A 72,089-nucleotide genomic window follows, 5' to 3' on the forward strand; every position below is an offset into this window, starting at 1 on the left:
CATACAATTCTTTGAAACTTTGTAAATAAATTTTGAATGTTAGCTATGTTATGAACTAAAAGCTAAGTTCTAATACTGAATGAATTATTTTTAAGGTAATATATTATTGATCTATGAAAAAAAAATTTGATACTTAGGCATAACAATTTGTTTGCATGGTATAAAAAATTATTTTTATGCTCAAATTTGCCCTTATTCTGAAAAAACATTTAAAAAATTTTCTTTTTTAGATTTATAATGTAAGGACCCTTATATACCAAAAATAAAATTAGAATTTTAATTTAGACTATTTACAAAACAATATCTGCCAAACTCAGTCACTTACTTTAAATTGTAAGGTATACAAAATTTACGAGTTATGAAATTTAAAAAAAAGTTATTTTAAAATTTTCTTTCTTCAAAAGCAATTCAACCAATTCTGTTAAAATTTAAGATAAAATTGCATAGTTTTTAATACTTTTTTGAACATTATTAAAATAAATTAATAACAACCAATATTAAAGTTTTATTTTCTTTTACAACAGGTTATCTTTGAATAAACAAGTTTCAAAATTGTTCACTCAAGTTTCAAAAATTTTTAAATTATCTTACATGTTTTTAGACTTTTGCCTTTACTATAGGTACCATATTTTGCAATGGGTCCACAGTTGAAACTACCCCCCCCCCACACATTTTAAGGATCTAGAAAAACCAACACACAGAAAGGTATGCTTATTCAGGGAAACTATATTTTTGTGTCTGATTTCATATCTTTAAATATCATCTGCACAAGGAAAATTAGAGTTAACCACTTGAATAATTAAGATTGGATCTAAGTACTTGACATTATAATCACAAAACCAAAAATTATTAAGATGACTAGATTTTTATTTTATGCACTATATATTTAAAAAAAATAATTACTTTTAAGAGGATGTTTTTATCAGATTTAATCTGAACACACAAGATGAAGAGTACTATTTTGTGACATGCAATTCCAAACACTTACGAAAATCATTTTAAACCCAAGAATATATAATTTTAACCTAGTTTAGTTACCACCAAAACATACAATTATAGAAAAAGACAAAATGCAAACAGCATTTAAATGTGTTTTCACAGCATGAAACATAAATAAAAACAAATATATGATGTTAGATTTTAAAACAGAAATCTTTACCTTAAATCTTAATACATTGAAAGAAATTGAGAATGTTATAGGGCTTCTTAATAAAAAGAAGTATCAAAAATTTTTTGGGTAGCCAGTGGAATACGCTTTGACTTGTTAAAATCATTTAGGGTTCATAAATGGCTAGAAGACAAAAGAGTTTAAAGCAAAGGAAAGAAAAAAAGACTTTCATTCCTTACTTTTTTTATTTAAACAATTTAATGTTAAATGAAATGTCTTAGTACCCATACCTTTAATATTCACATGAAAACTTATACATATGGGGAAATGGAAAATCTGATTGACATGATATGGGCAGACTAGTGATACCAGACATTGAGGGAATGTTCCCTTAGTTTATGAAAGTTATAAACCTATTATTAGTTAATTTATAGTTTTTAATCTATACTGTAATATATTTTTCAGATGGTATAATTTCAAACATTGAAAACAAAACTAGCAAATTAAGATAGATGGCATCATGCCAAAACTGTGAACATGTTTGTTTGATAAGTCAGTCGCATAAGAATGAATTAAATTCGAGAATTGGAACAAATCAGAGCAAGCTCCATTTGCTCTGATTCTTAAAAGGAGCTTCAATTGTAAAACATTAAATTGGTAAACTAAAAGTGTATTAAATGCAAAAATAACATGAAAAGAGTTATAGATTTGTAGGGAAAATTAAATTGTTGGAACAAATTCAAAGGAATATTTTGCAATCAAATAATGATTAATAAAAATTTAATATTTGAATAAAGTATAAATATTTCAAAGTCATATAACAACTAAAACATATAATGGGAAGTAAAAAAAAAAGAAAGATTGAGTAATTTTTGCTACATTATTCATTTTTTTAAAGAAATAATAACATTCACTGTCACAAAAAAGCTAACAATATATGCTTTTAAATAAAATATATCTATATAATTATGATATTTTGTAAAAATTATTTAATTAAAGGGGCTTTTCGAAGCTCCTTTGGCAAGAAAAATAAAAATCCACAGTTTTCAGAGGAGTATTAACAAGAAGAAAAACTAAAAGTATAAACTAAATTCATCATTTTGCTGAAAAGAGCTATCAGGAATTATACAGGAAAAATAGATTAGTTACTAACAAAATTATTAATAATTTATCACCCATTTTTCATAATAAAATATTTTCCATAATGAAAGATTACCCATTTTTCAAGAATTAAAAAAGACAAACATCATTAAAGTTTATTAATAATTCCCAATTTGTTTTATTAAATTTTACAAAATTAGATCAGAAACGGTTTTTAATTTCACAAAACTGTGGTTGGTTTTCACATTTCTATTAAAGAGAGCACTGGACACAAGCAAAGCTTAACCTGACAGTGTTGAGTAACTGTTAGAAACTCACAATAGGTTTAGAAATAGCATGTTATTCGCTAAAAGGTTTAAAAATTATAAAAACTAGAAAAAATTCATTTTTAATAAATCCACTTTTACATTATAGTATGGAACAGTAAGAAAAAAAGAACATTTTTGCCACTACATTTAATTTAAAATTGCATTTTAAAAAATTTGGCTTACTCCAGAAATGGAAAAATAAAAATATACTTTACATTAGATTAACTTAGCAGAGTGTAAATGGGTTGTTCATAGGCATCGCCTGTTGAAATACCTTGTTTTCATTTGTTAAAACAGTAGTATGCAGGAAAAAAGGTAAGGGGACAAAAGCCCTAAAAATCTCATCTAATCAACAATTAAAGTAAAATTTGATTTTGACTTAATTTCTTCAAACAGCAAAGATGTAAAATATATTAATAAAAATTTCAGACTTAAAATTATGCATAAATTTAAAATTATCAATATAAGTCAAGATTTTTTAAATTCATTTTAATTTCTAATAATTATGAAGAGGAGGCATGTTTACCTCAACAGGGCAAAAAATTTTCAAAATAAAAAGTTATCTAAAATGGTAAGCTAAACAGGATACTCGTAATTTTAATGACATGATTTATTCACTAAATGTTTTAATCCATTGTTATTTTTTTATATGACATTAAGCTTTTTAACAGATAAATATTTGGCTGAGGGAAAATATTTTGTGATGAGTACAATATGATCTTAAAACAAATGCAAAAAGGAAGTTTCTTTGAATTAAAATATTGAAGAGAGAGATCTGCAAATAATTATTTACCACAATTATAATTATTACTGCAAATAATTATTAACTGCAAATAATTATTTACCACATCATTATTTTGGAATGAATTTATAGGAAAATTAAATTTAAAATTTAGATTAGGATTTTTATCAAGAAATATCTTTCAATTAAATAGGTTTTTATCACCCCAATGTAATTTTATTTGCCTCTTTTTAAGGGCAACTAAGCAAGGAGTTTGACTTACGCACCCACATCCCTTTACAATGCCCCTAACTTAAAATGATCCACAATAGTGTATAAGAAGTACAGATATAAACATAGCTACCATATTTTGATATTTAAACAGCATAATAAATGTTAATTTCTTAATTTTGATCAAATATAAATAATGAAATTATTTTTTACCTATAGTAGAAATTTCAATAATTAGACAAAATTTTTCTTCAATATGTTATTGGATAGCGCAAAAATCTTTTTGTTTTAAAAAGAAAAACAAAATTAATTATGATAATGTTTTAACCTTAAACAAATTTCATCACCAGAATATTGTCAGTTCAAATTTCATTTCTTTCTCTCCGATCTACCTTCAGGGTTGTTGAAACTTAAACAACTTTTGAAACTCATCAATGGTTGTGATGAATAAGACTCAATTTAAACAAAATATTGTTGAAAAATCAGCCTTGTTATATAGCTAATTAATATACGAAGCTCATGATTTGAAATTTTTTCTTAAAATGCCTCTGAAATCTAAAGAAAGAAAATCTAAACATAAAGATAAATAGTTATTTAGAGCAGCATTACAGTATAGCTTCTGCAACACTACCAAGTTAAGCTGATGTAAAGTATAAATACTAAAAACAATTATTGTATCAAAGATAATAAGAAATTGTACTGATAAAATTTATTTCCTAAGAAACATTTTGAAGAGATTCTTAACATCAGGTTTCTGATAAAGGAATAGTAATTGAGCATAATTGCTTAGTAAAAATATGAGGCAAGTTTTTTTCCCCCACTGAGCATTTCAAATAATCATCGATGTGAAACAGAATTTGTCTCAAATAGTATATCCTCCTCATCATCATCGTAAATTGTTCCATTATTTGCTAGTAACTGCTGAAGACCTTGAAGCTCATGTTGCTCTCCCTGAATTACTCTGTCTTTTATTAGATCTAGATTTATAGATAAACGAAAGTTAGTACAAACAATAAAAACTTATGATATAAATACTTGAAAAAATGTTAATAAAGTGTAAAAATTGAAATTTTCACAATTCATTTACAGTAAACAATAGATATGAAAGACTAAGTATATACATAATAAAATATTACAATAAAGAAAACAAATGCTAGAAGAAACGTTGTGAAAAGTAAAATTTTCAAAATTTATTACAATAAAACTTTGATGAAGTTGCGGTGGCTTAGGGGATAGAGCATTTGCCACCTATTAAGGTTACCCAGGTTCAAATCCCAGGGGTGCCTGTTTCATACGAATCCCACTCTCGGCTTACATGCACCGCAGTACTGACAGAAAATATCCTCAGTGGTGCAAAAATCTTAGACGAATCTGGGATTAGAATAGGTTTTTGTTGTTTTCCTATCTATGAAATGCAAATGTATGTTAGTTCCATTATTAAGCCCTCAACAAAGACTGACTTGTCCTAATACTTGAGTCAAGAGTTCCTCTGTCTTCTGGGTTGGGTTCAAAATTAAAAGGCTATGGAGTTGAAAATTGATAGTTGTAAACTCAAAATTGGGTCGAATGTTCAATGCCAGTTATAAAATTTAAAATAAAATAAAATCTCAATAACTTAAAAGCATCTTAGTTATTTTAGCTTAGTACTTTATTGTTCATGCATATTTTAAACTCGTTCATACAGGGAGGTCACTTCTTAAAAGGTGAGAATAATAGTCCTAACAGCAGCTAATTAGGTATTCTATTGATATTTAGCTTATATAGATTAAATATTCACTGGTGCAATATACTTTTCCATTTAAATAAAATCAAATCTATAATAACTTTTTCATAAAATTTTAAGACATCGGATTACTTTAAGGTATATATATACGAGGAGCATCCAGGAAGTAAGTTTCCCTATTTAAAAAAAAACTCACACTTTCAGGAACATATTTATTGGCAACAAGTACAGCAATGTTTCAGCAATAGCCACCACCAGAATTGAGACACTTGTCCTATCGTGGGATCAACTTTTGTAACCCTCTGTCATAAAACTCTGCCGTTTGTGAATGGAACCAATGTGTGACAGACCTCTTCAGCTCTTCGTCGTTGTCAAACGCTCACCGGAGGACAGGAATTTCTTGAGAGGCAAGAAAACGTGAAAATCGCTGGGAGCAAGATCAGGGCTGTATGGTGGATAATCAAACAACTCCCAGTGATGAATTTCAATTAGCGCAATGCTTTGTGCATTCAAGAACTTTATCACGGACCAAACCTTGCAGGTGGTGGGAGAAGGAATAAGAGCTTCCATTTCAGACCACTGCTACCACGCTACTGGTACGAGGCGGGACCTCTTTGGCTGGCAAATGATTGATACGTCATAGATCTGCTACTCATGCACAATTGACCAGGCTAATTACGCCTACTTTAAAGGGGTAAACATCGGGAAACTTACTTTCTGGATGCGCCTCGTACTTCTGGGAAAAACTATCAGCATTGCATACATTAAATTTTTTGGACAATCTTGTGTTTCATGAGTAAGAAAATGGGGTTTTGTTACAGACACATTTCATAAGAACATTAGAAAATATTTAAATACTTTAAAATTATTTTAAGGATATATAAATAATTTAAAAATATGTAATTATTTTAATTTATTTTTGTTAAAATAATAGCACAGTTCTGCAATGTTACTTTTCTAAAAGCACTAAATTGCTTTAAAAAAAAAATCTTTCTCTCAGTAATATAATTTATCTATTGCTGACATTTGCTTAGAATATTATCAGTATCGGCACAAATTAAACTTTTTTAAAGGAAACAGCTTTATAGATAGATATCATAGCAGTTTATATGAGGTAAAAAATTATTTGCTTTTAGACTTTTAAAATGATTTCAAATATTCCAATACTTTGAAAACTCATGCCCAATATAGAATAAATGTATTAAGTTTCTAATGACACTTGGACAAGCCAATCTAGCCAGTCATTGGCCTTTTGAAAATTAAGTCAGGAAGGCGTGCCTCTAGTTTCACAAGAGAGCGCTGCAAGGGTGCAAGTACGTCTTATCTCAGAATCCCACAAATAGATAACAGTACCATTAAATCATCAGGCCACTTCCTCAATTTAGACATACAGATCTGAAAGGGAATGAAATTTTCTCTAAATTCCTGTACCCATAGTACTGCTCAGCGGCTGATTGATTCCACAGATTTAACGAGCATGCAGATTGCATTCACTTGGCAAGAGCTTAACGGAGTCGAGGATTGGATTTCAGTCGAATTCGATTCTCTAACCGTTGGGCTACCATGGCACATAAATGAATCATAATATCTATAGATATTAAATATTATTACTAGATGAAATTAAAGTTTAAAAAAAACACTCTTACAATTGAATAAACGTTAATAATATACAATCTATACAAATGTTCAATAAATTTTAAAAAACAGTGATAGTGATGCTTAATACAGAAATGCCAACTTTTTTTCCAGCACACCCAGCTTTTTTTTTTTCATTTTAAAAATCCATGATTCCAGAAGTAATTATTAGTGATTAATAATAATGCTTACATTTATTGATTTATTTTTAAATACAATATGAAATATTAAAATTAGGGTTGACGCAAATTAAAAAAAAATTATTTTCTATCTTAAATTTTTTTTCTCTTCACATTGTATGAAAATTTGCCTATCTCAATCCCTTCATATACATAGAGAGTAACAAGAAAAAAAGCTGGCAACCCTGGCATAAGAAAAAAAGAAAAGATAGAGAAGAATACCTTAAAGTCCAGAAGGAAAGAAATATTGAAGATAATTTAAGATAACAGGAGACAATGAGGTTCCCCATAGGAGAATTTTCTTTACCTAAGAAGAGGTTAGTGAAATTCAGAGAGAAGAAATTTAAAGAGACTTGCACAGAATGCATTAGACAATGCAAGCATTTTTATTCCCATTTTATTAGTGATCAAAATAAATTTAATATTTCCCAGGGTTGCCATAGTAAAATACAACAGGAAGTATTGCTTATAAACTATAAAATAAGATTGGCTACTGTTATGAGAGAAAAAGTAAAACAGAAAGACAGTTATAAGCAACAATAAAAGTGTTTAAGAGGCATACAACAATTGTAGTGCCACAGCCAATAAATTTTTATCATCAGTTCATTCTGTGCTCTGGCACTAATTATGATTACTTACGACACCCAATCAAGAGTATGATTTTATCTATGTTTGTTTTCTGTTTTACTTATAGTCTGTTTTACTAAAAAGTATATCTGAACAAGTTGATGTTCTGATATAGGGCCCTAGAAATAAAATACTGTGTCATTAAAAAATTAAAAGTTAATTTTGGATTTCACTATTTTTCTTTGAGAAGAGAAGTTTTGATTTAAGAAAAGCATTAATAAATAAATGAAAAAAAGCATTAATAAATAAATGAACTAAATTAGTTGATTTAATCTAAAATTTAAACAGAATTCCAAAAAATGAGGCTTTTTTAAATTGTCTACTTTAACTTCAAATTCTTTAAAAAAAAAAAAAAAAAACATTGTAAGTGTGATAAAACTAAAGTAAACTGATATTGTAAGTTATTTTCAAATTATTACTATAATAAAAAAATGTAAACTTTAATGATAGTCACATTGCGATAAGATTAAGCAATTTTTTAAAATAAGTAGAATAACGATAATTACAATTTCAAAAACATACTTATATGTTATCTATGTTACCAAAAATATTTTGATCATTTTCCATGAAAAAGAGCTACAGATATTAATATGAAACAAAATAAAATTTAAATCAGGGAAACACTTATATTTTTATTAAAATAAGAATTAAAACGTAGAAATATTTTTTTAAATCCAGCATTACTTTTTCTTTTAACATGCAAACAAGTTTCATAAATACATACATCAAAATATAATTCATTAAAGACCACATTTATAATGTAGCTTAAACTTTTTCTTCTCAAATAATGGGTATGATAGCTTGCGAAGTCTATTCATACAGAGAAAAAAGAAACCTTCTAAAAAAGAACATGACACAGAGAAGAATACAAAAGGAACACTTGGAATTCGGCACAAACTTACCATCTGAATGAAGAGCTTTAAGAACAACGTGAAGGGTAATTCCAATAAGGCACACTAACAACCCAATAAAATTAAGAGTTGACATATGATCTCCTGTATACTTCACAGCTAAATAAAGCGTGCAAACTTCCTAAATAAAATTAATACATAAAATTTAAAAAAAAAATAAACTATGAGTACAATTATATAATTTTTAAATGAATAAAAACCAATTTAAAATGTATATAATTTCTTTATTGACATTGAATCAACATTGAATTTCAGTAAAACAAGATTAGGGACAATTTTATGGTGTGAAAAAATTACTTAATATTTTTTTAAATGATTTATTCATTTTATATTAATAGACATTTAAAAAAATGGTGAAAGCAATCCTTGTAGCAGAATCGTGGCGACATTGTCACAGAGTTCTTGTAGAAAGACTTTTTGTTAGGAAGTAAAAAATTTAGATTTTTTTTCCCTGCAGAAATTTTTGAAAGATTTTATCCTCTCTTCAAAATTACATACAAAAGATGCTTTTTTAGTGCATCGGAGTGGAAAAAAAATGCTTGTAATTTTTCTATTCTCATTTGAGAATAGTGTAAAGAGTAATAAAATAAAAATTTGTAATTTTCTTTTCTGCAGAAATTTTGGTTCTAATTTTTTTATGCAATTATTACGATTGATTTCCACATAGTTTTTAAAATCCCGATAGTTTTAATATGATATTACGTATAACAACAACTGAATCTGGAAATGAAAACAAGCATTTAGTAACCCTCTTTTGAAGAGTCTGATTCGCGTGATTTCACACTCGATATTTTCCTCCCCCCCGGTAGTTACTGCTACGGATTTCAAGATTTTTTTAATAATTTTTTTAAATGTGTAATTTAAAATATGCAAAAAAGGAAATAATTAGTGTGTCTTCCCCCTGCAAAATGTGAGAATATCATCCTCAATATAGAATAAAATTTTTTTTACATATTTAATTTAAAAAATTTTTTTTTTGAAGTTGACATGCATATTATGCATTTAACATGCATATTATGCATTTAACATGCATATTTGTTATTTCTAAAAATATCTTACAGAAAAATATTAGTAGTATAGAGAGGTATGTCACAGAAAGATTGAAAAAAATCTGCCACAGGGAAAGCAATTAAAATTCACAAAGGAAATAATGTTCACATTTAAAGCTGCTGAGTGTTGATTGTAATTTAACGTATAAGTGAAATGATTTTATTATTCTTTCTTTTTTTAAAAATAATATGGATCTCAGTTACATTTTGTTTTACCATTTTTGTTGCAACCTGGGAACACAAAATTATGAAAATTTATACGGTTTATTATATACTCACAGGAAATGTTAAATTACACTTATTTAAATAAATGTTTCAAGTAAAATTCCACTTCGAAAGATAATTGCACAAATGAATATGTTTGTCCATTTATTTATAAGATAAAAAACTAATGACAAATTTCCCAGTAAATATAAGATAAAAAACTACAATAAATTTTTCAGTAAATATAAGAAACAGTAAACATAGGATAAAAAAACTAACAGTAATTATCAAATATTAATAATTTGTTCATATAATCTAACAAAACTGATTAACAAACAATTACATTACGTAGTTTTCATATTTTTGTATTGTACATTATATAAACTACGCACAAATAGTAGCAAAAAATTAGCTTGTTAAAAATAAATCTTCAAGTCACATATAGAAATATTTAATTGAGCTTTGCTTAATTTTTTAGATATAGTTTCGAATTTTTCTAAAATTAACAAATTTTAAGTGAAATTCTTTTACGCACTTGATAATTGAATTGTGTAAATTACGTAGTATTCTAGTTTGTAATTTTCATATAAAAGTGAGCAATGGCCAACTAAATAAAGAATCAGGGGTCTGTCTAGGTTTTTCTGACAGGTACCTATTTTGTGAAAATTTAGACGTAATTTGTGAAAAATTAAAAATTATATTAAAAAATCAACACAAAAATATGGATTTATCGTTTCTTAAGGGATACAAAAATGAAATTTTAAGAAAAAGTATTTTGTGAAACTACCGTTTCTCCTAAAATTGAATTTGTGAAACTACTGTTTTTCCTAAAGTTGAATTTGTGAAGGTACCGCTAAACGGTAGTAAATTCGGCCTGGACAGACCCCTGAGAATATATAGAAAGCAGAAAACAATTTCATTCATTAAATATAATAATGTACATTTTCCTATTCAACATTATTTTGAATAAAATGTAGAAACATACTACATAATAGAGCGACTTTAAAAATGATCTCTTCGTTCAAGAGTAAGTCCAACTTAAATATTAGAATAAATTTTCATTAAAAAAAAATAACACTGCAAGAAATTCAAAATTTAAGATTTAAAATCTCAATATTTTAAAATCCAGATCACATTGTCCATATGTAATATGTTTATATTAGGTAAACAGGATAATTTTAAAAATATGCTTTATTCTAAGCTATAATGAAATATATATAAAATTAAACTCACATAAAAGTCCACATTTCATATTTAATGACATATATTTTATAATTTATTTATTATAATTAATAAGCACTTTTACCTTAAAAACACCAGCTATGGACAGAGTAAGACTTGAAGTAAACAAGAGCAGTAAATATTCACTAAGCTCCATAAGAAATGCAAGAAATGACCCAAGAAGTATATAACCTACTGTTGTCATAACCATGCTGACTTCTTTATAGCGAAATACTTTTTCAGTAGTTGCAATAGGAATACCTAATAAGCAAACCAAATAGCTTTATTTAAAACAATTAAGCAGTTTAGTTTTAAAATTAAATTGAAAAATTTACAATTAAAATAATGTGCTTTGTAACTAATCAAATAAATAAATGTAATAAACAACCAGACCATTTATTTATCTATTAAAAGCTTAAATGCAATTGCACTGAAATTCTGATTACTACTACAAAATAATTTACTTTTAATACAATCCCAATATCCTTCAATACACATCTCTTTGTGTTTGCATTCCGGTAACACATTTTTGCGGTTAAGATATTTATAGTTTCAAACATTTTTATTAGCTCTTCTTTCCTTACGTTCGTATTCACCAACACGGATTACCTCCGGGTAATCTATGGGTAAGAGTAAAATCACGAGTTTAGTGCAAAACGTTATTCTCCAGCCGAAATTTCGCCAAACTCGCAGATTTCATCGACAGTTCTGACACTCCGGGTAATCCTCCGTTTTTGCCGAGTTATCGGAGGGTAACCTATTGACGAGGAGCTTGTAAACAAAAAAGATGGAGGATTCTATCCCTGCATTTGAGCTTGAAGATCTTGAATTTCTTGAAACAGTTGGAAGAAGGGAAAGATATGTCCCAACTATCATAAATAATGACCTAGAAGAGTTAGATGAAATAGACTCTTTTGAAAGATATCTTTTCTTAAAACCTTTCCACTTAAATTAGCGATACTCACGCTAATTTGTTTATTCACGATGCACGTGTTTATATTATATACAAAGTCACATGGTTTTACCTTGCCCAATCAAAGGCCTCGTTATATTTCCTGCAAGTGTTAAACTCGAGTTGTGAAATCCTCTGTTGAAAACGGTTGGAGAATAAAAAGCGAGGGTTAATCCGAGAGTAACTCTGAACTGTGGATATTCCGATCCCCGAGTTACTCTTGAATTTAACTCGGCATGGTGAATACGGGTGTTAGTGCTGTTTCTCTGGTTCTTTTTTTTTTTCTCTTTGTTTTTCCCTATATGGTTCTTTGTATTTTTTGTTGCAGTCGCTTTTTTATCTTGCCATTAGGAATAAAAAAAATAAAAAAAACATCTTAACGTGTTATTAAATAATATATACCAAAAAAATTTTTATTTAATAATTTATTGGCTGATTTCATTTAATATTTTATAACAGGCGTTGAACAGCTGAACCAATTCTGAGTTTATGACTATCAATGTTGAACTTCGAGGTCTTGTAATTTTGATCCCAATTCAGAAATCAAGGGAATTCAAGGATCAAGCATGGGGCAAACTAACTTTTGAAGGAATTAACTCATATCCATAAGATGGGAGAGGAGAAGAAAAATTATAAAAACCTCCCACGGGTAGTCCGAAGGCAAAAGGATTCTAACCCATGATACAACCTGACAAGCACATTACAAAATAACAATTGCTGTTTTTAAAGAGCTGGATTATTCAATTAGCCTACGACACATACTAAATATTTTAAAAAAGACTTAATTACCTTCAAATACTATAGCTAAGGGCAAAAGGCCAATAACCATCCAGGGTTGTACATGATAAATCATATCAACTGGATTACTTAACCCTGAAAGCAACATTCTCATTAATAAACAAAATTTTTATACAGTTTTTAACATGCAATAAAAAAATTGATGTAAAATATTTGGAACAAAATAGTTTAAAAATCATCAATGGAAAAAGATGATTCATTTTAATTTACAGAGGTCGGTGAACAAAGCCCTCTGTTTTTCCAAGAATCAAAGCATAACACTGCATATTTATTGGTAATAAATTTTATGTGTTGTGCACTTAATATCTTAAATTTAAAAAAAAAAAATCCTCCAGCACATTTTGAAACAAAAATATTGTTAAAGAATTTAAAAAAAAAGAGTTGGTCTTACAAGTGTGGTAAAATTTTAGAAGATTCATATACATGTAAGTTTTATTAATGTCATTATGTGCAGACAAGAGAGCATTGTTAATTATTGATATTAATACAATAAATTATTTTTGTTACCAAATCTTTCAGGTAATTTTAAGCACTAAACTAATGTGTGAATATTAGCTTAATGCTATTTTTATGATCCTATAATAAGCAATACTATGTTTAAACATAACTAGATAAAATGAATTCAATAAAATATTTTTAAAAAAAAATTACGTCTTTAAAAAACTTATCAGAAACTGTAAAAAAATGTTAAAAAATTACTATTTCATGAACCCCCTCCCCCCCCAAAAATCGAACTATTGTGAAGTATTTTTAAATTTTATACAGAGTGAAAAGTAACATTCATTACAAGGACAGTATAAAATAATAATAATAAAAATGTGAGCAAAAGTAGTGGAATTTAAAAATTTATTACGCATATAATAATAACAAAACAATTGTACTGTATTTTCTACTGTTTTTTCAAATGGCAACAAATATATTTAACAGAAAAGCATCTAAACATAATAACTTTAGTTAACCTGAATTTTAGTTTCTGAAAAGAAATTGTAGTACAAAATTATATCATAAAATACTTATTTTATTTTAATTCTGGAGTAATAGCNTACCACTACAAAATTACAACTACAATTCGCTAGTATATAAGACATGTTAACTCGACTTTATGCCTTTTCATAGATGATAGTTGACATTGTCGATACTCGAAGTTTGTCGATTGGTGACCCCGACGGGATGTGAACACGCCTACCTTGGCAATAACGCCCACTTCAATAATAACATAAATGATGTTTGTTAGCTTATAGCTTAATAATGAAAAATATGAAGTTTTTAATTTCATGAAAGAAGTTTTGTTTCTCAGAAAACTTCACTAATAATCTTAAAGTTGCAGATAATTAATGAAATGTTTTTCTCGTTGGTTTAATCTAACCAGCTTTTCATTATTTTTTATTCGTTATCTCTTATAAACTTAATGCTGAAGTTGAAAATGGAGACTTAAATGAACAACGTCAGTGAATTAATATTTATAAATTTTATTTATTTATAAAGTACGCCTTCATAAATGAGATGATAAAACTAAATAAATTTAAATCATCTGTATTTGAATTAAAAATAAATAGTTTAACTACCGTAAAGCAAAATTAAAGGAAAAATAGTACTATGTCGTTTAATAGAAAAGTAAATTTTTTTCATACTATTATTGCTGACAATAATCCTTGATTTATTTAGGCAATAATAAGAAAAATAATTCAATAATTAAAAATAATAATCTATCGCCTAAAAAGTAAAATTAACAGAGAAGTGGAACAAGTGATTTAGGAGAAGCTTAAAAATCTCTGTACTATTATTTAAGCTAATTTGGCTTAATTGAGTGGCGTTGGCTCTGGGAATGTAGTGTTAGCCTTCTAATGAGGTGACCCATGTAATAATCCTAACTTTGTTTGGTTAATACGCATTCTGCACCTACCAATATGCTGACGTAAAATATCGTCACAGATAGACGCATAATGGGTTAGAATTTCTTTCCAGTCTTGATAATCGTATAAGGTTTTTGTGTTTTTCTACTCAAAGTAACTCAAATGTGGGTTAGTTTCATCAAAAATACACCGTCACCCCATTAAGGATAATTTGTTCCAATCCTTGATATAGGAGTTTCCGGAGTTGGATTTAAAATTTTAAAGATATGTAGTTGAACATTGAGTGTCGTAAACTCAGAATTAGATTGGTTGTCCAATGCCAGTTATAAAATGTAAAATAAAATCAAACTTCATAAATTTAAAAACATCCTAGTTAAGTTAGCTTAATACTTTATTGTTCATGTATATTTTAAACTCGTACATGCAGGGAGGTCACTTCTTAAATGGTGAGAATAATAGTCCTAACAGCAGCTAATTAGATATTCTATTGATATTTAGCTTATATCGATTAAATATTCACTGGTGCAATATACTTTTCTATTTAAATAAAATCAAATCTATAGTAACTTTTTCATCAAATTTTAAGACATCAGATTACTTTAAGGGATATATTTCTGGGATAAACTATCGGCATTGCATACATTACATTTTTTGGACAATCCTGTGTTTCACGAGTAAGAAAATGGGGTTTTGTTAGAGATACATTTCATAAGAACGTTAGAAAATATTCAAATACTTTAAAATTATTTTAAGGATTTATAAATAATTTTAGAGTATGTAATTATTTTAATTTATTTTTTTGTTAAAATAATAGAAAAAAATTACTCATTCATTACTTTTCTGGACATGTATCAAAGCACTAAATTGCTTTAAAAAAAAAAAAACCTTTCACTCAGTAATATAATTTATCTATTGCTGACATTTGTTTAGAATATTATCAGTAACTGCACAAATTAAAGTTTTTAAAAGGAAACAGTTTTATAGATAGATACTATAGCAGTTTATATGAGGTAAAAAATTATTTGCTTTTAGATTTTTAAAATGATTTCAAATATTCCAATATTTTCAAAACTCATGCACAATGAAGAATAAGTGTATCAAGTTTCTAATGACACTTGGACAAGTCAATCTAGCCAGTCATTGGAATTTTTCAAATTAAGTCAGGGAGGTGCGCCTTTTGTTTCACAAGAGAGCACTGCAAGGGTGCAAGCACATCTTATCTCAGAACCCCACAAATAGATAGCCACACCATTCATTCATCAGGCCACTTTCTCAATTTAAACAAACAGATCTGAAAGGGAATGAAATTTTCTCTAAATTCCTATACCCATAGTACTGCTCAGCGACTGATTGATTCCACAGATTTAACGAGCATGCAGATTGCATTTACTTGGCAAGGGCTTAGCAGAGTCGAGGATTAGATTTCAGTCCAATTCGACTTTCTAACCGTTGGGCTACCATGGCACAAAATGAATCATAATATTGATAGATATTAAATACTATTACTAGATGGTTAAAACAAAAAACACTTTTACAATTGAATAAACCTTAATAATATACAATCTATACAAATGTTAACAGTATTTTCACTACAGAGCGAGAATGCGAGAATCTTGCATATTTTTTTCTTTTCTTGCATTAAAAAATAATTACCGTGAGAAATTTGCGAATTCTATAAATCAATTTAAAAATTCGCTAATTTCTCACTTATTGGAAAAAGTTTCGCATTACACTATTTAGAATAAAATCGGTTTCACTTTTCTTCCTGGATCTTTCATTATTTGCAACATTTGCCCCATTATCTAGCTTCCGTATTTGTTCAAAACCTTTTCGAACAATAGAACACTACCCCTTCGAACCATGGAACCCCTTCCGGAACGCATTTCCCTGCAACCACAATTTACCATAGGTAAGGTTCTTCATGTAAGAAGTTCAAATTTTTTATGCACTAATGTAAGATGGATAAATACCTTGTAAAAGAAAAATGCAGCAAAAATATTCAGTGTTTTAAAAAATAGAAAATGTTAAAAATGTATTATAATTAAAAAAATGAAGTCTATTCGTGTTTTTTTTTTTTTAATTTTTTGAAATCTCACTTAACTTTTGAAATCTCACTCTGTTTTTGAGAAAGTGTGAGAAATGCTCACCCATTTTTTTTTTCTATGATGAAAACACTGGTTAAATTCAATAAACTTTAAAAAACAGTGATAGTGATGCTTAATACAGAAATGCCAACTTTTTTTCCAGCACACCCTGCTTTTTTTTTTCATTTTAATAATCCTTGATTCCTGAAGTAATTATTAGTGATTAATAATAATGTTTACATTTATTGATTTATTTTTAAATACAATATGAAATATTAAAATAAGCGATGATGTAAATTTAAAAAACAAACAAATCATACACTATTTTGTAAACATTTTTTTCTTCATAGTATGAAAATTTGCCTATCTCAATCCCTTCATATACATAGAGAGTAACAAGAAAAAAAGCTGGCAACCCTGGCATAAGAAAAAAAGAAAAGATAGAGAAGAATACCTTAAAGTCCAGAAGGAAAGAAATATTGAAGATAATTTAAGATAACAGGAGACAATGAGGTTCCCCATAGGAGAATTTTCTTTACCTAAGAAAAGGTTAGTGAAATTCAGAGAGAAGAAATTTAAAGAGACTTGCACAGAATGCATTAGACAATGCAAGCATTTTTATTCCCATTTTATTAGTGATCAAAATAAATTTAATATTTCCCAGGGTTGCCATAGTAAAATACAACAGGAAGTACTGCTTATAAACTATAAAATAAGATTGGCTACAGTTATGAGGGAAAAAGTAAAACAGAAAGACAAGTTATATGCAACAATAAAAGTGTTTAAGAGGCATACAACAATTGCAGTGCCACAGCCAATAATAATCAGAATGATACAATACATTTTTATCATCAGTTCATTCTGTACTCTGGCACTAATTATGATTACTTATGGCACCCAATCAAGAGTATGATTTTATCTATGTTTTCTGTTTTACTTATAGCTTTAATTGCACTAAAAAGTATATCTGAACAAGTAGATGTTCTGATATAGGACAATAGAAATAAAATACTGTGTCATTAAAAAATGAAAAGTTAATTTTGGATTTCAGTATTTCTCTTCGAGAAGAAAAGCTTAGATAATAAAAAGCATTAATAAATAAATGAACTAAATAAGTTGATTTAATCTAAAATTTAAACAGAGTTTCAAAGACTTTTAACTAGGAGCTATTTTTTAAATTGTCTGCTTCAACTTCAAATTTTTTATAAAAAAAAATAAAATTAAAAAAAAACAGTGTAAGTGTGATAAAACTAAAGTAAAGTGAAACTACCAAGTTATTTTCAAATTATTAATATAATAAAAAATGTAAACTTTAATGATAGTCACATTGCCATAAGATTAAGCATTTTTTTAAAATAAGTAGAATAACGATAATTACAATTTTAAAAACATACTTATATGTTATCTATGTTACCAAAAAATACTTAAGTCATTCTTCATGATAAAGTGCTAGAGATATTAAGATTATGAAACAAAATAAAATATAAATCCAGGAAACACTTATATTTTTATTAAAATAAAAATTAAAACTTTGAAATAATTTTTTTTTTTATCTAACATTACTTTTTTTTTTTTGACATGCAAACAAATTTTAAATACATACATCAAAATATAAGTCATTAAACTAAATAAAGACCACATTTATAATGTTGCTTACATTTTTCTTCTCAAATAATGGGTATGATGGGATGGTCTATTCATACAGAGAAAGAAGAATTCTTCTCAAAAAGAATGTGACAAAGAGAAGAATACAAAAGAAATTAAGAGCACTTGGAATTCGGCACAAACTTACCATCTGAATGAAGAGCTTTAAGAACAACGTGAAGGGTAATTCCAATAAGGCACACTAACAACCCAATAAAATTAAGAGTTGACATATGATCTCCTGTATACTTCACAGCTAAATAAAGCGTGCAAACTTCCTAAATAAAGTTTAAAAAAAAAGACTAAGTACAATTATATAATTTTTAAATGAATAAAAGCCAATTCAAAATGTATATAATTTCTTTATTGATATCAAATTGGCCTAATTCAGTAAAATAAGATTAGGGACAATATTTCAAGGGGTGAAAAAATTACTTAATTTTTTTGAAATGATTTATTCATTTTATATTAATAGAAATTTTTAAAAAAATGGTGAAAGCAATTAAATTCAAAGAAGAAAATAACATCCACATTTAAAGCCGCTAAGAGTTGATTGTAATCTTTAAGTGAAATGATTTTATTATTATCTCTTTTTTTTAAATAATTTGGATTTCAGTTACATTCTACTTTATCATTTTTGCTGCAACCTAGGAATTATGAAAATTTATACGGTTTGTTATATGTTTACCAGAAATGTTAAATTACACTTATTTAAATAAATGTTTCAAGTAAAAATACCACTTCGAAAGACAATTGCATACATGAACAAGTTTGTTAATTTCTTTATAAGATAAAAAACCAGGGTGCGTACCCAAATTTTTCAACACTGAATAAGCACTCGAATAATAATTTTAAGCACTCGAAAAATATTTTTATTTCCAATTCAAAAAAAAAAAAAAAAATNTAAAATACCAATTAAAAAAAAAAAAAAAAATTCCTAATCAGGATTTGTGCAGTATTAAAATTTTTTTTCTTTCTATTGTTTAAAGTTTTTAATTTATAAACATAAAATCAATAAAACTCAAAATTTTTTTTAAAAACTATACTTAATCATGATAAAATATCTAGTTTCCGATAAATATTGCAGAGAATATTATGAAAATCATGTATTTTTTGTAATTCAGAATGACAATAGACACGGCGAAGAAAGAATTTATTTTTAAAAGATAGAAAATTAAGCACTTTTTACAAACTCCGAATAAAAAAAGGCACCTTTAAGAGTTTTTAAAAAACGTAAATCAAAAATAAGCACCTAAAGCTGCACACCCTGCAAACTATAGTAAATTTTTCAGTAAATATAAGATATAAACTAACAGTAATTAAAAAATATTAACAATTTATTTAAATAATCTAACAACACTGACTGAAAAACTATTACCTTATGTCGTTTTCATATTTTTTATTGTACAGTGGTGAATAAACTACGCACAAATAGTAGCTTAAAATTAGTTTGTTAAAAATAAATCTATAAGTCACATGTAGCAAATAATTAATGAGTTTTGTTTACTTTCTAGACATAGTTTGAAATTTTTTCTAAATAGTACAAATTTTGAGTGAAATTCTTTTACACACTTGATAATTGAATTGTGTAAATTATGTAGTTTTTTAGATTGCAATTTTTATATAAAAGTGAGCAAACACCAAACTAAATAAAGAACATATAGAAAGCAGAAAACAATTTCATTCATTAAATATAATTAGGTATTTCTTCCTATTCAACATCATTTTTAATAAAATGTTGAAAAATACCACATAATAGAGCATCCTCAAAAATTATATTTTTGTTTAAGAGTAAGACCAACTTAAGAAACATTAGAATAAAATTTTCATTAAAGAAAGTGAAAAATAACGCTGAAAGAAATTCAAAATTTAAGATTCAAAATCTCGATATTTTAAAATCTAGATCATGTTACCCATATGTAATACGTTTATATTAGGTAAAAAGAATAATTTTAAAAATATGCCTTATTTCAAGCTATAACGAAATGTATAAAAAATAAAACTAACATAAAATTCTACATTTCACATTTAATGACATATATTTAATAATTCATTTATTATTATAATTAATAAGCACTTTACCTTAAAAACACCAGCTATGGACAGAGTAAGACTTGAAGTAAACAAAAGCAGTAAATATTCACTAAGCTCCATAAGAAACGCAAGAAATGACCCAAGAAGTATATAACCTACTGTTGTCATAACCATGCTTACTTCTTTATAGCGAAATACTTTTTCAGTAGTTGCAATAGGAATACCTAGTAAGCAAACCAAATAGCTTTATTCAAAACAATTAAGCAATGTTTAGGAGTAAAATTAGATTGAAATTTTTTAATTAAAATAATGTGCATATTATCTAATCAAATAAATAAATGTAATAAACTAGACATTTCTTCTTTTATTTTTCTATTAAAAGCTTGTATGCAATTGGCAAGTTCCGATTATTAGTACAAAATAATTTAACTTTAATATGCATCTCAACATCTTTTAACATACATATCTTTGCATTTGCACCCTGGAAACACATTTTTGAGGTTAAGATCTTAAGTTTTTATCTACAGTTTTAGGCATTTTAATTAACTCTTCATTCCTGAGTGCCATTTCTCTTGTTCTTTACTTCTTTTTCCTCTCTATGTTTTTTCTCGATATAGTTCTTCGTATTTGTTGCTGTAGGTGTTTTTTAATCTTGCCATTAGAAATAAATAAAAAAATACATCAAAATGTTATTAAATAATATTTATCAAAGAAATTTTAATTTATCATTAAGTTGGCTGATTCTAATTTGCATTTTGTAATTGGCGTTGAACAACCAACCCAATTCTGAGTTTATGACTATTAATGCTCAACTCGATGGCCTTGTAATTTTGATCTCAATTCAGGAGACAAGGGAATTCCCGAATCAAGCAATGAGGCAAACTAGCCTCCTTGGAGAACTTTTTTGAAGGATCTAACCCATATTTGTGTAACAAGGAGAGGAAAATCACGAAACTTCCTATGTTTAGTCCAAAGGCAAAAGGATTCCAACCCATGAGCCATTTACCACTGAGGATATTTTACATCAGCACTGTGGTTAATACGAGCAAGTATCTCCAGCCACAACAAGGATTTGAACCTGGTCATCTCATTGGGAGGCATATATTCTATCCCTGAAATCACTGGGGCTCAAGTTGCCCGATTAGAAAATATTGGTGAGTTTCACAACCAGTCAAGAACATTGCAAAATAACAATGACAGTTTTTAAAGGGCTGGATAATTCAAATAGCTTATGACACATACTAAATATTTCAAAAAAACTTAATTACCTTCAAATACTATAGCTAAGGGCAAAAGGCCAATAACCATCCAGGGTTGTACATGATAAATCATATCAACTGGATTACTTAACCCTGAAAGCAACATTCTCATTAGAAACAAAATTTTTATATAGTTTCAAACATACAATAAGAAAGTAAATGTAAAATACTTGAAGCAAAATAGTTTAATTTTCAATGGAAAAAGATGATTTATTTTCATTTACAGAGGTTGTTGAACAAAGCCCTCTGGTTTTCCAAGAATCAAAGCATAAGGCTGCAGATTTATTGGTAATAAATTTTATATGTTTTGCACTTAATAATATCTTGAATTAAAAAAAAAAATCTTCCAGCACATTTTGAAACAAAAATATTGTTAAGGAATTTAAAAAAGAAAGAGTTGGTCTTACAAGTCAAGTAAAATATTAGAAGATTCATATACATGTAAGTTTTATTAATGTCATTATGTGCAGACAAGAGTGCAACGTTAATTATTGATATTAATACAATAACGTATTTTTGTTACCAAATCTTTCAGATAGTTTTAAGCACTAAACTAATGTGTGAATATTAGCTTAATGATATTTTTTTGATCTTATAATATACGATACTTTGTCTAAACATAATTATATTCAATAATAACGAATTCAATCAAATATTTTAAAAGTGTTAAGTTTTTAACAAACTTATCAGAAGCTGTAAAAAAATTACTATTTCATGAAACACAAAAGAAATCTAACTATTGTGAAGTATTCTTAAATTTTACACAGACAGAAAAGTAACATCAATACAAGGAGAGTATCAAATAATAATAACAAAAATGTGAGCGAAAGTAGTGGAATTTAAAAATTTACTAAGCATATAATAATAACAAAACAATTGTATCGCATTTTTTACTGTTTTTTCAAATGGCAACAAAATATATTTAACAGAAAAGCATCTAAACTTAAAAACTTTAGTTAACCTAAATTCTAGTTTCCGAAAAGAAATTGTAGTACAAAATTATATCATAAAATACTTATTTTATTTTAATGCTTGAATAATAACATTCTGACAATAAAAGAATTATTAAAATTTTCTAATAGATGAAAAAAAAGAAGATTCATACTAATTTTCAGAAGTTGAATGTCCACTGTAAGACAACACCAAAATTATCTAACTTATTATGAAATATTGAAAGATATAAGTTTGCAGATTGTGCTCTTCAGAAAACAGATAAGATTAAAACAGTAGGCCAATGACTGTAATTATTGTTAATTAAAAAGATAAACGAATTTAGAACATTATATAAAGATCAAATTAAAAAAATAAAGCTAAATTGAATTAAAATAAAAAATAAATAATAAGTTATAATAAAATAAAAACAGTATATGAGAACTCATTACCTAGCTCTTTCTTTTGCACAACCATTTGAGCTAAAGTCCACCTCAATCCAGCAAGAAAAGAAGCAGTAAGTACCAACAGAAAACCATCCAAATTAAATTGAGTTGATTGATATGTAAACATAAATAGACCAGCTGCTATTAGAGCAATGACTATAATTAGGGAATACCTCTGCATGGGAAAAAAAAATGTTTGGATAAATGTTCACAGAAGTCAAACGTACATCACACACAATTAAAATAATACTTATATTAACTGTTTTAAGAAATGAATTAGTTTAATAAAAAAAAGGTTACTATTTTACTATAAAAATATAATCATTAGCTCATAGTTTGAACAATAGTAAGAGCACCAATCAACACGAAAAATTTCATCAAGCATTTTTAAAATGAAACAAAATTTATATATGCATATATACTAAGGCATATATATGTAACAATTGATTGAGCAATAATTTAAAAAGCATTCAATGCAAAAAAATTTTTGTGTAAATACTTTGGAATAAAATAAAGTTTAGAATAATTAAGGTATAAAAATGAAATGGTAATTTCTTTAGAGCTAACCCAAGATATTATAATTTTTTAAAATTTTTACAGATATCAGCTATTTTAAAATGCATAAAAAAATAATAAATTATACTTTTCATTGATTTTTCTGAAAACAATTTTCCTTATATTCTTTCGAATGATTTTGAAATACACAAAAATATATTCAGTCTATTGATGTATAGCTGAAGACAGTGAACACCACAAAAAAATTTCAGAGTATCAAAATNATCCTGTACATATCTCGTTTTTTTGCAGAGTTTACACCTCGAAAAAAGACTTTATACACTTTTCTAATTAAATTAATAAACCAAGAATTTTAAAAACTAATGTATCAAAAAACATTAATTTTCTCAATTTTTGTGTTTTGGACCGTATTGGCTTCTGAGTGACTCATATATTATTAAAACCAATAATTAAAACCAGTTACATTGCATTGCAACCAGAGATTTGTCTTTCTCTAAATTAAACCAAAGATATTACAAACAAAGTATGTCGGATCATAATCTAGTACACTTTTAGTTCATTTTCTAAAAAAGGGTACACTGCAATATTGTTAAAGGAAGTTCAGAAGTAAATACACTTCAAATTAATTATACCTAATAAATTTTTCATAAAAATTGGAAAAAAAAAGTACTTTATTTTACCTTTTTTTCTAGTCCAAATAAAATTGAAAAGCCTAATATAAATATAATACATGTAGATTTTGTCATGGTATACCTGAAAAAAATAACTATGTATTAATACTATTTAAGAAGAAAAAACAGGGTTTAAAGGAGTTTAACATTTCTAGTAGTCAGTGTGAAAAATAACTTATAATAAAAATAACACAATTATGAAATATTTTTACTTCAATAGATTTTATACACATCAGGAGTTTTTCTATTCAATTCATAAATAAAAATTTCATTTGAAGTCAGAATTCAGGTACCAATATATACAGTAGAGCGCCGATTATCCGAACTGCTCGGGACCGAACGTGGTTCTGATAATGAAAAGTTCGGATAATTGGAAAGTTCTTTAAAATCTAGTTTAAATGATTATTATTTATGCACCAACTTCCTTTCACACTTTTTCCAGGTTTAGGACTGGCAGTACTATCTAAAATAGCTCTGTTTAAAAGTTGGCTTTTTTTTTCAATTTTTAAATATTTTGTATTCATTTTTTTAAACTTTTTTTTTTCATTTTGAATTTTTTTAAATCATATTTCAGCTTTTATAATTTTGTGTGTGTCAATTACTGATTTTGCCACATTTTTCTTTATTATCCATTGCAAAAGAAATTCAGCAAAGACTTTTGTTTCAAAGAAGATTTTTTTTTTTTGAGCTGCCGTATCCCTTATTATTTTTAAATAAATCAACTGAACTGGATCAACATCATTTTGACGTTCTAGCCAATTCATTGCAATATCTAATGAATTGCATGCTTCTATATTAGAAGGTCCACTATCTAGAACACCTACTTCTTCGTCTGTGAAATTCCGATTTTCTTTCAAAATTTCAGCAACAATTTCATCATCATTTAAAATCCTCGGACGTTGTCAGTGTCTCGACACCCGTCTTCTTTTTATTCTGCTGCATAACCTGGCATCTTTTTAGTCAGAAGGTCTACTGGTTCAGAAATTTAGAAAAATTGTTGATAAGTTGAAAAGTATTCTAAACTTTTAAAAAAAAAAAAATTTCAGACATAGTTCGGATAATTGGACGTTCGGATAATAAGGGTTCGGATAACCAGCGCTCTATTGTACATGGAAAATACAAGAAACCATCCATTTTGAAATAAAGAAAATAAAAGGTTGACTTAAACATAGCAAAAAATAATCTTTGAAATAAGATAGATTTTACTTCAAAATTAATTAAAATATTTTTTAAAATTGTTATTATAAATATAATTGCTAAAAAATAAGAAGCAAAAATAATTTTTCAATAATATAAACTTATATTAAAAAGTTTTATTTTTTGTACATAAAAAGAAATAGAAGGAAAAAAATTAATAAAAATCTAAATTCAATATTATTAGTTTAAAAAAATTATTTTATATATAGTGCATTTTATGTATTAAAAATTCTATTTATATATAATATATTTTATATATTAAAAACTCGATTTAAACATTCTATAATATGTACAATATTCTATTATATTTACAACAATACTTACAAAGACACAGTTATAAACTCAAAGCTCCAGTTAGAAAGGCCAATATCTAGAGCACTAGCTACACCTATAAAATAAATTAATCATGTTTAACTTTTGATTCAGCAAATAAATTTTAAAAATGATATGTCTTTTAAAAATTAACTTTCCCATTGAAATTAAAGCATTATATAATCTGCAGATCATATTAATGAAACAATCTGCTGCTCATCATTATAATATGCAGAATGTGCATTTCTGTATGGTTTCAGTAACTGATATTTTAAAAGACTACTATTGATAAATGAATGATTAATGTTTATTAACTTGTTAAAAATAAATATCAACAAGTTAAGGTTCTTTGCGAATCAAATGGCTGATATATTTATTTGAATGAAATTAATAAATAATGTCAGATTTTTAACCTCAAATTTCTTTTTTAAATGCTTTGAGCTGGAAAAAAATACTAAGTCATTGTCAAAATCAAGTTTTCAGTGAATAAATAAACTATACATTACCTGTAAACAAGAAACAATTCTTAAATATATATTCATGCATAATTTCATTTGCTAACACAAAATAATAGAATATTTCATAGACTCTTTTGAACTTTCATAGACACTTTACAATAGTATCAACAAATTTAAATTGGCATCAAGTATACAATTGATATGCAATTTTAATTTAATATTATTTTTAATGTGCATAATGTGAAACGGATTTGTAATTTAATATGCATTTTTAATTATTCATAACTCTAGAATGAAGTAATTGAATGTATAAAAAACTTTACCAGTTGGCGCTAGTTGCTTAATATATGTTGGCCAGTCTAAAACCACTCTTTGTCTGCCTGTAATAATGTGATATAAACATCTTAACATGCCAGAAAGAATAAACTTCACAACCAAATGGCAAATCACAACAGTAAGAGGAAAATGGAAGTCCTTAAAAAAGAAAAAGTTAATAAATCTTAGGACTTTTCAGATTTGACAACACTGATAACTGACAAACATAACAAAACAAAAATGCATAGTATACAAAAGATACAAAGTAATTAAAGAGGGAAACAACCAATATACAGACTTAGATAAAAAGAAAAAATTTCTGCAAGCACAAAATCTCAAGTAAAAATTTTTCTGCCAGCAATTTTTTAACTCTTGTAACTAATTTTAACGTCAACCTTTGTTCTTCCTAATTTTGACAAAATTTGCTCAATTTTTTTTTTTAAAGATTTTTAAAACTCAATATTGATTACGTAGCATCATAGATATCATTAAATTTAGTATTTTTTTGACAGTATAAAACTAGTTATTGACTTACCTTCCTCTCCCCTTATACTTTCTTTTTTTTGTATTTTTAAAATGTTACTTAGTTACTAATGCGAAGATTTACTAAATATTTTTATAAAACTCACTTCTGTCCATTCACTTTTTGATGCCAGAATGGCAAATATAATTTTAACTGCTTTTTTAAAAAATATATATTAAGGTATACCATAAATTTTTCCTGTGAATGACAAATTTTTCATGAACAGTATTCGTACATTCATGTATAATATGCATATCTGCATTTCAATGCAGTATAATATGCATTTTTAATGTGTGCATACATGACATGATACTAACCTATTGCAACATCTAACACTGTTTTAGCATTAAGTTATACATAGTTTAGTAATAGGAATAACATTAGTTTTGGAGTAAATTTTGAAAGTGTTTAGAAAATTCTAAGTTTGGAAGTTGCATTAAACCTAGAGCTTAAAGTGAGTATTCTGAAAATTTATTGCTGAAGGCAGAAACACATTCCTATACTAAGGTGTATTCAAAACAACCTACATATGATGCTGAGATCTTTACTCGAGTTCTTATTTAATTACAAAACCTTGTTCAGCACAATACTTATTTGTTCAACATTTTGGATAAAGTGCAAAAAATTGTAGTTTGTTTACATTGCATTATTGTAAAAGGAATGCATACTTTTCCTGCATCTTTGTTGTGAACATGTATACAGATTACTATATAGTTTGTTTAAAGAAAGTACTCCCCTAGTCATTCGTCTGGACCTGTGGCGGTAACTATGATAAGAAGGTATAAGTATTTCAAGTAGTGGTGCAGGGCTGTTTAGGACATTGTTTAAGACAGGTTTTTGCTCTTCTTCCGATAGGGAATCTTTTTCTTCAGTCAATTGTGTTAGTCCTAGAGTTCAGAGAAGCTACCCTCCCTCAAATGCGCTATTCTTGTTTCCATAGCAGCANTTAAGGTATACTATAAATTTTTCCTGTGAATGACAAATTTTTCATGAACAGTATTCGTACATTCATGTATAATATGCATATCTGCATTTCAATGCAGTATAATATGCATTTTTAATGTGTGCATACATGACATGATACTAACCTATTGCAACATCTAACACTGTTTTAGCATTGTCATAGTAATAGGAATAACATTAGTTTTGGAGTAAATTTTGAAAGTGTTTAGAAAATTCCAAGTTTGGAAGTTGCATTAAACCTAGAGCTTAAAGTGAATATTCTGAAAATTTATTGTTGAAGACAGAAACACATTCCTATACTAAGGAATATTCAAAACAACCTACATATGATGCTGAGATCTTTACTCGAGATTTTATTTAATTACAAAACCTTGTTCAGCACAATACTTATTTGTTCAACATTTTGGAAAAAGTGCAAAAAATTGTAGTTTGTTTACATTGCATTATTGTAATAGGAATGCATACTTTTCCTGTTTCTTTGTTGTGAACATGTATACAGATTACTATATAGTTTGTCTAAAGTAAGTACTCCCCTAGCCATTCGTCTGAACCTGTAGCGGTAACTATGGTAAGAAGGTATAACTATTTCAAGTAGAGGTGCAGGGCTGTTTAGGGCATTGTTTAAGACAGGTTTTTGCTCTTCTTCCGATAGGGAATCTTTTTCTTCAGTCAATTGTGTTAGTCTTAGAGTTCAGAGAAGCTACCCTCCATCAAATGGGCTATTCTTGTTTCCATAGCACCAGAAGTCCTCAGATCTTGTAGCAGGGGGATCTCTCATGACAAACAAATTATATGTGACCAGACAAAAAATATGTAAAAATTGTAGCCTGTTTATTATGTAATCATTCATTCTAGAAATATATTTCCCGTGTACTTTTCTGATGTATACAATTTCATCTAAATACAAGTCGCTACAAATAACTAGCAAAAAATAAATAAAAAGTTTACATATGTTTATTTGTTCTCATTGTTACATACACATTTATATATTTTTTAATGTGTACACACATTTATAAATTGATCATTATAGATAGCTTATTAAAAAGAGGTAAATTTGTTTACTATGTGTGTGTTATATTTCGTTGTGTGCATGCACATACACACACACATATAGTATATAGTTTTTTATTGTATACATACAATTGGAACACTATAGATTAGAATTGAAAAAGAATAAAAACTACAGCTTGTTTACATTATTTTCTAATAAAATCATATTTGTGCAATCTCACTGATTGTATGTATCAAAACATAGCACACTATAGAAGTAAACAAGTATCTACAAGGACAAATAAAAAACAGATGGGCAATAACATCAATAAATAGTAATAAACAATAATAGATAAATAAAAAAGATTAAAATGTGATAGAAAAACAAGAATGCAATGAAGACCATGAATTAATTTGGTGAGGTAGGTACATTAAACATTCTCTTTTCCCAAAATCAAATAATTTACAAACCAAACCATTGAAGTTAACAAATTTAAAGCAAATATTAATAGTCATGAGTACAAAAAAAGCTTTTCTCTAAAAAAATAGAGCTAAGTTTGGTATCCTCTTAAAATTCAAATATACACATATAGACCTGTTACAATAAACCTTTGTTAAAGGTGGTTAAGTGAAAAGGCAGAAACTAACCATGCATTTAACTTTTTATGGAAGTAATTGAATAAATAATTAAACTAAGATTAAAAATAAGTATAATGAAAAAAATTTAGAACTGAATTTATATGGGATGAAATCCGACATAAAATCAGAGACAACTAATTTTATAAATATGAATTAACTTTGTTGAAATGTGAGTAAGTTTAATAGCGATTATACTCACTTTTATAAACCATTTCTGATAAAAAGTGATACCAATTGAAAAACAATAATATAAGCTGACTAATCCTAAAGTTCTTATGCACATAAGAATCAAACGAACTGTGCAAAAGCTGTCGAATCGCTTCATTTTGGGATTGTACTCTTCCGTACAAGGAAAACAACATACGTTTAAATGTTGAAGATAAGATTGAAATGTGGCGGGTTGATGATTTGGAGAACCAGATTGCGGGACCTCTCTACGTCTCTTCATAATTTCAACGCACAGAACCGAAAATATTACATAGAAGAAATTTAGAGTGCCATGTATGCAACATCTAGTTATTTTAAATGTAACTATTTTAGAAAGTTTTTAAATGTCACATCTATATTTCTAATTCTTGCATCATGTTATTAACCAGAAATCGATAGACGGATATGAGACTAAGCAAATAAAATATTCACAATTTCTAAACTTAGTATTTTTCTAAAATTTACACTATCAAATTTCGAAAGTGAACATGAAGACAAAATGCATAGCAGAAAAGAGCAATGTTGTTGCCATTTATATATTTTTCCACTAATTTTTGTTGAAGAGATAGGAGACTTCTGTGGCCCAGAACAGTTGTTGTTATTCTCACTGACGCGTGGTTTACGCTCTACTAATCGACGCAGAGAAAAATGGAAGAGCCTGATTGGCGATCGAAATGGGCTGAAGGTGGCGAGCAAAACTCTCTACCTATGGCAACACGTCACATGCTTTCTCCATTAGCGTGTGGAAAGTCTTGAGGAAGGAAGTATTTTAGTTTCTCTCTTGATTTTCATATAGATTAAAATCTTTTAAGTCGAAAAACTATATGGAACCGAAAATTGCATTAAGCATACTTCTGAAAAAAAGTATCACGGAAATTTTGAAAAATATTTTTATTGAATGAAAAGGAAGAATATTAAGAAAAGGGAAAATATCGTTGCACATTCCTATACAACTGAAAAGAGGAGGAGAGGGAAGGGGGAAGGGCTAAAGGCAGGGACCCCCATCAGGGGGAAAGGTGGGCGCACGATGCGCCCATTTAAAGCTTTGGGGGGAATTTTTACACTAAATAAAACGTATAGTTTGGGGGGGGAGAGGAGTTTAGACGAGAGAATTTTTCTTTTTTTAAGTACATTAATAAAAGAAGCAATTGGCAATGCAAGCAAAGTAGCACTATTTCGAACAAGCTAACATGGAAGGGGGAAGTTAGCAATTTTTTTTGGAGGGGGGGAGAATGCTTCCAAGAGCTTGGGGGGATGGGGTACACTGGCTAAAGGCATGAAACTGGTCTCTTCCCCAGATGGCGTATTCGAGTGTTGTGATCGCCAATTGCAGTGATCGACATCAAACAGAAATTTTAGTCATGACTGAATTTCTTCAGAATGATTATTCATATGCCAATTTAGTCATCATTCATTATGCAACTTTTTGAATAATGATTGATGAATAAATTCAGGAAATATGACTAATTTTCGGGAATATTTTTTTTAAGAAACAAGAAAGCAAAATGAGCAAGAGTTATGCCATTTTAATTAAAAATTGCACATCGATTTTAAATGTAAATAATTGTAGATATTAATAACATATAGTAATAAGCTCATTGTAATCATGATTACAAGCAATCACAAAATATAATATTAATTCCTCATTAAAAGTTGTTTTGATTATTTCTAATAGCAGCAAAAAAAAGAAGAAAAAAAATGTAAACTTTGATTGGAAAGTTTCAAATTTATAGGCTAGTTTTGAAAGAAGATATAGGTCATGAGATAACTTCCTCAAAGTTCCAACTTTAATAAACACAGGTGTTTCTAAATTCGATGATGATGCAAATATAATAAAAAATAAAATTAAAAAAAAATCAGGTTAAAAAAATTCTGCGTTTCCTACATTTAATGTATTAGGCTGCTTGTAAAAGATTGATCTCCACATAACTGGGCAATTTTTCGTGCGGCTGTTGGCACCCCTGCTGCATTCGTTGCTTCCCTCATTACCATCAAGCATGCTCGCACGTCGTAGCTAGGACGATTAGTCTTGCTGGGTTGCCGTCAGTAATGGAGCTCCCGATTACTGCGATCCACAAAGCGTGATATTCACGCAGCTATTCAGTTTTTAAACTCAAAAGTGACTAAAGCAATTGAAATTCATCGTCAATTGGTGGAAGAGTATGGCGAGTCGTGAATGAACATAAAGAATGTCCGTAAGTAGAGAAGAGAGTTTGATGCGTGATGAAAAAAAGAACTATGAGACCGTCAATTTCCGACGAGACAGCAGCTAAGATTAAGAGAGTCATGCTTCAGGATAGGCTGAATAAGGATTGCATCTCGGTTCTCGAAGTGTCCTGCATCACTATTTATCGGGAAAATTGAAAGATCGGAAAATGTGTGAATGCTAATGGAAGACCAAAACGGTAAAGAGTTGACTCTGACAGTGAATTTCTTCGCCGCCATGCTGACGAAGAGAACAACTTATTGAATTCAATTGTCACGGGGGTGACGAAACCTGGGCGTAGTACTTCACACCTGAAACAAAACAATAATCAAGTCGTCAGTGACGGCACTCTTCTTCAAGCTTCGAAAGCTCAAGCAAACACAGTCTGCCGGTTAAGTCATTGCAGCTGCGTTTTGGGATCGAAAGGGGGTATTGTTGGTTATTTATATGGAAACTGGAACCACAATAAAGAGATATTGTGAAAAACTGAGAAAAATTAAGTGAGTGATTCAGAACCGGAGAAGAGGGTAGTTGAGCAAGGGTGTAAGCATTCTCCATGATGACGCTCTAATCCATGCTGCCCGATAAACAGTATCTCAACTGCAGCAGTTTGGATGGAGTATCATTACCCATCCACTCTATAGTCCGGACTTGGCAACCAGTGACTACCATCTCTTACCAAAATTGAAACAAAAAGTATTTGTCTGGAAAGCGCTTCAAGAACGACGAGAACGAGGTGAAAGCTAAGGTTCGAAGTTTCCTGAATAGCATAGAGAAGAGCTGGTAAAATACAGGCATATAAAAATTGCAACTGCGCCTACAAAAATGCATCGAAGGAAATGGTGATTATGTAGAGACATGAGTACTGATTCAACTGATGTATCCGAAATTGAAAATGAATGTTTATTTTATATATTTAAACATAGGAGACCTTACTTTTGGAAATACCCTCGTATGCTTAGGAATTAGTCTCTTCTGTTTTCTAATTAATTTAATAGCTGCGTTTGAGGAAGTCGTTGGCGGAAACTTTAATATATTTTTTTTACACTGAGAAACTCGTAGAAAGTATTTGACACTTCAAGAGATTTGATATTGCATTCATTATAAATATGTTATTAGGCCGGGATAGCCTGGTCGGTAGGGCGCTGGGCCCATATCCAAGAGGTCGTGGGTTCGATCCTCGCCGGCCGAAGACTCCCCGTGTAGTAAATGGTGACTGATGCACGTTAAATCTGTCGAGTCTCAAAGTCCTCCATGTTCCCACAACAAATCAATACCTCTGGGGGTACTGATCCAGGAGTTTCCTTGTCTTCTGGATTGGTTCAAAATTACAAGGCTACGGAGTTGAACGTAAGTAGTCGTAAACCCATGAACTTGGGTCGGCTGTTCAACGACGGTTATAAAATAAAATATGTTATTAGGGCCGAGATAGCCAGGTTGGTAGGGCATTGAACCCATGTCCAAGAGTTCGTGGGTTTGATCCCCAAAGGTCGAAGATTCCCAGTGTGGTATATGGTGACTGATGCACGTTAAATCTGCCAAGTCGCAAAGTCCTCCATGTTCACATAACAAATCAATACCTCTGGGGGGTACAAATCCGGGAGTTTCCTTGTCTTCTGGATTGGTTCAAAATTACAAGGCTACGGAGTTGAACATTAGTAGTCGTAAACCCAAAAAATGGGTCGACTGTTCATAATTATATCGATATAATCATCATAGTTCATCGATATAAAATATAAAATAAAATATGTTATTAAGTAACTTACAAAAAATTTTGGTTATTGTTGAGACCCCGGTGGGGGGGGGAGAAATCATTAAGTATTTGCAATGAAGAGATGTTCAAATTTTGAAATGAAGTTTGATTCAACTTAAATTTGCATTTAATTCTTAATTTAAATAATATGTTTTTTCAAAAACTAATTTAAAAAACGTTTAATTAAGGACTTAATTGGAAAAACTTTCTTAGTAAAAAAAATATTTTTATTGACAATAATTGTTTTCATAAAAAATTTGATTTAGGTGTGAGGAGTGTAAAAAAATCCCTGGTTTCTGTCCAACTTATAATTTCTTATAGTCCTACATTTAATTTATGAATTATTTTAATTTTTACGTTACTGATTTGAAATTTAGCCATTGCATTCATATTGTTACATACAACTGGTTAATTAGAAAACAATTGTTTATATTATCACAAGTAAGACTACGCCGCATTTAAATGTGTACGCTAATATTGTTTTTTGGGTGATTATACTATATTAAATATCGACTTGGTATGGTCTTAGTAGGTAGTGAAGAAATGAATTTCCCTTTTATTTATTGCTAGGATCATAGCTATTTATGATCTATATCTGATATAAACTGTTTTAATTAGAGTTACCATACTAACAATAGCATAGTCTTACATTTTTATATTTTCCATGGAATTTAAATTTCCATTGCAGAATTCGTTTCGACTAACTACCACTGAGATTTGAACTTGGGTTACCTCATTGGATGGCTAGTGTTCTCTCCGCTGAGCCACCACGACTCAAAATACTTTAGTATTTATATTTTTTTCTAAAAAAAGGTAAGATTCAAAACAAAATCAATATTATATTTTTTTCAATAGAAGGTAATCAAGCCGAAGGCCACCAGTTTGCAGGACGCACCAGTAAACGCCCTAGTGTCTCGGTGGCCAGTCAATCCCTAGTAGGCCTTAGTTCTCTTTGGGCTGTCGAGTCACTGAAGTTTAATTTAAGCATTTGGAAAGTTTCTTAAAATTCGATTGAGGATTAATTTGATTTGAGAATTTAAATACTGACCATAGCAAAATAAAGTACCAATCATGTTTCTTATAAAAAAAACTGCAAATTATGCAATTTGTAACTCTGTTCTGGTCCCCCGGGAAGGCATTCAAAAATTTGTGCAAGACGGTTTAAAAAAAACCTCCACAAAAGCTTAAATGAATTGGCACAAGTTTACTATAAGGCAAAAATCCCTTATTAAAGCTGCAGCTTAGGTTCAGGTAACGAAAACCTTCTTAAAAACTGTAGTTTTCTAAAGGTTATATAACCTTTGCAGATATTTTGCACATAATTTGCTTTCATAAAAGTTTCAACTTTTATTAAGTATTCTAATGATTATAAACGTTGCATTTTTTAATGATTTTCTCAACGGAATATAAGTTGCAGCTTTTTATAAGTTTTTTTTCCTTTCTTTTTGAGCCAATTCTTTTTAACATAAAGTGTTTTTTTCAAATTTTTTTTAACAGACCTTTTTACTTTTAAAATATTTGCAGCGTGTAACAATTGAATATTAGAAGAGTTAGTTTAAAAGTATTTTATTACTAAATATCATTACATTGTTTATTTAAGCAGTTTACCTACTGAAATGTTGCATTTTTTGCTGAAAAAATTTAACCAAGAACTATAGTTCCCCCCTTTTTTTATGACATTTTCATATGAATCCAAACATAGTTATAAAAAGCATTTCATTTAAAAAATATGAAACTATTTCAGGCACATAAATTGAGTTTTTTTCTCGTTTTATTTTCTTTAGATTTTTTTGCTACATCAATGTCAAAACTAATATTTTTGCATTACGAGGAGATCATGTTCAAAAGTCAACTCATTGAAGATTCTTATGTAAAAGTTGTCACGCGTAGGATTTTCTTTCTTAGAAATGAATTCAATTTATAGTCCGTTGCATATAGCACATGTTTATTGAATTTCAATGTTTGTTTTCTATAAAGAACCACACATTCTTAATAGGTCATACTATTGCACTGTGAACTATTCAAACTATTGCATTTCACTGAATATCTGAACACAATCCGTGAAAATCTGAAAACTATTTTTATATGTGATTCGATGATATGCATTTAATTTTAATTTTAACTTCGAATTACTTAAAATTAAATTGAAGTAATTTATTTTTACAATCATTAAATTTTTTTCGTAACCAACTCAAATATGAATCTTCTTGCAGCGCATAGTTGTTATTAGTGGTGTGCTCACGCAAATTGTTCTGAATTTCTATTATTTTCGTAGGATCGGAAGTTTGCGTACTTTCAGAAATCATTTTCTTTTTCGGGACAGGTTTTTGGTCTTTGGCAAGTTCATCAATTTCCATAAACTTTCTTAGTTCCCGAACTTTGTTTTCCAATGATATATTTTTGCGTTGTAACATTTGATACTCCTTATTTAAGTCTTCAATTCTTTTCATCGATACATAAGTATGCTGGCAATTCTCACATTCTGTAAGTTCGTCCTTTTCAGTTGTTTGCTCGTATTCAGAGTGGGTCTTTTTTGCTTGCAGTGGCTTTACAAGGACTTCAGCAACCCGCTTTACTCCTTGATTTCTATGCATACTAATTATTTGGTTTTCCTGTGTCAAAAAATCCAAATTTAAAATTTAAACGACCTAAAAATGACCTTTCAAATTAAACTTAAAGGACTTCGAATCAAACAATTAACAAAATTCTACTATTACGTTTAATAACAGGAGGATTTATTAGCTCAACAACAAAATTATAGCATCGCCGTTCCAAATACAAATCTTGCACTCACTCAAAAACTATTTACATTCCAAACTATCACCATGGCAACCACAAAACTCTTCTTGTTACCATCCATAAACTGATATATAATAAGTAAAATACTTAACAAAAAATACGGTGCGCATAAGCACATAATATTTCGCATCCTCCCACCTAAGTTAACAACATTAACAAAGTTAACTTACATAGCTTAAAGATATCTTATGCTAAAATGAAACTTTGCAAGGATTTGAAATAAAAATTAAAGTTCTAAATCACTATGGAGTTTTTATAAAGATAGTTTGTCAGGTTTTTTTAAGAGCTCGTCCACTCCTAGTCACAATAGGAATTTTTACAAGGTTTTGAGCTTTAAAAGAAACTGGAATGCTGTCTTTTTTACTCTTATTGATAACAAATTTCTCACACTTAGCAACTGGCAAACTTTCACTTGAAGAAACTTCTAAAGGATACATCCTTTGTACTGCCCTGATTAGCTCTCCTTGTTCAGTTTTCATTCTTGCTCGGTGTACAACTCCATCAGTACCTGGCATTGTTTCGATCACTTTTCCAAGTACCCATTAGACCCTTTTCTTACTATCATCTCAAATGAGTACAATATCACCTACTTTCAATGGTTGAAAGGTGTTCTTTTTCTGCCTCGTACTCAGTGCTCCTAAATATTCTTGTTGAAACCTTACTCGAAAAGCTTTTCTAATTGTTTGTAGGTATTGCATTCTCCTTCTCTGATGATTGGGATCAGTTTGGGTTTTGATGTCCGGAGCAAAGCTGCGTTTTATCTCTTTTAGGAAGTCTGCAGGTGTAAGAGCAGCAAGACTGGCGTCAGAACAAACAGTTGTCAAAGGTCTCTTATGCAAAATGGCCTCACAGTTGCATAAAGCTGTTTGCATTTCTTCATATGCTAAACTCGCTCGACCTAAGGATTTCTTCAGCAGACCTTTCATCATTCCAACAAGCCTTTCCCAGAAGCCTCCCCAAGGGAGCACTAGGAGGTATCAATTTCCAAGTAATCTGCTCATACCTCGTCTTAACAAAAACATGTTTAATATCGATGCAAGAAAATGCCTTTGTACTCCTTGTAAAATTCGTTCCATTATCGCTGTATATTATCGAAGGTTTTCCCCTTCTACAAACAAATCAATGGAAACATAGAAAAAATGCCTCAGTTGATAGTGATGTGACTAATTCAAGATGTGTGGTTCTATAAACGGCACAGGTAAAAATGCATACCCAGGCCTTTGAATTGTCTTTCAAAATCACAGGACCAGTAAAGTCCACACCCGTTACTTGGAAAGCAGCTGCAACTTGAACTCCATCAGCTGGTGGTGATTCAGTTGGTGGGTCTACAGGTTAATATAAGTCTTCCTATACCTGTAATGGTGGGTATTCGAATTACTGCAATAAACTACACTACTATAAATATACTCATTATAAAATTGCGTTTATCTTATATTTAACAAAATAAATTTTAAAATTATGATTTTATTCAAGAACGGGTCTATTAATTTTATTTCCATAAATTTTTATTATCATTATCATACTTTGGTTGTCAATCCGTAGTTAAAAAGTTTTTAAGCAAAATCGATGGATATTGTTACCTAAGTATAAGCTAAGTTACCTTTATATATATATNATATATATATATATACGCCCACAAAAAAGTCTTGCTATCAACTTCTGCCCCACTCCCGAAAGATGGACAAGCTTCTGGAGGTCTATACATGAGCGGCAATCCAGGATCATCCCTGCAAGACAAAAAATTGATTTTTATCTAATGCATTCAAAAACCACCTAAAGTAAACTGGGACACTATCCATATTGTAAATGTTTGAAAGTTAAACATCATCAGCCTCAAAGTAGCAAAGAAACCAATGTGATTTTATAGAGTTATAACGATTAAACATAATTTAGAAATGTCAGCTTGAAATGTGCATTTCGTATTTCATTGTAGCAGTCTCATTCTATGTTACAGTTAAAATTTATATAAAAATGACAGAATACATTTATTTACACTCCGGAAATTGTAACTATTTCATTCTTAACAAAACATTTTAGGGTTTTTTACCAGTTCGTCGTTTTCTTATTACCTTAATTGCCAAATAATTTTTACTGCTGTAAGTGGTTTTTAAACCTTTTATAGTTGATTCAGCTCTAACTTAAATTATTAGAAGTTATTGTTAATACTTAAATTATTTTAACTTTATTTCTGATGACACATATCTTTCAGAATTTGGTATCATTTTAATGTGACGCTCAGTACTGATTTGTTGATGATTTCCTATTTGTTTTCATCCCATTCGAAGAATAGGTTTTCAGTTATTATTATGATAAAATAATTAGTGGCGCGAGTTATTAAATTTTGCTGGCGAAGTCTATTTTTATTGAAGAATCTATTTTTAGTTGAATTTATTAAATTCAGTCTAAAAACCAGAAATCTAATTTATGAAGAACAATACTTTAACTTTTACCTTTTTTGTATTGTTATTTATTTATGTGCTAATTTTTTTTTGCATGACAGACGAATAAAAGTCGGATGACAAGTAAATTTTCATAGATTATTATTATTGTTATTATTATTTTTAAGTTTGATGCTCTTATCGTTGTTGCTTTTCAGTTTTTGTTTTATCACGATTAAAAACTTTTCGTCTAAATGACAAAACGCTCTTGCTGTGACGTTATATGGTGTCGCCATCTCTTATTCATGAATTGCTTTCTTTTTATAAACGCGGGAAAGACTAAAATGAAAATGAATCAAATTTTCTCATTCAAATTTGTCAAAGCACATATTTTAACCACTTTTATAGTAACTTGCCTTCGTGTATGTCTGTTCGGGTGGAATTTTGTAATCGATTTTAAACTAACTTCCCGACTAGCTACAGACTTCAAATTTGGCACATAGTTCAGAATTGGATGATAATGCATGAAAATGAAGAGAAAGAAGACATACGAAGTAAAATAAATTAAAATGAAAGAAAAATTAGTATTTTCGTGATTGTCTCTTATTGTCGATTCGATTATTTCAAATTAGTGTCACATGTTAGTTGAAAAGTTTTGTGTACAATGAGTGAAAATTTAAGATTTTGGAAGTGAGCACAAAAAAAAAAAAAAAAAAAAAAAAAAAAAAAAAAAAAAAANAAAAAAAAAAAAATCAAAATAAAAAATAATATTTTTAAAAATCACGTTTTTGTAGTGGAGAATAACAATTAAAAAATTTGAAAAACGAGGGTTTGCAAGTAATACATAACTGTACATATACACATACATATACACATTTTCTTACTCATACACATACACATGCACAGCCACATCAACATCCACATATACATCCACATACACATACATATACAGAAACATATTCCACATACACTTCCACATTCAGATACAATTACAGATATACATACACCTATTCTCAAGAGCACACATACACACACTAATATAACTTTACTGTTGTGTCATGCGCCCCACGCTTTTCGTTTTTCAAATTTTTATTTTTGAATTATTATTCTCCACTACAAAAACGTGGTTTTTAAAATATTATTGTTTATTTTGATTTTTTTTCAGCTGATGAAGTCTTCTTGAAGAAGTAATTCAGAAAATAGAGCGTTTTTAAAATTGTTATTTCAAAAAGAAAGTATTATATTTATGCTATATTTTATCCATTTATATAAATGCTAATTCATATATTTCAAAGAAAAGTATGGACACAGAAAAAAGAATCATAAAAGTTTTAAAATTTTAAATATCTATATTATTGATAAAAACTTTGTTTCTTCACATTCATGCCTGGCAAGTCTTGATATTGGGTGCCTATTTTTTAAAGTGCTTGAAACATGTTGACTGTTATTTCATATTTTTATATTTTTTAAGCGAATGAAGTTTTCAATCAGGCAATATATCATTGATTTCCCAATAAATTTAATTTATTACACATAGGTTTCAATAAGCTAAGAAAAGAGAGGCTTTAATGTAAAAACCTTATAACAGGTTTATTGTAATAAGCCAAAGTAAATACAGCCTGATTGAGTCATTCTTTGCAAGTTTCCTTATAAGCCAAATAGGCATTTACACTGATTGTAATAAGTTTAATAAATATCAGGCAGTTTAGAAAGTACTGAATGATTTTTTAACTAGCTCCAAAAAATGCAAAGTGTCGATTTTTATCACTTTATAATGATAAAATTATGCCTAATTGTTAAGCAAGAGAAATTCGAATTTGGCTGTTGTAGGTCGCCACTAAAATGAAAGAAATTATTTACTAATTAATTTCTGCTACTATTCTGAACAAAAAAATCAATATATTAAATAAATGAATAAAATGAATAAATACATAAAATAAATAAATAAAACAAATAAATAAATAAAATAAATAAGTAAAATAAATAAATAAAATAAATAAATAAAATAAATAAATGAAGTAAATAAATAAATAAAATAAATAAATAAGTAAAATAAATAAATAAATAAATAAATAAATAAATAAATAAGAAAACAAGTAAATAAGCAAATATATAAATAAAATAAATATTTTTTTATTATTTTTTTTATGAAATGATTGGAAGCCACGAACTTGAAAACTAATTTAAACCACAAAAGTTTGAGAGTGACTTATTTCAATCGCAATGCAAAGTGCGCAAATTGTAAAATTGAGATATTTATCATAAAATTTTTTATGATACTAATCACAATTAAGTTGCCTACGGTCATAAAAAGTTATTTATTAATAATAATAAAATTAAAAAAATTAGATAAAGCAAGTGTGAATATAAACAGGATGCTTAGAACGTTTTTAGATGAAACAAAACTTTTTGGTATTTAATTTTGATGTTACGAGGTTAATTAAATTATGTAGTTAAATTTTTGAGTATTTAATTTAATACAGTATATTTGTCGATCGTAGATTGTCCAAAATTGTAAAACAATAAAACTATGTGGTAGGAACTTATGAGTTATTAATTCAATACTGTACAGTGCGCAAAAAAATGAAAATAATAATTTGAATAATTTTTGATTTAGTGATCGGATTTTCACATGCAAGGACTCTAACTCAATATTTTAAAAGGAGTGACTTTAAATTTGCTAAGACATTTGGATATTTGTCTCTCGAATTATGGGAGAAACCGCAATTATGGAAATATGGTCATAATAGTTGTGTTGGGGGAGAGGTCGAAAGTTTGGACTTTTAGGTTTTTGTTTTACTTTTTTCATATCTCAAGAAAGATTAAGTGAATTGAAAAGTTTTGGCCCATTGCATACAATTTTAACTTTTTTTATACCATAAATTTCATGCAAAAAGCAATTTTGTAATGATTACTTGTTATTTTTTAAAATTTTATTTAGTTATAGTTCAACACATTTTGAATCGTAAATTATACAAGTTTTTCGAATTATTTTAAGGAATGCAGTTTTATAATGCAATGCTCAAACTTTGATGGAAATCGGTTGAATAGTTTTTGAGTCATTGAGTTTTAAAAGTGTTCTATACATAAAAATCAATTTTTCATAAATTATTCAACCAATTTTGCTCAGATTTTACACATTGCCATACATTTTGATTACGTTCTTCAAAATGATATAAAAATTTGAATGCGTTGCAATTCAAATATTTTTCGACGATTACTGCATATAATAATAAGAAATAAGAAATAATTATTAATTATTTTTGTGGTATATGTTTTTGATTTGGATGAACTAAATTTATAATTATGAGCAAACAGTTTTTAATTTGCATAAAAATGTCTCGAGATATGTCGAGATACACAAAAAGTAAAATTAACATGAAGAGGTTTAAACTGCCGCTTGCTCTCTTTACTGCCCTATTTCCCAAATTGCGGGTATATATATACCCCTCTCCCATATTTTGAGGATCAAAAATGGGTTTACACATATATACAAAAAAAAAATATTGTTTAATCAGAAAAAGTACGTTTTTGTGTCTGATTTCGTAATTTAAAATATTGACTCCATTTAAAGTTAGGCTCTCGAACCATCAAGATTGAATCTTCGTACGTAAAAATCTGATTACTAGATTAAAAGTTATTCAGAATTTTTTTTTTTTTGCGAATTGACCATTTGTCAAAGCTTAGGTTTCTTAAAATTTACTTAAAATATTATTTAAATTATCAAAACGGAATTTGGATAGTGCTGAAAAATGTTTTTTTTTTTTTAAAGTAAATTATGCAAAACTAACATTTATCAAAAATCTAATATCAGACAAATGCATTATGCTTAACTACATTTTTCTCAACTTTTTGCCGATTGTAGATTTTTAATGTTATAATTGGGTACTTGCACTCAAGAAGAAGACCTCCCATACCCACACATGCGGCGTATTACGTCAGCCCCGTCTAATCTTCATCATCAGAATGACGTGTTAAAGTTGGGCAAAGTTTCTCTACTACATAACTTAGAATGCTAATTAACTAAAAGTTAATTAAATACAGATCCGCATCTCACATCGAATAAGTTAAAATGTAATTCTCTCTCGTCTACTTCTTTTATTTACCTTAGATTCATCATTTGTTTATGTATTTTATTGCAACCGTTACATATTTTTGTTTTATGTACCTGGCAACTTCAATGCATAATTAGTTTGTTTATGTTCTAAATGGCTTTGAGCCTACCTTTGCGTTAAAAATCAAAATCTTAGCGAAAGAATCTTTGTGAAAGAATATAGAATGTGTAACCTAAGAGTATTGATACTTCTGGATTAGCTTACACGAAATAGAATGGAAAGAACAGTTGCTAACTTAAACAAATGCCATATTTCAACAACCAATCAGTTACACTACGTCACTTGCAGATATCCCATTTAGTGAAAGAATTTAAGTTCGAAAATATCAAAAGCAGTTTATTTTTTTAAACTCTAAATCGGTAATGATTGTTGCATTTTACGTGTTTTGAAAGATACTGTCAAGTAGAGTGAATATTCAAAACTAGTTTATTTGTAAAAATTAAATGAACAGGATTAAAAGTGCATTGGAATACATCCCATTCCGCTTACAGCTTTTTGACGGTTGAGTTGGATTGGAAGACTGATACATCTTGAATTTATATCTTCATACTCTTTACGGATCTTAAAATTCTGAACTCCCAGTTTATGTAAGAAACGTTAAAACTATTATTCGAAATTAAACTGTTAACCAACTATTGCTTAGAATGATAAAATTGTCTTATTCATGACATATACAAGCTGTTCCACAATACCGTTATTACAGTATTTTTCCGAATCTTTTGAAAAGAAAAATGAAGTTAAAAAAAACTGTACATTATAAAGTCACAAATTAATATACAATTAGAAAGAAGAAAAGCCTTTTTAAGTCAATAATTTTTGTAGATGAATTTTGTCATAGAATTAGATTTATTTGATCATGAAGAATAAAAAATGAAGATATTCAAGTCTCATTAGACAACCACACTAATTTTTGATGATTTGAATTCAACCTTTCGGTGTCAAGTGGTGATTGGTCAAAGTTAAGAAACGTTTTTTCTTCTTTCATTGAACTTTTAATTTTCTACCAGTAAAGTGCAAGGGTTTTACTGTATTTTTTTTTCGGATTATAAAGTTCAAAATTAGAAACCAACAGAATCATTTGCTTAAAAAAGTTGCAGTTTTATCTCTTTAATATATTTTTTCCAATGTCCTCCCGATTGATACTCGACATTCAAGTATCAGTAGGGCAGATTTGTTGGCCACTGTTGCAGGGGCACCTTATTAGGTGGGCCAACGTTGTTCCCACAATAAGGGCAGATAGTATAGAGAATTAAAAAATATCCATGCCTTGTCTGAGATTCGAACTCAGGACCTTTCTGATGTGAGGTCATCTATCACTTTAACATTACTTTGAAGAAATAAAAATACGATTGTTTTAAGCAAACGATTCTGTTTGTAACGAGTTTTTGAAATTGTTTCCTAATTTACAATTTAATTATCAATATATGAGTATGAAGATATTGTTTTAATTGTAAATTATTTTACAATCAATAGTTTGCAGATAGAGAAAACTTTGAAAGTTTATTGCAATATATTAGTACTAATGAAAATTTAAATTCAGCAGATTCTTTAACTTCTAAATCAGAAATACACCCTTAATTTTCATGATATATGTAAGGTTAGGCATCATTTCATGGAATATATTACACATATAGATTTTCATATCAACAATCAATCCTTTTTATTTCTTTTACTACAAAATCATCATAATAAATTAGAAATGTTGATAATACTTGAAGCTGTAAAACCATTTCAAAGCATCTAAACAGGTAGTAAATAATTTAGTTTAAGTACTTTGAATAATATTTTGTCTTTTTATCGCTTTCACACACGAAACAGCTTTTAAATGAATAATGAATCTGTTTGATGTGAAGAATAATTCAATTTGGTAGCAATTGAAATTAATATATATTGAAAGCTGCATTATTTCTTAATTAATATTTTCGAATATCACGTAAAAGTGTTTTAAATTTCATTAACAGCAAATACTTGAAATAAAATTATTTTCATTGTTATTTCCTCAGCTTTTAATATCTAAATAAACAACATTTGCTTCGAACAAAGATTTTGTCAAAGGAAATATGTAAATAGATAACAGAAATGTTGCTTTCAGAGAAGATAATAGTATGCCCAAGGAATGAAGGGAACATGAAAGCGTACTCCCTTTTCTTGTTCTTCCTTTAATGATCACATAAAAGGAACAAACAGGAGATAACGAATATGTTGTATATTATAATTACTTTGATCAGTTATTTTTTTTTTCGTTGCGTTTCTCGTTCATCGATTGTACAATTAAAATAAATACAATTAATTTTGGAAATGTGCTAGAAAACGATCTGCACAGCTTAATTTCAAATAGTAAATTAAATTTTATGCAACCTGAAAAAAAAAAGAGTAAGGAACCCAGAACAACTTTTGTTCTGATGATCGGATTTTCGCATATTAAGACTCAATTTAAATTAGGCCTAACCTTAAAAAATTCTTTTTGACTGGAGCAGACGATATTTTAAATCAAGAAATCTGACAGAAAAAAGCACTTTCATTGAATAAACATATCTTTTTGTTCGATAGATTCGGATTGAGTCTCAAAGTATGAGGAGTTGCGGCAATTATAATTTTCCCAAATTAACGTGGTGGGGAGCTTCAAGCGGAAATTCGTATTAAGTGAAAATCTTTTTCTTAAACTCAAGCGAAAATTCTTATATAGCGTTTTCGTTTTAATGAGATTCGACTGTTCCTTGATATTCAAGTTTCGACAATGAATCATAATACGAATTAAAATTGCTTTCTCTTTAATATGTTATTAAATTTTCTCCTAGTATCGTGAAATCATGTCTCAGAAGGATTATTTTGTCCATTATTATTGTTTAGCTTAACACTATATTAAAAGTTATAACATATAGGGAACGGATTACGTTATCACTCTATTTTACACTGAAAAAATTACGGAACAAAAATTCTGGTTCAAGTAATTTTTACCGTAAAATTTTATGGAACAAAAAATATCTGACATACCGTAATTTTTAAAGTAATAATTACTATAAAATTATTGAATCACTATTAATTTTTATGATAAAAATGAATTTTATGGTGAAATAGACTTTAGGGATGTTGCACGCAGGTTGCCAGTGCATTTTAATTCAACTTAATTCGAGATTTTTTACAGTATAGAGTCAAAGACTTTTATTTCAGCAAATTTGAGAGTTATTTTGTTTCAACGCGTTACAAAATTTTCAACAGTGAAGTATAATTATAATAATATTTTATCTCTTTTTAAAAATTTGTTTGTTTATCTTGTTTTGACTTCTGCCAGAGTTGATTTTAGAAAAAATTCTCTTAAATCGAAACAAATTTCGATTAAAATATTTTAAATCTTGTAGAAAAGTTAAAATTTATTTTATCTGCATCAGTATTGATATAGGTTTTAGAAAGGTAAAAAAAAAGCATCATGAGGATAAATATGAGAATAAAAGATAAAAATCGTCACGTTTTTTTCCTTTTTTAACTCGAATCGTTTCTAATGAGAAAAACGGTGAGTTGTTTCATATTCTTACATGATAAAATAACGCAAAGCCTATTTTTTCAAAAATTTGACGTTCAAAATGAAGATTCTAAACTACATAAGTTTATTTTTATTCACGAATTCGTATTTTACCTTGATGATATCAGCGCATATAATAACATCACTAGGAATTCGCCTGACACTAATGCTGGAATTTATATCTTTCTGAAATAGAGATTTATTGGAATTCTCTTCATTTTCTGTATATTTTTACTATTTTGACTTGTTTATATGGTTACTAAAATGTATATTTGATATTGGAAGAAAATGAATTATTCAAATAAATAGGGAAGTTATTTATTTATTTTTGCAACTTTTAAAAACCATATACTTCGGGAAAGATATTCTCCGTAAAATGCAGCTCGAAACCCTATAAAAAATAAATAAATAAATTATAGTTTGAAATGAAATGTCAGAGGAATATTTTTGCGCCAAGTTAGAATTTGTACTTATTTAAATGATCAAATATTTGGCATATGTTATTTAAATGTTTATGTTTCTTTCTAAAAAATTGCAAGCAAAAAGTCTTAAAAATCGGTAGAATGTTGAAATTATGATTTATTTATTATGATGAAACTCTCACTTTTGACGATTCAGTAATTCTTAAACTGCATTTCGTTATTTTGAGAATCATTTTCTCATGAAATCATGTTATTTAAACGCGAACTTTCAAATATATGACGAAAATGTTTCCTCGACGCGGAGCCTCATTGCTGTACATTATAGGAGATTGTTAACTAAAATGAATACTAGACGATCGAAACTGGAATGAGCACCGAATGAGATGGAATGATGGAACAAGCCGATAGTCTGGATAATGGTCAAGGAGAGGATATCATACTTAGAAGGTCTCGGGTTCGAGTTTGTTTGGGGCATGGATGTAATATTTCTGCCTGTCCTTCTTGCTCTGTTGGTTGTTGGGATGCGTTGATGTACAGTGCACAAAATAAAAAACAGACCACCCTAAATAACTTTTGATCTAATGATCGAATCTTAACGTTCTAGAACTCAATCTTAATGGTTCGAGGGGGTGACCTCAAATATGCTAATTAATTAGTGCAGACCATCTTTTAAGTTACCAAATCAGACACGTACTTTCTCTGAATAAACATACCTTTTTTTTCCGACGAATTAGGGATTTCTGATCCCTAATATATAAGGGGTAGTCGCAATCTTGGAAATATGGTTAAAATAGTTTGTCAGGAGTGCGGTCTAAAGTTTGGACTCTTAATGTTAATTTTATTATTTGCGTATTTCGTCTTACTTCGAGAAATTTTTATGTGAGTTGAAAAGTTCTTGTTCACAATTATAAAATACGTTCATCCAAAAATAATTCCATGCAAAATATAGCTTTTAGTATCTATTTATTATTTTTTATTATTTTATTTAATAATAGTCGAGAAAATGTTTGAATTGTAACGTATGCGATACTTTGACATAATTTTAAAGAATAAAATTTTAAATAGCAGAATACAAATCTATTCGAAATCGGTTGAATAGTTTCTGAGAAATCAAATTTTGAAAAGTATTACTTTTAAAATTCAATTTCTCATGAACTATTCGACCGATTTTGCTCAAATTTTATATTTTGCCTTGTAAAAATAAATTTTTTAAAATGATGTAAAAAATTGTATATCTTACAATTCAAAAATTTTTCAACTATTTTAAAATAAATTAATAAAATATAGTAAATGCTCATTAAGAGTTATTTTTGCACGGAATTATCTTTGGCTAAATAAATTTTATTATTTTGTACAAAACTTTTTCAATTTGCTAATGTTGGGACCATATTTCTCAGATTGATGCTATCCTCTATATTTTGGTGATCAGAAATCCGAATATGTTGGAAAAAAGGCATGTTTATTCAGAGAAAGTATTTTTTGTGTCTGATTTCGTAGCTTAAAATATCGTCTGCATTAATTAATTAGCATAGTTGAGGTCAACTCTTCGAATCATTTAGATTGATTCCTAGAGCGCGAAGATCTAATCATTAGATCATAAGTTATTCTTGATGGTCAGTTAATTTTTGTGCGCACTCTGCCTCTACGGTGCCTAAGAAAAAGTGAACAACAATATCACCCGATAGATACCCTGAGACATTAGGAGCGCCTTATTGTATTTTCTTTCCTTGGAAAAAATTGAATGATGAGATATTTTTTTACTTTTGACGAAATTCGTTTCCCCGAAGGAGTGACTGTAGTTATTTTGTCATTTTGACGAAATTTTATAGGATTATGATAGATACGACATTAAACAATAAAATGTATTACTGTATAAAAATTAAAAATTCTAAGTTAAAAAACGCAAGAGCAAGTTCATTAGTAAACACATTGTTGTATACATAAAAATACTATTAATATATCCTTTTAATAATTAATTTATAAGCAGGTTAAGAATAATGGAACAAATTTGAGTTCTATACATATATAATTAAAAAAAAAAGGTTCTTTTTCATAATGATTATTTCTCCTGCAAACAAGAGTGTTGGATGAATGCAAAAAAAATTTTGAGAATCAAAACATTTGCTCTAAATATATTTTATTTTAATTCACATGCTTTTTTCCCCTTATTCATTAATTAATACAAATTAAATGATTCATAAAATATATTCAGCGTTTTGTGCAAGAGCACTCATTAAACTAGTTTTTAGGGATAAATTGTTTTTGTAAATTTTTTTTTTAATGAAAAGTAAAAATATCGTCGATTTATTTTTAAATGCAGCATAATTAATATGAATGTTTTCTCAATTAAAATTTACTTTGGAGAAAAATGAAATAATTTTACTTCAGTTAATAATGAAAATGGTGTTTTAATTGAAAATTATTATCTCCGAAATGGAAAGAATTTTTTTTATTTATGATTTGTTGCGCAATACAACTTTTTTTATTGCTTCTACATCCTAGAATCAAGTGAAACTGATATATTATAGCTATCGAACAACTTATAATTTAACTCAAATAAAATGTATTAATATTATAAATTCGAACACAAAGGTTTTAGATCCAAGTTTATAGGGAAGGTAGGGAAGGGCGATTAATATTATTTAACCATTAATATAAATGGGATAATAAAATCCTAGAAAAAAATCCCAGAATAATTATTATTCTTTTATAATTTCTTCTCTTTTTTTTTGACTTCATATTTTTCTGAATGATTAAAAAAAAAGTTTTGCATTTTACAGCTGTTTAGTGAATTTTATCTTTGTTATGTATTTTAAATTTTTAAAAGAATAACAATAGTAAAAGAATAACAATAGTAAAAGAATAACAATAGTAAAAGAGGTTATCTGGTGCCTTAGCAACAAAAGAAAAACGATAGTATATTTTTCATGGCTTAGTTAAGTTTTAGCACTTAGAATTATAGTTACATTCTTTCTTTTATGTTCGTTGAATGGAATTAATCCATTTAATTTTTTTTAGTATTAAGTATCATTTTAGATAATTTTGAAATCCTGTCTTTTATTTTTGGTTGATGTTACATTGCATAAACTATGTATTTATTAGGCCTTATGTGTAGTTTCATATTTTATTCTTTATGATGGGGACTTGGAATAAAATATTAATATGTTTCGTTAATTTATAATATAAAAAAAATAAAATTTTTAACAAAAATTCGTCTGAGAATTAGCTATTTTATTAGATTAGAGCTTTACAAATGATTTATTAGCGATACATATTAGAAATGTAACTGAAGTAGTTAATTTATTTTTATGAATTTATTTCAAAGTTTTGTAAGTGTTCTTTAATTTTCCATATAATACGCATTAGTTCTTTCCATGTTCTCAACCTAAGAAGTAAGAAAGAAATTCTTTTTTAAAAGTATTCAGAAATAAATGAGCGAAAACAAACAATTGATTCGAAAAGCCATTTTTTTCTAAATTAGTTAATTATCTAGGCATAAAATTTGTTCTTAATTCTCCTAAAATAACCCGATTTTGCTGATATTCTTCATTGCGAATGATTTTTAAGATATAATAGTAAAAAAAAAAGAAAAATTCTTATGGCCACATTTATTATCTAAATAAGTATTCTGGTAATAAAATGATCACATTTTGTTGTTTCATTCTTTTCAGACTGATAATTGCGTATTATGTTTCGTTTTCATTGACTTTTTTTGCTACGTGAACTTTAATTAGTGAAAAGGGGGGAACAAAACACAATTTAAATTCCAATCATTAATCATATAGTTAGATTAAGAAGTAAAATGGCTTAAAAAATTATCATAACCATTAAAATTAATTTCTGCAAGAAAACAAAATTTGATTGTGTAACTTTTAAAGCAATCTCTATTTAAAGCGATTCAATGTCAGATACATGCAGCAACGTTATAAAATTTTATAAATTATATTTTTAATGTTTTCTGATAAATTTAGACATATCAATCTTGTATGAGTAAATAAATATTAACAAATGAAATTGTATTAAAAATTTAAAAATTATCTTTTTTAAGTAAATAAAAATGAGAAAATAATTTATTTTGGTTGGATCTAAAAAGGAAAGCTTAGAGTGAGGAATTTCTGATGATAATTGATGAATGAAAAGTTGATGAATACCTATGAAAGAGATGCGCATTGCGTACATATTTGGATCGACAAAAAGGGATTTTTCCTCTTTTGTCTACCTGTAAAGCATAGTTATTGACATTTTCATTTTGTTTTATTAATTTCTTAAAGTTTTGATTCAGTTTGTGCCAAAACTTTTGATAGGCGATAAAATTATGGGCAGTAGTTAGAAAATGATAGTTGTTGTTACATATGGCTTTATTGGAAATATTAATGCATATACAATGTTCAGCTTTAAGTGGACATGAACAAGGAGTAAAAAGGAACAAAATTACATTAACAAACAAAGAAAATACATGACAAACGCATTTTAACACAAAAAGAACACAAAGATAAAATTAAAGTAAAAAAATATATACAGTGAAGAATGAGGAGTAGTCTTTACAGAGAGTTCATGTGATCTCTAGCATCCCAGTAAAGTTTACAGAGATCACCCAGCTCTTGAGATTGTTTGTCCAGTAAAGGGCTGAGTTTATGGTTCCCGAATTGCAGATTTGGCACTCACTAGATAGAAGGATACCTATTCCATTGAGGTGCTCTGCCAAGCAGTCATGGCCTGTTGAGAGTCTGAAGTTTGCCACAGCCTTCTTACGAGAACTGTGACAAGATTTGCTCCAACTGTTTTGGATGTTAGCCCAGGGTTTTTCGGTGGATTTTATTAACTTGGTTGTGCTTTAGGTCGGTCATAAGTTTCTCGGAAAATTGTTAGAGCTTTTGCTCTATCGAAGAATCTATTTAGTAAGAAAATCCCAACGATGGCTGGTCGATACAAATTCCGCAACCGGCTCACCCCGGCCGCAGTGCTGATTTAAAATATCCTCAGTGGTAGACGGATGTTTAGAGTTTCCTTGCCATAAGGCTAACCACCGTGGAAGGTTTTCATGGTTTTCTTCTCCATGCTAATGCGGGTTAGTTTCATCAAAAAGTCTTCCACGAAGGCAAATTTCCTCACGCATTTGAGCCATAAGTTCTTCTGTTTTCTTGATTTGACCCAAAATTACAAGGCTGTGGTGCTGAATATTGGTAGTCATAAACCCAAAATTGGATCGGCTGTTCAACGACGGTTATAAAGTAAAATAAAATTAATTGAAAAATAGTCAAAATTTCGAGCAACAATAAATTTCTGTCAGTGATAAAATTTGCTTTCAGCAGTTAGGAATTGATTAAATTGATATTCTGACAGAAATTGACTCAAATCAAGTTAAAGTTTGAACATTATATACATTCAAAAACAGATAAATATTACTATTGATGGTAATTTTTATTGTTGATAATAAGATGATAAATTAAAATCATAGCGATTGAAAAACGATAAAACCTATATTGTTAGTACTCTCAAAAATTTTGTAGTGATTTGGGGCCCTAGCTAGTCAAAAACTTGTTTTGTTTCCGAATTTTACTACCATAGACTAAAACAAGATAAGTTGCTTCGATTAAAGTGTGTATTAATTTCATATTTCATTTACATATTTTATATTTCATTTACATATTTTATATTTCATTTACATATTTTATATTATTTTCACTATCAATTTCATTTACCGTTAAGAAACTTCAATAATATTGTTTTTAATATAAAAGCATGATTATCATTTTTAATTCAAATTCAGTAACTAAATAATATACACTAGTCAGTAATTAGTTTATATTTCGTTTTAAAAAAGTTTTGTTTAAGTTTGATTAACTCTACCTTTGATATATTATTTGCCTAAAATGTTTCTTTGATAACCTTTTTACAGTTAAAAAAAGAATCGTGTGAAAAATTGGCTTTCGCATTTCCTTGAAAATGACATTACTTTATATTTTCAAACGAGTTTAAAAGAATTTAAAGAAAAAACCTGACACAATTGAATTTTCAGTACATAAATTTCACTGTATTGATTTAAACGTAAATATAAATATCTAATATATAATAAAAGACTGAAATTTACATGGAAAAATGAATCCTAATATAGAAAAATACAATTAAAATATTCAGTTTTAAAATAAAATTTGCATTTTTTAGGATTTCATTTAGGTAAAAGTTTTATTTATCAAAAAGCAAGTTTTCTTTATACTAAATAAAGCTTGTAAATTTTATTCTAACATTTGAGTAATGGTACACCGGATCATTTAAAATCCATTACACCCTCATGTAAGTACCTTTAAGTACACTGGTTAAATCATTAACTCGTACAAAAAAAATAATAACACTTTCTGGCAAGCAACCATATGTTTGTCAGTATATTTTTGTATTAAAAACTGAATTAAGCCGAGACTATAAATCAACAATAAAAAAATCCCATTAAGCTGGGAATGAGCCAAATCTTAAAAACAACACTAATGTGTTTATGCTTGGCAAAAACCATACGTATGTGATAGAAAAATATGTTTTTATAATATATTTTAAGCATTTTTTAAAATAATTTACTTTGTTTTTGTGATATTCACTAAAATTATGTATTTTAGAATTATTTTATGATTTTATTTTTGACTTTACTTGATTCTAGGTTACTTTATTCACATTAAACGTTAACGAGAATGTTTTTTCGGTTTCATAAAATTCATTGAAAAATATTGTTGAATAGGTTATCGTTCACTCACTTATATTTGAAAACAAAAGTTAAACGTTTGTTCATTTTGAAAAAAATTGAGTTAGAACTGTAAATTAAGAATAAGAAAATAAAGTATATTTACAGGGAGATAAATGTGCATTTTGGGGAAATTACGGTATTCTGTGGTATTGATATTTATCGTAAAAAAAAAAACATCTGGTTAATAAAAATAAAATATACGGTAGTTAAGCAATTTATTTGCTTAGTATTTCGTTCATATGGTAACGGTTTATCTGAAATTCTGGTCTTCAATATTATAGTTCTTATCACCACACTTTTAGTAAAAAATACAAAACTGAAAAAAAAAATTTAGCCCAATAAATGCTTTTTACGCCATGTTTTTAAGACTCATTATAAAATTATCAAATTTTCCCACATTCATCAAACTTTATTATATATTATAAAACTATATTTTATTGCCAATTTTTCTAAACTTATTAACAAAGCGATTCGGTAAAAACTACTGACCTTTTTGGTGTTCCCATAGAGCCAGAAGTACGGTAAATGTTACCATATTCTGGTAGTTTTGACTATACTTTTATTCTGAGAGTGTAATTTATATTGGAGTAATACGTTTTTCCTAATGCATGAAAAATAATAAACGAAAAATTAAAATACATTTTTTATACCTATGAAAAGTAACTTGAAATTGAAAAGCAAGAAAATAATATTTTTGGAATTTTTCTAATTATAATACTTAATAATAAAACAATACTCAATAACAATATTCTCAAAATAAAATAAATGTCTTGTGTGGGGAATATTTTAATTTTTTTTTGTTTTGAAAATCAATATTGTATATGTCTTCAGGAAAAACTTTTTTTAAAACTTTTTGTGAAGGTATAAAGGAAATGAAATATTTTATTATCTCAAAAAAATAAAATCTATAAGAAAAATACTTTTTTAAGTTTACTCGAGAGTAAGTTTCTATTTTTTCAAAGATAATTAGGGGTACTTTTTGTTTTCAAAAATTGATTCGTTTATGAAAAAATTGTTCCGCAGCAAAATAAAAATAAATTTTCAGTTGCTGAAGTTTTATTTTGGTTCTTATTCTGATGCTTTGAGTTTTAATAAATACCTTAATACTGTAATAGAGGGAGATACTTCAGTTTACACTATAATAACGTCAATCAAAACATTGAGAATGTTTAAACAATTTCTTTCGGAGACAAGAAAATGTAAGAATTATTAAATTTCTGAAAGCAATAAGAACAATTTGTTTTCATATTTAGTTTAACACTAGAACAGCCTAAAAAATATAGTATATAAGGGTTCTTATAGATTAGAGAATATGTTTTCGCTATTTTTCTATTAACTTTATGAGGATATAAGAATTTAGTGTAACATTGTATTACAGACTATGGATTCGCGGGAGCCATACGTAAAAAGTCATATGATAAAAAACGAAAGATACGAATATAAACAATACGCATTTGTACACAACAGGTATTTAAAGTATGGAAATCCCATCATCAGTTAGACAATAGCGCTGGCGTACTACAGTATATTGCTTGGCAGCAAAACATCAACAAATTGATTTCTAGCCTCTCGCATAGCTATCAGAAGTAAGATTTTGTAGTGTTGAACTAAACTCTATTGATTATTTACTTTCTTACTTTTTACCCCGTATGAGGAATGGGGTTTCAGCAAGTAATTGAGGCATTACAAGTAGACAAAAACCTGACTTTTATTAACTATACATTTCAGGTAGCAGACAACCCTATGAAAAATGTTGTATTATGCTTTTTATTTGGTTGGGCAAGAAAGGTTGACTAATTAAGCCTTTTTTTAACACTTAGTTGAAATATTAGCATGCAGTTTGTTTCCGTAAAAATTTAATAAATACATGCAAAATCCTTTAAATAAAACTAATTTTTTAGCTTTTATTTAGAGGTATAGCAAACTTTGTTTTGTGCCTTTCTCATTTTAGCTTTATCCAGGCTATCAAATGCAACATTTTGTTTGCGTTGAAAACTAAATGATTTGGCTAATCTTCACTTTTAAAGTATTAAATAAAGTATATAAAAACCTCTTAAATAAACCTTGTTTCAGCGATGGTCATAAAATCTAAAATAAGGCTTGAGAAGGCATCCTTGGTTTGAGAACGCTTTCTACTGATGATGATTCATCCGCGATATCAGAATGTTTTTCTAGCCTTGTTTTGTAAAGGTAGATTCAATCTCGATATAAAAGGGTTGTTTATGTTACCTTTATGCTAATCTCATAGCACGTAAACAATTATAGTTAAATTTAACAATGTTTCAAGCTTGCATGATTCATTTGTTAATCATTCATGAACTTTGTTGAGCTTTGGGATAAAGGTAGTTGCAGACAATTAAAATCAAATATTCTTTGATGCTGTTTCAATCAATAAGTTATAGTATATTGTTTACTAACTGATCACATTCGAAAAGAAACTGAAAAAAAATTAAGGAATGTTCTGTTTTAATCTTGAGAACATTCTGTGGAACGTTCTTTGAGTACATTCTTTATCTTTTCAAAAAGAGTTAATGGAAACATTTTTTGGAGGGCAGAATAAAACGTTCCATCCTGTTTTTCTTTTAATTTGTCAAAAATGCTTAGCTAAAATTGTTTTTCTTGAGAGATGAATTGTTCGTAGAAGTTACTGAAAGCTTACGGTACTTTATCTATTCAGATGATTGATACTAATGGAGAAAGTACTTTTCGGCAAAAAGATGAACCTTAATTTGATTAAGCCTAGCGGTGTGAGAAGGAGATGAAAAATAATCCAAAACATTTGGCTAAGATTTATAGATCTTCTTTGGAAATTGACAGAAGGAAATTCTTATCATTTTTGATAAACGAAATATTCGAATGAAAAATTATTTGATTCTGGAAGCAAGTAAAATTTTTGATATTTTTTTTTAATGATTATTCGCAAGTGTCGAGTAGAGCAAAAATAATGTTTCATCACTTAATGTGTTCTTCGAAATATTTAACAAAAATAATTTATTCGAATACCAGGACAGCATTATTTTCTCATTTATAAATTGAGTATTACTTAATCTTAGAGAAAGAAATTATAAGCGACATTCCAAAAAATAGCAACATTTTATGTTTAAAAACACATTATGGTCAGATTTATGTATGCAACGTAATTATTACTGCGATGTCTTTAAATAAGATGGGTTTTGTAATAAGCTTTCTGCCGTTGTTGTATGTTCCTTAATTTACTGTTTTATTACCCTGAAATTTCTGCCAACAAGAACTTCAATTAATACGCACTTTAAAGTCAGAAGTAGAAGTTCGTAATTTCAAATTTGAAAATGTTTTTCGATTTTCGTTTTCTTAAGAATAAAATGAAGTAAATCGAAAGCAAGCAAGTTTAATTGATTAAAAAAAACAAAAATAAAATACGCAATGCATCTATTATATTAAAATCAATATAGTAAGCATAAAGCGTTTACGTAGCATTGCTTGCCTAAAATTGAAGAACATTTTAACCTTGATCCGTGTTATTAATTTTTTTAAATTGATTTATGGCTCAAGCCTTTTGAGAATTTACAAAATGATGTAAATCCGAATGACGAAAATGGCATAACTTTGCACAATATCAAATGCAAAAATATACTATTTTTATCATGATAAAAACAAAAAAAGATGTATTTTAAATGCAAGAAAAATTCCTATTTGAGTTTCATCATAAATGATAAAACTTCGTAGAATATCAAGCCTTTTATGTCAAGTTAAGCCTATCTTTAGCCAGTGCCATTTATGCTAATTTTGAAAATGACGCTAAACATCTATCTGAAGAAAAGCCACAGTTTTTTTTGAAAATGAAAAGCGTTTGATATTTAACTTCTTAATGTTCAAACAGTTGCTCCGTCACTGCATTTTCAAGTGTAAGGCCTCAATCTTTTTAGGTGCGTTGCTGCTGGTCTGGCGACACGTATTCTTAAAATATTGCAAACCAATAAAAGTGTATAACTATTTGTTTTAAAAGGTTCACCATTTTTCAGTAACCACTATTTTTCAAAGAACATAAGAGTTCAAGTGTATCTGTTTACAAGGAATTCATGGGTTGTAGGGAATTAATTTAAATAACTATCTTTGTGAAACTTGTAACTTTTGTTTCTTTTTTTATTTTTTAGCTTTGTAATTTTATTGTAAATAGTGTTATTTTATTGTGCAGTTGTTGTTACTTATGACACTTGGTCAAACCGAGCTCACCAGTCATAGGCCTTTTGCGAATTAAACCACGAAGGCGCGCCTTTCCATTGACAAGAGAACACCACAAGGGAGAAAATACGCATTGGCTAAGGAAACTCAAGTATAGATAGCAGCACCACTTGTTCGTGAGGCCACTCCCTCAATTTAAACAAAGATCTGAAGGGGGTCGTAATTTTCTCCAGATCCCTGTAATCGTGAAAATGCTCAGCGACCGATCACAGGACTTTTAATTCCACAGATTTTAGGAGTATCGCATGCATTTGGTGGGTCTTAATGGAGCAAATGATTAAATCCTGGCCTCTCCGGACTGGAGTATGATTCTCTAACCACTGGGCTACCACGACTCTTATTTTATTGTTATCATTTTATAGTATATTTCAACTTACCTTAGGTTATGTGATGTGTAGTCTTGTGTAAAGTATATGATTAGTTTCACCAATTTAGACATGTCCTTGCAAACCACCTCCTATAAGAATTTTTGATCTATAGTCGCAGTGGCTAACTTGCAGCTTGCCTAAAAGTTTCAGTCAAATTTTGCTCGGCTGAAAACGGCGTGGCCTTCACTTGGGAAAAGAGCTTCAAAAAATTTATTCATTGCAGTATAAATTTTCATGCAAATCATTTATAAAAAAAAAACTCCACTCTCTTGTTTTTCTTTCTCCTTTCATTGCTCCACAATAAATACTTGAATTGCATTTAAAATTTAAAATAAGTGTTAAATAGACATATTTGTATAACTTTACATTTATAGAAAATAGTGATAAATATTCCCTCCGATACATCGTTAAGACAATTCATGATAATTCACACAATTACTCATTAAGATAATTCACACAATTCATTTTTAAAAGTGTCTTCAAGGTTTACAGCCACTTTCAACAACAGAACGAAGACTATACGCTCTGAGAGAAAAAGTATATTCAGAAATCTTATGCTTATGTAAACAAATTTACATCAACATAAGATTTTATAATTTACAATCGCAGTGGCTAACAAACTGCTTGTCTAAAATTTTCAGTCAAAATTTGTCTCGCCGGAAAGGGTTAAACTGTTATTTTACTAAGTAAACTAGGGAAAAGATACTAGGCTTTTACTAGGCAAAAGAGTTTCGAAGAAATAATGTTAATTCACTGAAGTGTAATTCTTCTCTAAAATGTTTTTTCAAAAAAGTCCACCTTTTTGTGTGTTGTTTGCCTTACATTGCTTCATAATAAAATCTTCAATTGTATTTAACATTTAAAATAAGTGTTAAATAAATATATTTTTAGAACTTAATGATGAATTTACATGCATAGAAAATAGTGATAAATATTCCCTCCGATACATCATTAAGATAATTCATGCCATTTTCAAAATTGTCATTAAGGTCTCCAGCCACTTTCAATAATAGAGCGAAAACTATACGCCCTGAGGGAAAAATTCTATTCAGATATTAAATCCTCAGTTGCCGTTAAATTTAATGGAACTGGATGTTGAGTACTGGTGTAAGCAGTGTGCATTAAATTTGCGATTCTAATGACACCGTCGCAAACATATGGCAGTCAGAAAAGTTCTCAAAACTTATTATTTCCTTTGAATTTGAGAATAACTCGAATAAATGATAAGGAATGAGTAAGAACTTAACGAATTGAGCAATTCTTACATAGCGGACTCTTTCAAAAATGTCGAAGTTTTTCTTTGCAATAGATTTGAAAGAACCTAACATAAGGAAGGTTTTTAAAATAGACAAATAAAAACTTCAACTCTAGATAGGGTATTTCTAAACTTAAGTAAGTAATTTTTTTTATAAAAAACTCAAATTTTTGATAAAAATTTTGATTTTTATTGATTTATGTATATATATAGTGCGAGATTGTGAGGGACTGGTATATCGTGTAGAAATAGCATATGCATCATATAAGAATAGTATATGTGAATGAAGCACATATGCATAATACATTGATACAATACCTAACATCATATGGCAATCCATTCAACAATTGTAATAACCATTCAACAATTGTAATAACCATTGAACAATTGTAATACACACGCATGATCGTGCGTACATAGATTGATACAATACCTAACATCATATGACAATCCATTTAACAATTGTAATAACCATTTAACAATTGTAATAACCATTTAACAATTGTAATACACACGCATGATCATGCTTACATAGATTGATACAATACCTAACATCATATGACAATCCATTCAAAAATTGTAATAACCATTCAACAATTGTAATGCACACGCATGATCAAGCTTACATAGATTGATACAATACCTAACATCATATGACAATCCATTCAACAATTGTAATAACCATTCAACAATTGTAATACACACGCATGATCGTGCGTGCATAGATTGATACAATACCTAACATCATATGACAATCCATTAAACAATTGTAATACACACGCATGATCGTGCGTACATAGATTGATACAATACCTAACATCATATGACAATCCATTCAACAATTGTAATACACACGCATGATCGTGCTTACATAGATTGATATAATACATAACATCATGTGACAATCCATTTAACAATTGTAATACACACGCATGATCGTGCGTACATAGATTGATGCAATACCTAACATCATATTACAATCCATTCAACAATTGTAAAAACCATTCAACAATTGTAATACACACGCATGACCGTGCGTACATACACTCTAAAAACTGTACCTCTGATTACAGAGGCACATTTGGATTATTTGTGCCTCTGAATTTTAAGGGCACAACGTACCTTTAAAAATGAAAGGCACAATGTACCTCTGATTTCAGAGGCACATTTGGATCGTTTGTGCCTCTGAATTTTAAGGGCACAACGTACCTTTAAAAATGAAAGGCACAATGTANAAAGTGCCCGTAGCGGGATATATGAAAACTCACCCGTAACGGGATAGATAAAATATCATAAAACAAACTAGATAAACCCGTAACGGGTAATATGAAAACTCAAATTCCACACAAAACTAATTCTAAAAAATCAACAACTTTCTGGTGTTCTAATTTTATCGTCTGCTTTTATTATTTGTATTTCGTCATAAAATATTTCATTGATGTGCGCATGCGCTTCTTCTCCGTTACATCGTACCGAAGAAAAAAAAGGGAAGCCCATTTGAGAGGCACAGGGAACCGGTAAAATCCTTTCGTACCGCGCATTGACTCGCGTTTGCTTTGGTGCCTTTCATTTCTTGTGGTGCCTCTCATTTTTAAAGGCACATTAGTTATGTGCCTCTAACGCGAGAAAATAAAGGGTACATTTAGCTTGTGCCTTTTATTTAAGAGGTACAGTTTTTAGAGTGTACAATACCTAAAATCATATGACAATCAATTCAAAAATTGTAATACACACGCATGATCGTGCGTAACACTCGTTGGAGTTTGAAGGTATGAAATTGCCACGGGAAAATTCTGCTTTATTTCAAGTATGAAATCATGCTGTAAGGCCAGTATATCTGTAAGAGGAAACCATATCCCCAATTATCCATCTTTTTTGTTTATTCTGCAATCGTGGTTTCATACCTTCCGACTCCAACGAGTGTTACGCACGATCATACGTGTGTATTGCAATTGTTGAATGATTATTTGTTTTGTAGTGTATCAATGTATGTACACATCAAATTTCCTTAAAATCGGTCCAGTAGATCTAGACCAAGTCTCTAAATTCTCTTAATTTCTTGCACCAGTGTATAAGAATAGCGAAAGTATGGGAATAGCATATGCGTAACATAAGAATAGTGTATGTATAATATAAGAATAGCATATGAGTAGGAATAATATATGAGTACAATGTAAAAAAATCTATTAAGTTTGCAGAAAAGTATGTATAAAACTGTTATTTTACAAACTGTTCATCCGTGTACTGTTTATCTGTACAGTATAAAACTGTTTATTTTACAGAGAAATACTGTTATTTAAAAATGGAAGATAACTGCTGTTTTTACAAATAAACTCTGTTATTTAAACAAAAAAAACTATATTGTTTAAACAAAAGATTATTTTAATGACGAAGTGTAACTAAGTCAGCATTGTGGTTGGTACAAGCCGAGAGCAGAATTCGCATGACCAGTCAACGTCAGAACTCGAACCCGGGTCACCTCATGGAAAGGTGAGCACACTGTCACCTTAGTTAGGGCAGCTTTGAAGAAAAATATGAAGAAAAATATATATGAAGAATATGAAGAAAAGGATATGAAGAAAAATCTTAAATTGTCTTTATCTTAAAAGTCTTACTTATCAGAGGTAGATTCGACAATGAGTTTGAATCGCACTTTTATTCATATGCTGTTCAAAGCCATAATTTTTTTTTCGTAAAGTAAGAGTGAATTTAGAAAATAATCCTGAAATGATTTGCAAAAAAAAAGATAAAGTTATCTTATGGTAAGACAAACTGCACAGAAAAAACTAGAACTTAAATTGAAGGTTTATGATTAGGGTGAAAAACAGAGAAAAACTGTTATGTGAAAAACAGCTTTAAACCGTCAAATATACGGTATAAGTCTGTAAAAAAAAAGAAGAAAGAACAGGAATTATTTTAGCGCGAGTAGCGATTAAAAGCAGGAAACATTTGTGTTTATCTTTAAACAGCTTTCTTCTGTGTTTTTTTTCTTCTGCAGAATTTGCAGTTACTTTTTACGATGCAATATAAGAGTATCACATGAGTAGGAATTGCATATGTGTAGTATACGAATAGTAAGTGTGTAAGAATAGCATCTATACAATGATATAAATGCAGTTTCTAGTTTGTTGGAGCATAAGCTTTTTGGTTGAAAATTCTAATGACTGATTTGCGTTAATGTGATTTCTTCTCGTAAATATGGATTTTGATCACAGTTCGGGAGACAGAGGAACTCTTGGATCAAATATTGGGGGAAATTTGTCTTCTAGGGGGACATTTTGATAGAACTAACCCTCAATTACGTTATATGGAGAGAAAAACCACGAAATCTTTCATGGTTAGCCCGATGAAAAGGAGATACTAACCCATGATCTACCTGATGAAATTTTTCGTCCGTCGGTGCGAGCCTGGAGCAAATATTTGCATCAACCAGCCAACGCTGGAATTCCAACCTGGGTCACTTCATCACTCTCTCTATTCCTTGCGAAACCATGGATCCACAGATTAGTAAATGTTATTTCCAATATCAAGAGTTGAAATAGAGATTTGAGAAATAAAATATCTATCAGGACAGTTCTTTTTTATATTAGTGACTGCCCATTTTTAATTCCTGATAAATTACTTAATCTTTCGATATTCAAATGTTTATTTACCCAAGCAAAGTGCTTGTAATTTTGTATTAGCAACCGCATCGACTGCTAAATTCAAAATGTTATCACTCTAAACTTATGTAAATTTCTAGATGTATGGGATAGGGGCCGCTGCGCCCAATTTTTTATAAATAACGTAAAGTAAAGTAAATTACTTAATTTCTTTTTAATATTAGAAGAAAAAAATGCTTTAACGTGAATTACTATTTTAATCAAGCGTTTGAGGCAAATAAAATATTCCGGTCAGTTAAAAGTTTTTCTGAGAATGAAAAACTGAACTTTTCCTTATGAATTGAAAAACTGAAATTTTAACAATTTGTTTTACAGACTTCGAAATCAGACTTGAATATTTTTATCTTAAAAAGAAGAAATAAACTTGTCTTGCTACCTAAATTGAATTTTTCTATTAAAAAATTGTTTTGCATTTTTTTTTGAGGAATAAAATATATGGCGGATTTTATTTAAATAAAATCAACCAAAACCTGAAATTTCGGAAAGATTTTTAAGATTAATGGATATGCAAAAGTATTTACTTAAAATAAATAAGAGTTCCACAAGAACCCTAAAGTAAAAAAAAAGTTTCACTCGTAGCGAAGAACATTTGTTTTTATAAGTCATTTATATAAAACCTTTTCTTTAAAAAAAATTACAAAACTCGATATTATAAAAAACACATTTCCATTAAGCAGAAGACGTAAAAGTAAACAAATAAGTTTAAAAAAATCTAAGAGATCGAAGAAGTAAAATTTAGAATATGTTAACATTCCTTAGATGTTTTGTTTATTTTCAGAAAAAAATGCTTTGGATGTTTTTAATTTTAATTATTTTTTTTAAAACTTAAATCAAAGTTCTACTTTACTATACTACTCATTTACGAACTCAATTAAATATGCACAGATACAGCAACAAGCTGTTGTTTAATTTAATCAGTGAAAATTCTAAGCATTATAAGGCAGATTTTGTGTTTATTTTGGTTCATAGCGTAGTTTTTAAAAAAAAAATAAAATTGCTTTTACCTATTGATAAAAGATTTTTTTAAAAGTAAGTTTAGATTATTTGGCTCACTAAAGATTTAGGAAAATCAAAATGTTGCATGCTACTTCTTATTTACTGGAGATTTGTTTCTTCTCATAAATAAAGTAAATCGAAATTTGCAGTCACTAAATTTAATTGACGTTGACTAAATTGCAAAACTGCAACGAGGGAATAGACTTAATGGGTTTGCAATGAAGTATCGAATTACTACATTTTGACACTTCCTTAGAATTACTGCGTCTCGTTTTTAAAGTAAAGAGAAATTAAGAAGCGATTTACTAAAGCCAATTTATTTGTTGATTGAAAACTCTTATTGCGTCATTTTGAATTTTACCAAAGTTCGAAAATCATTCAGTTATTTTTTTTCACAAAAGCCATAAATATTCAAGATTCCAATTAAAATATTAATTTCTGAAGTTAATGGGTAGTAATGCTTGGAAATATATCCATTAAGAAAATTCCCAAAATTCCCTGTACTCTAAATAGCGTCATGTTTTTGAACAAATCAAGATCTCTAAATTTTCTCATTCGGATGAAGTTTGATGACGTTAAGATATTTTTGCAACCAAATTCCGTCCCCCTAGATAACTCCCTAGATAAAAAAAAAAGAAGGAGGCTTCCAAAATGCGTGACTTTTTTCTAATTTTCATGGCTAGAGCCAACTCCCTACATTCTTGCTGTAGGAAACTATCAACGTCAAGAGAGGGAAAATCCAACATAAACTGAGAAATAGACTTAATCTAAAATAAGATGTCTATGTATTAGAATTAGTAATTCATAGCCGAATTAGCGTCATGTTTTTGAACAAATAAAGATCTCTAAATTTTCTCATTTGGATGAGGTTTGATGACGTTAAGATATTCTTGTAACCAAATCTCTTCCCCCTAGATAACTCCCTAGATTAAAAAAAGGAGCCTTCAAAAATGCGCGGATTTTTCAATTTGTCATGGCTAGTGCCAACTCCCAACATTCCTCCAGTGGGAAACTATCAATGTCAAGAGTGGAAAAATCGAACATAGGCTGTGAATTAGACTTAAACTAAAATTAGTTATCGATTTATTAGAATTAGTAATTCATAGCCTAAATAGCGTCATTTTTTTGAGCAAATCAGGGTCTCTAAATTTTCTAATTTGGATGACGATTGATGACGTTAAGATATTCTTGCAACCTAATCCCTTCCCCCTAGATAAAAAAAGAGATAGCCTTCCAAAAAGGAGTATCTTTTTTCAAATTTTCATGGCTAGAACCAATTTCCAGCATTCCGGCTGTAGGAAACTATCAATATCAAAAGTGGAAAAATCCAACATAATCTGTGTAATAGACATAAACTAAAATAAGATCTATGTATTAGAATTAGTAATTCATAGCCTTAGAAAAACATTTAATGTATATNGTGTGTGTGTTAGTGTGTGTGTGTGTGTGCATGCGTGTGTGTATATACTACCAAGCAAAAGAACTCTCACTCCTGTCTCATGTCATTTCGAACACAGCCTGTGATTTATGATTGCATTATTTTAAATAGAGATTTGACTCTCATTAGCTAGAAGCATCAAATAACTAAGCATTTTTGATATTTCTCCTCTCTTTTAAACGAGCATTTTTTTTGTTTCCATAGCGGCAGACGGCCTTAGACGTAATGGCGGGAGGAGTTCTTTGGTTCAACAAACAGTAATACTGAGGTAAAATTCTTACCTGATAAGTGGCAACTTCTTCAAGTTTCATCAGGTATACTTACAAATTAACAAGCATATATATGAACAACGTCATTTCCTTTTTTATATAGTATTAACTTCAAAACGTATTTTTTTACGAAATGACAGCCCTTTGAATGAAAGCAACTTTAAAGGTCGGACTTAAAAGCTATCGAAATATCGTGCTATCGGAAACTTCAGACGCACTCTTAAGGTTTTCGATGTCAAAATATGTCTTTTCACATTGAAAAATTTTAAGAGTGCATCTAATCAATTTCATTTTTTCCCCTTAATGAAACAGGAAAAGCATGACCTGTTGACCTATTGACAAAAATGACGGTCATTCTTAAGACAGCAAGTGACTAATGATGCCATAATAGGCGAGGAGAAGTCGAAGAAAGTATCTCACCGAAATGAAATTAAACAAGAAATACCAATTACCGAGTTCTAATTATTGTTTGCATACATTCCAGAATGAATTTCTTAATTTTTGAATTTAATAAAATTTAAGATATTTTTTTTTATCAACAGTAAACATGTTTTCAAAGATATGTAACAAAAATCAAGTCATAAAATATTTTACAAAAATAACATTGGGCCGTTTGTTTTGCTGGAAATGATCAAAAAACTTTTCTATTTTTAACAAACAAAGGTAAATAGAAGAAACAAACTATTTTTTTAAAAGTCAAGTCAGAGAGAAGACTTTTAAGAGTAATGAAAGGGCATGCAGTTATTCAAAAAACTTCAAAGGGCAATACAGAAAAAAAATCCAAGTAAATAAAAAATTTCTAAGAATGAATGAAATCGAGCCGGTAGAATCCTTATAAATAGTCTGTCAAGGATTTAGTAAAAAAAAAATATTGAACAGAACAATGTAAAAACTTTCTTGTAACAGGAAGGGGAAAAAAAAAGTCGACATTCTGAGAAATTTTTCCAGAAAATCGATGAAAGTATGAACAAGTTTGGAAACAGGAGTATAACACAGAATTTCTTTCTTTTTACATTTGCAGGAGGTAACTTTAAATAAGACCTATTTTTGTGGAAACCTGATTGAGTCAATCACAACCTTTTTCTGGTAACTCAAGTCTTGCAGCATTTTTTTTTTCAGAATTGAAGGAATGATAAAAATAGTAAAACTTAATAAAACGGGGCTGTGAAATATTTAAATAAATCTTTCCCCTTTTTCTTATGATTTAAAATAAAAGTTTTTTTTCTTTTTTACAGTGTAAGGCGTACAAAGCTAAGCAAATGCAAGTATTTTAACAATAACTATTAAGGACGAACATGGAAAAGCACCTTCATATTTAGATGTAAAAGTTAAATAGTGTAAGAAAGTATAACAATAGCATGAATTTTTGTACTGTAAATTATATTATCAACCCATTTAGGTTTAAGCTTAGAAATTTTACAAAATGTGGTATTATTTCATGGAAATATGCTCAATTTACACTTATTAAGACTTAGAAAAATTTTTTTGCATAAGAAAATAATATTTTATTTAAGAAATAAAATGATGTGCATATGCACCATTCACCAAATCAAGCTTTTGTGTTAAACTCTAGTTTTTTTTAATGAAATTCGTTTTACTTTTATTTTTTTTTACAGAGCTTGCAATTTCAATCCATTGTAAAAACGTATGATCAATCTCAAATGGAATATTTTGTACATTTTTAAGAAGTTGAATTTGTCAATAACCGTCTCCAGTTAGAAAACTAGAGTAGTTTAAAAATTTCCCAGATAGTGTTTACTCCAATTGAATTACAAATATTTTATTGATATCTTCAGAGCCTCTGACATTTTATTTTATTTTATAACCGTCGTTGAACAGCCGACCCAATTTTTTTTGGGTTCACGACTACTAAGGTTCAACTTCGTAGCCTTGTAATTTTGAACCTAATCCAGAAGACAAGGGAACTCCTGGATCGAGTACTGGGAGAAATTTGCCTTCGTGGAGGACTTTTTGATGGAGCTAACCCGCATTTGCGTTACATGGAGAGGAAGACCACGAGAACCTCCCACGGCTAGCCTGACGCAAGGGGACTCTAACCCATGATCCGTCTACCACTGAGGATATTTTACGTCAGCACTGTGGTCGGTGCAAGCCGGATGCGGAATTCGTATCGACTGGGATTCGAAACCGGTTCGCCTCATTCGAAGGCGAGAGCTCTATCCCCTGAGCCATCGCAGCTAGAGCCTTTGAAATTAACCGAAAAGTAAAATTAGTTGAAAATATTTGTTTCAGTTATGATAAATAATATTTATTGAAATGGTGCGTGTAAGCACCTATGGCTGAAAATGGGTTAATGCTTTATTGTTGTATTAGATATATGAATAACATTTCTATATTTTTAATGGCAATTTTCTATCATGAATTTATGTTAGGAATGATATTTTATTTCACGAATTACGAATGACATTCTTTTGTGCAAGAAATATTTTATATTATGAATATCATTTTTCTATTATAAGTAGATTAATTTTGAATCCTGTTTATAAAATATAAGGGCTATAAAGGTACGTGAGCTCAGCAGGTTTTTCAAAAATGTGATGGTATTAGAAATATGCTTTTGAAATCAAGGTTTCACTTTCCACAATTTCATTTTTTTTTAAAAGTTACTTCCCCGTATGAAGCTCAATATGAATATCTTCTCTGCAATATAAATATACTGTTATTTCAATTTTTCCTAGCTTAATACTTTTTAAGAGAAAAACCTTAATGAACAAGCTTTAAAATATTTTGCAACACAGAGGAAAGTTAAATCGAAACATTCCTTTAAAAGAAATTTAAATATTATTTAAAAGAAATTTTTCTAATATTTTCTATAAGGCATATTTAATATCGCAGGCAATTATTTAGTCAAAAGTAATTACAATCAGAAGATAACTTCTCATTAGAACTTTACTTAGACATATTATAAAGCTTTGCATGACATTGTCTAAATTGCGTGCACTTTATTCTTTTATTGCTAAAGGATTATATATGATACTAATTACAATACAATACGATGCATATTTTTGAGAATAAAATATAATTGAACTTATTAGAATTGACTGAGGAACTTAATCTGCAATATTTCTGTTTTGAAAGTATTTAAAAAAGACCTGTTACGAAGCATGTTGACAAAGTGGAGCGCTTTACTTAAAATTACGAGAGAATTTTTTTAAAATGTTCAATGCTTCTTGAAAAAAAAATGTATGTGCATCATTTCTCTTTGTTTTTCAATTTTTTTAAAATTGCATGTCAGTTTAAGTAAAAATTGCCTCAAACATAAATTGTAAAATGAATTTCGAAATAAACCTTCTAAACATGTTTTATAACCGTCGTTGAACAGCTGACCCAATTTTTGGGTTTACGCCTACTAATAACAAGCTTAAGCCCGTCCCGCCCCCGTAAGGGGGCATCCGGGGGCACTCCGAAAGTTCGAAGTGAGCGTANAATCTAGAAGACAAGGGAACTTCTGGATCAAGTATTGGGAGAAATTTGTCTTCGTGGAGGACGTTTTGGTGGAACTAACCCGCATTTGCGTTACACAGACAGGAAAACCACGAAACCCTTACATGATTAGTCTAATGGACTCTAACCCATGATCCGTCTACCACTGAGGATATTTTACGTCAGCACTGTGGTTGGTGCAAGCCAGATGCGGAATTAGTACCGACAAACCGATGCTGGGATTCGAACCCGGTTCACCTCATTGGAAGGCGAGTGCTCTATTCCCTGAGCCATCACGGCTCTTCTAAACGTATTAACAAGCACAATAAGGTGAGATGACCACAGGCATTCTATATTTTATTCGTGTGATAGACATTTGACGACATATTAAAATTATGTCACCATGAACTTCTAGTGATTTTTTTTGCAATAAAAATTTAAAAAAAAAATTCAAAAGAAAAAAAAATCTAAAAAGTATGTTCAAATTGAATTTTAGGCATGCCATTAGTGTTTCAAGTAATTAATCTTATAATTTTACAAATCATGTGCTGAACATTTTACCCACTTTTTGATTTTTACTTTAGATAATTCGTAGTAAAAGTAAAACGTTCCTGCACTGCCCTCACGTCTCCCAATTATGATCAAATTCCCTAGAATAAAATCTTGTAAATCTTCTTTGCTTTTTTAGATAAAAAATAGTTCAGAAAATTGATTTTATTATTCTGATGTACAAACAAATTATAAAGTTATAGGATGAATATGATTTGTAAAGTGTGAATTCGGTTAAAATTGAAATTTCTGTTTTATGAAAAGAAGTAGTTTAATAAAATAGTTTTTTTATATTGTTTATACTGATAATCAAGAAATGAATCTAATTCCCTAAATTTTTTGTTACAGCTAAATAAATATGGCAATAAATTTACATATATACAATTTCAAATTCCTTATTTTAGTACTTACATTAAAAAATACACTAATATTAAAGCTGATTTTTATCAAAACAAAATCTTATATGATATGAAATTTTCCCCTTCTAAATGTTTCAATATAACCTTTTAATTAAGCATAGAGCTTAAGAAATATTACAATACTTAATTCTGAGCTTCATATAATTTGTATTTTGAATCCTGATATTCAAATTTTAAATTAATAGGAAATTTTCATCATTCGCATCTTATCATTCATTTTGGGATGCAGACTGTTTCCTCATGGCAATAAGAGATGGCGCTGTAATCGAATTGTTTTTTATTTGTTTTAATGGCGATTATAAAACTTGATTTTTATGCGAAACGTAACCTTAAGACAATTTTAAAGAATTAATAGTGATACAATTTTAGAGAAATTCTAACAAAAGCTTAGATTATTTCATTAATCTAAATGTTTTTCAAAATACGTTTTATTATGAATAATTCTGCAAATTAGGAAAAAAAGCAAGGCATTTTAAACTAAAAAACAATCGCATACTTAAATTTTTAATAAATAAAATTAATTTTAACATTATATATCCTTTTATAATTGCTTAAATAAGTTGAGAATTGCAAATTTTTAATAAATATTTGTTTTTTGTACCCAAGAAGCAAAGACAATATTTTAGAATGCCATAACTCGCAAAACATAATTTACAAATCATAATATAATTTTTTGTATTGTTATGAAAGAAAAATTACTTGCATTCTTGAACTAGTCTAATAAGTTCTTATGATTATGGTGTATAAATTTAGCCACAGAATAGTAGTAGAGGCACTAAACTGTCATTATGAGGAACTGAAGTTCTATTCCCAACTGTGGCTTAAGCCCCATCAAACTTGATGGGCACCGGTGGCTTTTATGGATGTAAAGGCGTCTGGTGCCCAATGTGAACCGTTTTTTCTCTGTCATACCATTGATTTTAGGTTAATAGTAGATTTTTTAAATGGCAAATTCTGCTACGTATGTTAATATTGTGCAAAAGTGCGATTGTAAAAACCAATAAGAGAAGTAAAGAAGGTAACAAACTGTCACGTGTCACTCCCTAATATTGATGCCTTTTTGGTGCATAATTTATAATCATGGAATAATGTGATCTTAAACAAATATTTTTTAAAGCAAATTTAAGAAATTTAATTTTATAACTAAGTTATTTTTAATTTATTTGTAATTTATGTATACTTCGGATTTAATGCGAGTGTATTCTTGTCCCAAACGATTTTTAGTAAGATTGTCGACTTCCAAATAAATTTGAAATCATCAATTTTACTTTTATTTTCGAAATTTTCAACTTTAAATAGCAAATTTGTCTACATATTTTACGTATTATTATCCTGATTTTTTAAAAAAGTATTTGTATGCAGAAAATAATTTTGTTTACAATTTTTTCTACAGCATTTGTCAATTTCCAAGTAAATTCGATGTCACCAACTGCGTTTTAATAAATAGAGTTTTCAACTTAACACTGTAAAAAATTTCGGATCAAATATCGATATAAAGTACCGGCACTTCACGTCCATCATCCATGAAATTCAATTTTACAGTAAAATCCATTTTTACTATAAAATATTGTACCTCAATTGTTACAGTAATATTTATTCAGTGCTTTTATTGTAAAAATTACGGTATATCAGATTTTTTTTACTCCATAAAAAGTTGTAGTGAAAATGGATTTCACGGTAAAAATTACCAGCCCTAGAGTGCCGATACTTTTTAACTTTATTTGTTCAGGACT

The 72,089-nt window shown here is 28.7% G+C and overlaps 3 protein-coding genes across 3 annotated transcripts; all 3 read right to left on the reverse strand.

Moving 5' to 3' along the window:
- Window positions 1-3,372: 3,372 nt before the first annotated feature.
- Window positions 3,373-12,871, reverse strand: LOC139425137 (solute carrier family 35 member C2-like). Its single transcript, XM_071178432.1, has 4 exons — window positions 12,760-12,871; window positions 11,104-11,279; window positions 8,536-8,665; window positions 3,373-4,446 (listed from the first exon to the last, which is right to left on the reverse strand). Exons 1-4 carry the CDS (start codon window positions 12,860-12,862, stop codon window positions 4,307-4,309), a joined length of 549 nt encoding a protein of 182 aa, XP_071034533.1. The 5' UTR covers window positions 12,863-12,871; the 3' UTR covers window positions 3,373-4,306.
- A 4,182-nt stretch (window positions 12,872-17,053) lies between these two features.
- Window positions 17,054-30,330, reverse strand: LOC107436866 (solute carrier family 35 member C2). Its single transcript, XM_043041740.2, has 9 exons — window positions 29,802-30,330; window positions 26,496-26,646; window positions 25,727-25,790; window positions 24,215-24,287; window positions 23,025-23,193; window positions 21,652-21,735; window positions 20,432-20,607; window positions 18,498-18,627; window positions 17,054-17,244 (listed from the first exon to the last, which is right to left on the reverse strand). The coding sequence occupies exons 1-9, from the start codon at window positions 30,048-30,050 to the stop codon at window positions 17,069-17,071; spliced, it is 1,272 nt and encodes a 423-aa protein (XP_042897674.2). The 5' UTR covers window positions 30,051-30,330; the 3' UTR covers window positions 17,054-17,068.
- A 6,803-nt stretch (window positions 30,331-37,133) lies between these two features.
- LOC139425204 (uncharacterized) lies at window positions 37,134-39,903 on the reverse strand. Its single transcript, XM_071179093.1, has 3 exons — window positions 39,842-39,903; window positions 38,218-38,294; window positions 37,134-37,534 (listed from the first exon to the last, which is right to left on the reverse strand). Exons 1-3 carry the CDS (start codon window positions 39,901-39,903, stop codon window positions 37,134-37,136), a joined length of 540 nt encoding a protein of 179 aa, XP_071035194.1.
- Between the last annotated feature and the right edge of the window lie 32,186 nt (window positions 39,904-72,089).

Source organism: Parasteatoda tepidariorum, chromosome 3 (assembly GCF_043381705.1).
Source record: "Parasteatoda tepidariorum isolate YZ-2023 chromosome 3, CAS_Ptep_4.0, whole genome shotgun sequence".
In the NCBI taxonomy this organism is placed as follows: Eukaryota; Metazoa; Arthropoda; class Arachnida; order Araneae; family Theridiidae; genus Parasteatoda; species Parasteatoda tepidariorum.

What these genes read in the sequence shown, in the direction of transcription:
- LOC107436866 (XM_043041740.2), bottom strand. Translation starts at nt 30,050, where the DNA reads ATGAAGAGACGTAGAGAGGTCCCGCAATCTGGTTCTCCAAATCATCAA. An exon ending in GAGTTTATAACTGTGTCTTT is followed by an intron (nt 24,288 to 25,726) that starts GTAAGTATTGTT and finishes TATTTTTTTCAG; the next exon opens with GTATACCATGACAAAATCTA. An exon ending in CTTAGCTATAGTATTTGAAG is followed by an intron (nt 20,608 to 21,651) that starts GTAATTAAGTTT and finishes TTTGCTTACTAG; the next exon opens with GTATTCCTATTGCAACTACT.
- LOC139425137 (XM_071178432.1), bottom strand. Translation starts at nt 12,862, where the DNA reads ATGAGAATGTTGCTTTCAGGGTTAAGTAATCCAGTTGATATGATTTAT. An exon ending in CTTAGCTATAGTATTTGAAG is followed by an intron (nt 11,280 to 12,759) that starts GTAATTAAGTCT and finishes TTTGCTTATTAG; the next exon opens with GTATTCCTATTGCAACTACT. An exon ending in TAAAGCTCTTCATTCAGATG is followed by an intron (nt 4,447 to 8,535) that starts GTAAGTTTGTGC and finishes CTATAAATCTAG; the next exon opens with ATCTAATAAAAGACAGAGTA.
- LOC139425204 (XM_071179093.1), bottom strand. Translation starts at nt 39,903, where the DNA reads ATGTTTCTGTATATGTATGTGTATGTGGATGTATATGTGGATGTTGAT. An exon ending in GTTGATGTGGCTGTGCATGT is followed by an intron (nt 38,295 to 39,841) that starts GTATGTGTATGA and finishes TTTGTCTTGCAG; the next exon opens with GGATGATCCTGGATTGCCGC. An exon ending in GAGTGGGGCAGAAGTTGATA is followed by an intron (nt 37,535 to 38,217) that starts GCAAGACTTTTT and finishes GATACCTCCTAG; the next exon opens with TGCTCCCTTGGGGAGGCTTC.